At 41.8% G+C, this 72,089-nt stretch overlaps 1 protein-coding gene and 1 long non-coding RNA gene across 5 annotated transcripts; both read right to left on the bottom strand.

Moving 5' to 3' along the window:
* Nucleotides 1–19,476: 19,476 nt before the first annotated feature.
* On the bottom strand, nt 19,477–32,627 carry LOC141571889 (uncharacterized). Its single transcript, XR_012496944.1, has 4 exons — nt 32,482–32,627; nt 26,029–26,240; nt 22,305–22,388; nt 19,477–19,647 (listed from the first exon to the last, which is right to left on the bottom strand). It is a non-coding gene; the product is annotated as an uncharacterized LOC141571889 (long non-coding RNA).
* Nucleotides 32,628–34,943: 2,316 nt separating this feature from the next.
* Nucleotides 34,944–57,663, bottom strand: PRDM1 (PR/SET domain 1). Of its 4 annotated transcripts, none has more exons than XM_019735080.2 (7): nt 57,360–57,663; nt 55,523–55,771; nt 48,572–48,691; nt 44,973–45,225; nt 38,925–40,033; nt 38,333–38,461; nt 34,944–37,944 (listed from the first exon to the last, which is right to left on the bottom strand). In XM_019735080.2, the coding sequence occupies exons 1-7, from the start codon at nt 57,399–57,401 to the stop codon at nt 37,372–37,374; spliced, it is 2,475 nt and encodes an 824-aa protein (XP_019590639.1). In that variant the 5' UTR covers nt 57,402–57,663; the 3' UTR covers nt 34,944–37,371. The 4 variants fall into 4 exon arrangements, with proteins under 4 accessions (XP_019590639.1, XP_019590640.1, XP_074189452.1 ...); XM_019735081.2 differs by lacking the exon at nt 57,360–57,663 and adding an exon at nt 56,050–56,302; XM_074333351.1 differs by lacking the exons at nt 48,572–48,691; nt 55,523–55,771; nt 57,360–57,663 and adding an exon at nt 46,318–48,523.
* Nucleotides 57,664–72,089: the final 14,426 nt, after the last annotated feature.

Genomic DNA, 72,089 nt, shown 5'->3' with positions numbered 1-72,089 from the left:
ATGTCAGCCTGAACTCAAGTGGCTACTTCGCCCCCACACAGGACCCCTGACTGAGGATAAGACCAGGCAGAGAGAGAGAGGGAGACACGGCAGGGTCGATGACACAGTTTGCTCACGAGTCCATCTCTATCTGAAGCTGTTCCTGAAATTCTCCCTTGAAGCCAGTGTGACTATGGAATGCCTTTCACTGACAAGTAAGAGGCCAGAATAAGGTTCTCCTTTTAGCAACTGCCCTAAAAGTTAGCTGCCTAGAAAAAATTATCGGCTTGGTAGTCAATTTTCTTTATTCTGTGTTGACTTTATGAATTATTACTTATATGAACGTATGAAGGGGATAATTCTAATGAGTCTGTGAATAATTGATAGTACAAGCGATGTTTGAAATTTTTGAGTTAATGCACATTTTCTGATCCTTATGCTATAATTGGTCAAGGTAAACAGGAGTAAAGGTGATTTCCGTGGGGTGTCTACATCATCAGGAGAATATCTTTAGTTCTTTAGTGCATAACAAGTTAAGACACCTAACTAACCCTATCAACTCTTTAGACTAAACTACAAAAAGGAAGGCAGCAAAGACTGATGACACTTACATGAAACTGCAGTTGGTAGGAATGCTGTGTTTCCTTACATAAAGCGGACATGGCACTGCCAGTTCTCATCTGGGTTAGGGGCTGTCCACTAACAGTAGATGATGGATGGGCTTGCTCTGGACTGACAGGCCAACACCACACTTCTCCTGTCACTTTTCCCTGAACTGGAGAAATGCTTTTTCTGGGGTGTGTGTGCGTGTGTGTGTATGTGTTTGATGTTGTTATTAAGTCTTTGTTGATGGACAGGTGTGACCCACGCCTCAGACCAGGAGACAGGGAAGCCCAAGTTTTAATTTCAGGTGTGATTCTGAATCCTTGTGTGGCCTTATAAAAGCCACTTAACCTCCTTGCCTCAGTTTCCCCGTCTGCAAAATAAGGCTCATAATCCAAATTTAGATACCTCCCTGGGGCGGCCGTGTGCATTAATTATTGTTTATAGTGCAAGTGGAAGTTGAGCTGTGTTAATTATTATTATCATTTCTGGGTCTTCCAGCCAAGTTTAAGCCAAGCCCTTGCCTGGCTTTCAGTTCCTGAGATCTGACAAGCTCCAGCCCTAGGCGGTGAGGAGGGCCGTAAATCCAGGCTAATCAGCAGATTACGCATACCTCACTGCAAGGGACTGGCCCCGGGAGGCTCTGCTAGCCACAGGCCTTTGCTGCTCGGGTTCTGGGGCAGCCCAGGGACCCCACAGACTTTATTAGCACTTCATTCTAACAGCTGGAGCTATGAAGCTGCTGCCACACTCCTGTCCCCTGCCTCATTGTGTACCTGCCATTTAATTTACTAAGAAGTCTGGAGATCAATAAGAGAAGCTCACCCTGTCATTAGACAAGGCCCCAAATTGCAAGTTACAGGTGGAGAAGCTTCAGAAGTATTGTGATCACTCATGAAGAAAGATGACTAATCGCTTTCTTCTGGTCACTCATTTGGCTTATGACTTTGGTTTCTACTCTCTAAGTACAACAGTTATCAGATTTCCATGTAAGTTCGTATGTCAGCTTCATTGAAAACAGTTGTGGGTTCTGCCACTTCACCTAGTCCAAAGTGCTTAGTTGTATTTCCGCCACCATCACGCACAGTTCTGGAGAGGGGCGAGGGAGAGAAAGCTCCCCGCGCCCCTCGCCATCGCCATCAGCATCTCCATCAGCATCGCTGTTGCGTGTGCTGTGGACACCGTGTGTTTAACCCTTTGCAGGGAGGTTAATCTCCACGTAGCCAGTGCATGTTGAATAAACAGATCCAGCAGGTTTCAGGTTGGCCGTGCACAGAACCCTGGAGTTTAGGAAACAATGCCCAGATACGGGAACATTCTTAAGAGCAGGAAAATACATGTTTGGCAGAAAGTTTGAAGTGGACTGTCCAAGGCATAGAGGCAACTTATTTCCTGTATTAGCTCACCTGGCAGAGGCCAGAGCAATCTGATTTGGGGGAAATTCTAAGTGTCCTGTGAGACACCATCCTTACCCACCTAGGACTGGGGCCGGTTGTTCAAGGGCAGGTCACGTTCCCACCTGTAAGCCTCACACACTTGTCAAGGAATATACCCACATCTATTTGCACCTATTCATAACTGTCTCCTTCCAAATGTAGTCCTAGACGTTAATAACCCCCTCTCCCCCCAACACTCTCTCTCTCTGCCCCACATGTCCCTGCCCTCACTTTCCCCAGCTCTGTAATCCCCTGGCAAACAGGCAGGTCCTGCCTGGCTCTTTTGTCTGCTCAGCACAGCAGGCAGACGGCGGGGTGTTGGTGAGTGCTAGTTAACTAATTAATGATTGTAAAGCACTTTGAAAACATAAAGAACCAGATAAATGCCAAGTATTATTGTTATTAATGATGAGGAGGCTGTTTAGTCATCCTTTACCGTGAACTCGGCTCACTGCCCCCACTGTGGCCGCAGGCTGATCTGTGAACTAGGATGAGAACTTTCCTCCTCCCGGCAGGCGCTGTTTCACACTGAGTCAGTGACCAAGGTGAAGGCCAGGGGCCAGGAAACCTCTCCTCCTCTCCCACCTGCTCTCGAAGTACTGCCTGCTTTGTGGCTGTCATGCTAACATTTACCGAAAGCCAGGCTCTGAAACTGCCTCTCTGTTTCCCATTCACCTGGTTAGCTAAGTTCGATGATGTTTGAGTTCTTGATTAGGGTGTTTAGACGTCCTTATCTGAGCACAGGATGGAGCCCGCTGAAGCCCCACTTTCCATTTAGCGATGGACTTACACGAGATAGTTATCTCTTTTACTTGTGTTTAAGGCTTTTTTTCCTTCTAAATGCTTCTATTCACATTTGCTCATTTGATAGAGTAATTCGGTTGGCTAGGGAAGGCAGATGTATTTCCCCCATTTTATAGATGGGAATCCTGAGGCTTAGGGACATGAGAGGCCTTACTTAAGGCCCCCAGGAAATGTAGAAACTGGTGACAGGCCCACAGTTCACCCCAGCTCGCCTGAGCCCCAGGCTGAATGGTGCCCTCCAACACATGAATTGACCCCAGATACCTGGCAGGACGTGCGAGAAAATGTTAGGGGCTCTGTGATATATTCAAGCAAAGTAAATGCTCTCAAGAGCACCTGGTCTCCACACGGTCGTCTGGCCTGAAGCCCCAGCCACTGGCTAGCGCAGAGAAGTTCTCCATGTCCTGCCTGAGGCCTGCTGTCCTAGAATCTGATGTCCTATCAGAGCCAGAAGGAGCTCAGAATCCGTTCATGTGATGCCCGCCCTTCACAGATGATGAAACTTCGGTCCAGAGATGTCAAATTACTTGCCCAGACCACTGAGCCAGCTCAGGAATGAGGCTGGAGGCATGCTTTTCCCACCCTGCTGTACCGTTTCTTCCTCAGTCGCCACCCGTCCGTAACTCTGCACCAGGGTCTCTAATTGGGTGGTGAAGCTTCCGGTGGTTTCATGTTCTTTGAACTTTTCTATGTTTTCTGAAATTTCTTCTGAAACAATGATAGAAGTAATCAGAAGACAAATGATTGTTATATATGCATAGAATGTGCCACTGTGGAGTACTGCAGTTCTCTTTCCAAAGGACATAACTTCCTTGTATTGATATTCTTTCACTGGAGGCTTACTTGAGAGTTCACCATTGCTGGTTGTCTTAGTTGTTCAAGCTGCTATTACAAAATACCACAGACTGGGTGGCTTATAAACAATAAAAATGTATCGCTCACAGTCCGGGAGGCTGGAAGTCCCAGATCAGGGTGCTGGCCTGGTTGGGTGAGGGCTCTCTTCCATTTGGCAGACTTCTCAGTATCCTCACGTAGCCGAAGGGGCTAAGGACTTCTGTGGGGTCTCTTTTATAAGACCACTTGTCCCATTCATGGGGACTCCATCCTCATGACCTAATCACGCCCCAGTACCCTCCTAACACCATCACATTGGGTATTAGCATTGCAACATGAATTTTAGGGGTGGGGAGGCACAGACATTCACTGGTTATCTTCTCCCATTTTAGTTCCTGAAAAGGAGGCACTTCAACAAACCTACCACTTGTTTCTAGGTCTAAGCCACCAAAGGTGGGGTTGTGGGGCTGTGGGGCCTGGGGGTGGGAGGAAGGATTGGTTAGAACCTGCAGCCTGGGCGAGCAGCCTCTCCTGGTGGGGCCACTGCTGCTGCGATGACAACATTCACAGCCTCGGAAACCATTTCAAGGGAACTTGAGTGACCATGAGTTCAGCTAACATCACATGCTGTGCACTCTTCTGACCAAGCTCTGGGGCCTAGCTCTGTGGCTAAGGTGCTGTGGGATTTCTTTTTTTTTAAGTAGTGGGTTTATTACGTAGCTACATTTCTAAAAGTTTCAGTTCAAAATACATCCAAGTTCAAGCATGCTTTAAGAATGCAGCCTGGAGTGGCGCTAGAAGGCAGAGCAGCAGTGGGTGCAGCTGTGGGTTCTGCCCTCTCTTGCCCCCTTCTCAGCTCGGAGCAGCCCCTTGAGCTGCCACCACTGTTGCTACTCCCAGGGGACAGTAGAATGGTCACAGCTAGCAGCTTTGATCCTCTTCACGTACTTTTGAGCAGATACTTTATCCTGAAGCATTCTGGAATGTCTGGAGAGAGCAGAGGAGAAACTGTATTCAGGGGAGGAATCCCACCGATGACGTTGATCCAGTAACAGGTACCGGACCAACTGGTCAGGTGGAAAGTAAGGCATCATGTCTCAGAAAATTCAACACCCCCACCCCCCTCTGGGGTTTTCTGGCATGAGTACAGCATGATCCATGCGGCCAAGTGATAAAAAAGAAAATTAGTTTCTCTTAGTGAGAATCACCACCCATCACAGCCATCCTTCTCTTCCTTTCTCGGCATAGCTAACAAGGATTGAGCACTTATAGTTTGTCAGGCAGTATACATACAGTCTCTCATTTAAGCCTCATAGCCTAGGAGCTCAATTTTACAGATGAGAAAATTAAGGCACAGAGAGGGTAAGAGGCTTGCCCAAAGACACACGGCTAGTAGGTGGTACCGTGTTTCCCCGAAAATAGGACAGGGTCTTATAGTAAGTGGTGCTCCAAAAGAAGCATTGATGCTTATGTTCAGGGGCTGTCATCCTGAAAAATCATGCTAGGGCTTTTTGTCCGGTGAGGTCTTATTTTCGGAGAAACACGGTAGAAATGAGATTTGAATTATGTTGTCCTGTCTCCAAAGAACATGTTTTTCATCTTTTTGGTATTTAGACACCATGTAGTCTATCAAAATCTCTCTAATATAGCAGCCCTCACAGTCTGAGAGCCAAATGATGGTGGAAAATAGTCTGGGATCTCTTGTAATCCTGAAAAAATTGCCCAAGTGGTTAAAAAGGTAGAGGAGCTGGTTGAGTCACCTGATGGGGGATTTCTTACCAGGGATGTAGCTCTTGGTGAAAGAAGGAAGCCCACAGAGGAGTTTTGCTGCTAGAAGAGCAGGATCTCGCAGGGTGTCTGTGTGTAACTCCCATGTCCAGGAGAGAGAAAGCCAGGCTTTCTCAGAAGGTGGAGAAACTAGTATATAGTGGCTTTAGCTGCCCATGATTTGAACACAGCATGATTTCCATTTCCATCAAAACCCACTTATGGACACTGAGTTAATCAGTCCAACTTCATAAGCATAAAGGCACAGCTACTGGGGGAAAAAGGATTTCTGAAACACTGCCCACATGTTTGAAAGCTTTTGTGTAGGCTATTGTGTTAACAACAGAAAACTGCAGCTCTATGTAACCTAATTCTAGCAACAGAAATTGCAGCTCTTCTGTAACCTATGTGAAGAATTTTGGACTCTGCCCTGAATATTGATTCTATTTCACATGTACTTTATCAGGGTGACCATGTTCCTCTCCCCTGATGAGTGACTTTGGTGGAGTGTGTCTAGTAGGGAAGCTGAGAGCCCCAGAGCAGAATCATGCTCATGCCAGCACTTCCCTTTAGAAAGCCTTTTATCTGATGATCTCAAGGCACCTGTGGACAGTAATTAATCCTCACCCCACCTGTGCTTGTTGTTGAGTGTGATGAGCTCTTTTTTTTATAGATTGGGTCATGGAGGCACTGGTGCTATTCAATGACTTTCTTTAGGCAGCGCCTCCCCTGAAGAGTTGGGAGTGAATGATGGCTTGCAATCCTACCTCTGCAGTGGTGAAACAGCAGAGAGAGTGACTCTAGGCTCAGTGAACAGAAGTCAGGCCCTTGTCACCTGGCCACCTGCTGCTCCTCATTACACACTCTCCCCAGTATGCACTAAATGTGGCTGCTAGCAGGGAGGGGTATTAAGAAGATTCTCAAAGACTCAAGAAACCAAAGTGGTGGGGGAGGGTGGGGGGTGAAGAGTAGAAGAGAACGAGAATGAAAAGCAATAAATAGCGCAGAAGGAGGTTAGAGGTTCTCTCAGACTTCCTGTAAGTACAATCTTACCCGCCACATGTGAGGGAAACCAAATGTCATGCAAAGTAGTGAAATTGTCACCTTTAGGAGGTGGGCCTTGTAGGCAAAAGGTCAGAATAATCCCTTCTCAAGCAAAGCAGAAGTCCCAATGTTATTTTTAGAAACTCCTAGAATTTGCCACCTCAACACCGTCTGAGAAGAACCAGAGAATTACAGTTCATCACCCTGGAGTGCAGTGTCACGCTTCTCTCTACGTTGGCTCATGGGCTTCTGAGAAGTGTACAGGACAAATGTTGGTAAACTGAATCACACCTCGAATACACTGGGGTTCCTAATGCGTAAGGACTTGGGTGGAGAATCAAAGCAACAGTCATCACCCCACCTGTGCAGCTTAAGTGTCGCCTAGTGGTTAGAAGTGCTTTGAAATCCTACAGAGCCAAGCTCCAGTCCCAGCCCCACCTCCCGCCATAGCCAGGTTTCCTGGACAAGCCTCGGTTTCCTCATCTGTTAATTAGGGCTAGTCATTCCCTCCCTCCCGTGATGGTTTTAAGAGTTACATGAGAGAATACTAGTTCCTAATAAGCATTCAGTGAACAGCAGCTGTTATTATGTTCTTATTTACATATTGGTTTTTCTTTACTAAAACATATGTCTTCCAGTTGATGGGAGGGAGGATGGGAACACGCGGTTTCCTTAGGGTTCTAAAACATGCCATTCTTCCAAGCTGATGTAGAATGTCCTCTGCATCTAAGTCTGTGAAACACGGCTGATTTTGCTTGGCCTAGAAAGTCCTTGTTTTTCTTTTCCCTCGTGAGGAACGCAGCCACTGCTGTCTCAGGGTTGATCCACTGAGCCACTACCATGATTTTTCAAGAGGACTAACATTATTTTTCTTGTAATAGAAGGTCTGAAGCAATGATTGAACCTTTTCCAATGCCCCCTTGAGAAGTTGATAAAAGTCATGGTCCTCTTCCTCTCAAAAAATGTACATGCATGCAAACTTTATACAGGCAATTCTCACTATTTACAGTGGCTGTGTTCTATAAGTCTCGGGGAACACTGAATTCACAAATACTGAACCATTGCCCCCAGGGAAAATACGGAGTTAGGTTCCTGGGTGCCTCTGGTCATAACATTTGCATCCACTGAACGATACATAACTTTGTGTTCTGTGCCTTTCCATTTCAAGACACCTTATTTAATATATATATAGTTGATTCATTAACATTGAACGCACTGCCAACAGCACTGTAATTTACGCCTGAACAAATCTTATCTAAAGCATGCATTTTTCTCTGTGAGGCAACACAGCCTTCTTGCACTTAGGAACACTAGACAGCACTTCAGCAATACGCTTGGGGCCATTTTAAACAGTGGAATCACTAACAAAAAGTACAAAGAAGCGAATAACATGAAATTAAATAGACTGCGACAAGTCACTTGTTTACAGTATGAGAGCTGTAGAGCGTTGCCTCATTCAACCTCAGCTGGGAATGTGCATATGGGTGACTCAAATTTTTCACTGCTCTGCACATGTGCCTTTCCACAAATGACTACATCAGTGCCATGAGTATTGATTTGGGAATCACAAATACATTTTAGCATGTAGATGAATTTGCAAAGACGGAATCTACAAATAATGAGGATTGACTGTGCACAGTTTCTGGGCATTCAAAGCCCATGGAAGCCACTCCTGTGGGAATTAGGCAGAGTGAAGTGTTTTATCTTTTGCAACCCTTTGGATCTCATCTAAAACAGGAACAAGTGAAATGTTTTCTGTAAAGGTATGGGTATCCTTTACCAGGAATTTCCATTCTTTGATATTTTATACCTCTGGATTTTGCTCAAGGCCCAGAAATTTAAAACCTAGGCATTTGGAAAAAATGAGCATATTATTATAAAAACTCAGAATATTTGGTGCTTTCTTACGTTTATTATTATTGGCCTTAGTGGTAAAATGTTTATCTTTCTCAAATAAGTCTGATTATAAAACTATTTGAGAGACTATGCATATGCGGGAAAATTGGAAGGAAACATGAAAAAAATGTTGGGGTAGCAGAATATGAAAATGTTATTCCTTTATAATGTGTTCTTCAATGTTGATGTTATGTGATCTCAGATATAAATAAACTGAAGAAAAAAATTCAATTAAAACAATATGTCTGGAAGTAGAAAAATGACCAATGAAAATACATTTAAACACAGGGGACTTAATAATCTTTCATCATTTCTCCTTTGGAAGTTTGCCTACATTGGCAAAAAAGATTGAGTGCTCCATCTTACCCATCATTTATGTTCTGCAGGATTCTCTGAGGGCCATATTATTTCTCTGTGGGTTGGATTTTAACATCCTAAGCCCTTTATATGCTTTCATTTCTGCAGACACGTGATGCTAAGACAGAAAATAGAAAACCATAATAGTCAAGGTATAAATGGCACAGGTAACTAGCACGTCATCAGGTGTCTCTGGGAACCAAGGAACTCAGCAACGTGTGATTTTGTGCAAACTACTGAGGAGAAGGTCCAGAGAGAAATCGCCAGCAGGAGTGCAGACAAAGTGGCCTATTATAAAATAGATTGGACACAGGTGGGACCTACAGCTTTGAACACCAAATCAGATGCAATTCATGGGCCCTAATGACTTAGTAAGGTTCCACCTCAAGGTCATAGAAATCAGCCAATTCAGGTTTTATTGAGCACATTTTGATGCCAGGCTTGACTACATGTGGCAGGTGTCAAGAAAACTCAGACCCAATCCTTGGCCTCAAGTCATGGGCTGCTTGGGAAGATAGGATTCAGTCATCAGAGAAGTCTATGCTCTTGACGGGCACACAACACTGAGCTTCTGCTGATGCCCTGCCAGATCTAGGCTCTCGGGACTCACAGGAGGATAAGAGAAAGTCCCTGTCTTCAGGGGCTCATATGCTTGTGGGGGAGACAAGCAATACATTTGGAAGCAAATAAATAAACGGGGCATGTCAGGCAGAGATGAAGTGTCATGAAGAAAACAAATGGCAATGGAATAAGGAGTGATTTACCTCCTCAGGGTGACAGCATTTGAGCACCAGGTGAGGAAGTAAACCAGCTGTGGCAATATCTGGGGGGAGATTTCCATTGGCAGAGGAACCATGATGTGTGTGGCAGATCAGGAAACCCTTCCAGAGAGAGAGAAAGACACCTGTAAGGAGGGAATCCTATAGGGGGATAGCGGAGGTGAAGTAATGCTGGACTTGATTTATGTAGGTCAGGAATACTGCTCCCACCTCTGCTCCCATAGCAGACATTACTAATCTAACCCAGCACTCTCTCGCGCCAGGCCCAGGGGCAACCTCTCAAGCAGATACTACCAATCAACTGGAATTGATGTGTGAGTTAACGACTGTTTGTCTCTTGTACTATAAACAACAGGGAGCATTTTAAAGCTTTTTAGCAAGACACTATCAAAATAAAAGGAGTGTTTTTAAAAAGAAGAACCTAAACACAGTTTTAATACATGGAATAACTTTACAGCTGTATTCATTTCTCAACATCAAAAGGTAAGTGTTATCTCCTTTGAGCAGATAAAGAAACTGAGGCTCAAAGAAGGTAAGTCATTCAGTTCCAAAGCCCTTGCTCATTTCACTAATGGAACACTGATATTTTAAGTGTGAGGCAATAGGAATTTGGATAGAAAGACTGGACAGATGTGAAAAAAAAAAAAAGGAAAAATTAGTGGGAGTTGATGACTAATTGGATATTAGAAGAAAGGCAAGGTTAGGGTCAAAGATAATAACCACAACAAAAGAAAATATGTCTTGGTTGAGGAAAAGTCTAGAATGATACATACCAAACTGTTAGAAGTGTTACTTCTGAGGAGCGGGATGGAGAGTGGGGAGGGGAAGCACACATTTTCACTTCTTATTTTATAGGCTTCTGCATTTTATTTCGCAATAAGCATTTAATTTTATAATGAAAAAATAAATTATTTAAAAATAATTCTAAGTTTTTTTCCTCCTGGGTGACTGAGAGATGCCACTGACAGAATTCAGCAGATGCTAAGTTTTGGCTTAGGGATAAAGATAATATGTATTGATGGACGTTGTTGAGCGAGGCACTGATGGGAGAGCCACGTGGCAGTGGCTCACAGCATTTTTAGTTCCAATTCAGGACTCAGGCACATTGGTACTTCCAAGCTCTGACTCTTCATTTTGGGATGCAACCAGTCCGGACGATCATGTCTGCCACTAGACTGTTCATACTAGGTAGGCCACTCAAACCAAGAGCTCCAGGAACCCATGGCAAAACTCCAGTACCAGCATGGTCTAGTGCATTGGGACCAGGGCTGGATGCAGAAAGAGGTGGAGCTCACACTACTCTGGGTATATTGTCCTTCATTTGTTCACAGTTCTCAAGACTGGTCCTGGCAAGGTGGTCGGGGAGGGAGAGGGGAGCAACATTTCTGGCATCCCTGGCCCCTGGCAAAATGCTAGCACCCTTGTCTAGGAGATGAGCCTTTGCCAGAAGACACCTTTCAGGGGTGCCTGACCTCTCTGTGCTCTGAATGGCATCACCCCACTATTTACCTCAGAGCAATGGGTTTGTGAGCAATGGCTAATAAAAAGAGCTACTTGACAACTAGCAGTTTATGTAATCACAGCCATAACAAGAACAAAAATAATAACATGTCCAGGAAAAACAATAGTTCACTAAAAATTTGAGAGTAGATTCCTGAGGTGGGAGTGAGATGCCTCCATAATCATCACATTCAAGATGCTTTTTAATAGAAGGTAATAACCAGAAATGAAACCATCTCCATAATGCATGTCTCATCATAAGAAATAATTATCAGCTCAGCCAGGCTCTCCGGAGCAAGACTTCCTCTGGCCTGCTTCTTCGCTGCCTGCTGCAGACTTCATTTTTCTTAGGAGTGACCTGTCCTCCAGGTGCCATCTTTCAGAATTAGAGTAGAGGGAGCCCACTAAGCCGATACATATTGTCCCAGCATCAGAGCAGTCGGGAAGCTTTGAACTCTGGGAGTCGGCTGCTTCCTCTGTGGGAGAGAAATGAGTGGGGCAGACCCAGGATGAACACATTTCGCTCCTGTTTGTTTACTATATGTGTGCCTTCCAAGCAATCTGGCCTGGAATGGGTATGTGGCTAAGAAGGCTGGGGTGGGCCCCCCAGTACTACAAGACTGCACAGTGAGTCTCCCTTGAGCTCTCAAGCAGTTGGTCACATGGTCATTTCCCAACCCCAAAGCCTAGAAATGTGTAATTTCTATAGAAAATGGCCTGAAAGCAAACACCTACCTAAATGTACCAGCTGTCCGAAAGTACTCATGGTCCTACTGGCACTGAGGGAACCAAATGAGTCATTCCCTGCCAGGCCTGTAACATGTGTCCTCTTGACACTTCATGGACTGATATTTGACCCAAAGTCTGTCCCCAGTGGTCAATGCCTTGTGACCCTGGAACTCTACTTTCATTTTACTTTTCATTCTAAAGTCTCACTTCATGCTTGTGGCCTTTGGCAGGGAAATTCCTCCCAAGCAGCAGAAGGCAAATCTTGTGGTTGTGGTGTGTGATGCAGCACTTTTACCTGCCTCAAGATCCCTGGCTGAACCTGTGAAATTTGGGAAAGATCCCAGTTCTCTTTAGGAAGTGGCAGCTCAAGTGCGGAGGCCCTGCCCTGCATTACTCAGAGTCTCGAAGCTGATTCATGTCAGTGATACAGAGACTGGGGGAATCCGGCAGCCACTCTCTGTTACACACCTCTGTTGCTTTTAATCACTTAGAATCATCTGACATCATTTGGATTATTTTATGATGTGCTGTTTCAAATTTATGAAAGTTAGAGAGGAGACTAGACCCGCCCCCCAGCCCCCGCCACCAATAAGGCCTTGCTGCTAGAAGAGGGCACTGGGCGATTTGGCCACTGGTTGCCTGGCTTCACTGGCACCTTTATGTTTAAGGAAGCCCCTGAGTCTTCTCTTCCCCTTGAGTTGTTGAGTGGCATTCCTTTCATCCCTCCAGTGAGTCTCTCCCTGGTGCGGTTGGTGGCTCCTTCCTTCCTTGGCAAGCTCCGTGAGCCCAAGGTAGACAGGATCACGTCTCAGGAGGGCTGAAGTCGATAATCCCCGCCCGCCAGATTCAGGTGTAGCAAATCCCCTCGCGCCTGCCTCATTTCCTCTTCCTCTCCTGGTTCTGCCTGGGCCTGTCATCCTCTTCTCTGACTGCCCAGACTCCTGACAGCATGGCTTCAATTCGCAAAATCTCTGAACCCATAAAGGGTTTTCACCTCTCTTCTTTCCTCTCTCTGCCGCAATGCTTTTATTCATTATTGACCCTTCTCTACTGGAAGAGCATTTATTCTGCTCAGCTGGCACCAGGAGGGGAAAGTGTGGGACATTTTTCCTTACTTTGCTTCCCAGTACTAAATTTTTGTGGTTAGGGCCAGAAAGGGGCATCCTGCAATGTTCCCAGCTGAGTGACACACCGGCCTCCTTCAAGAGGGGCTCAACCTGTGCTGTCCACTAATGGCAGCCAGTAGCCACACTTGCAGTGTGGCTGGTTCGAAGAGAAATGTGCAATACATGTAAAGTATATACCAGATTTCTAAGACATAGAACAGCACCAAAAGAATCTCACATATTTCATTAATCCTTTTCATAGTGATTATATGGTGAAAAAAATATATATATACATATTTTTTAATAAATTTTATTGGGGAACAGTATGCTTCTGCAGGGCCCATCAGCTCCAAGTTGTTGTCCTTCAATCTAGTTGTGGAGGGCGCAGCTCAGCTCCAAGTCCAGTCGCTGTTTTCAATCTTAGTTGCAGGGGGCACAGCCCACCATCCCATGTGGGAACTGAACCAGCAACCTTATTGTTAAGAGCTCGCGCTCTAACCAACTGAGCCATCCGGCCATTCCTGAAATGATATTTTGGATATATTAGGTTAAAGCATTAAAATTTCTTCACCTTTTCACTTTTTAAAAAATGTGGCTACTAGAAAATTTTAAATTACACATGTGGTTTGCATTATATTCCTATTGAACAGCACTGCTCTACAGTGAGACACTAGTCATTACTTCCCAGGGCCCCTGGGTCTACAATGCCACCCCTTCGCCTCTTTGAAATGGCTCGAAACAGGGCCTTAAGGCTGAGCCTTCAAGTGGTGATTTCTACCCACACAGTGAAGATGGCGTGAAAGGGGAAAAGTGAAAACAAAGAAACAAACAAAATTCTTTCTCATTACCTGGTTAGCTTATGTTATAAGTCCCTGGGGTTTTTTAATTGCTATCAGTGTGGTGGCCCCCAGGAAACATGTTTATTACTGTGGCTATTAGACCCAATATTAATAGAAGCCATAAGAATCATCTATTGAGCCAGAGTGAGTAAAATATGGCACGAGACTGAGAATGTGCACCAGGTAACTCAGGGCACTGGAGTGTGTGTTTGGAAAATTAGCTCCTCTACTAGGAACTACATGGTATCTTGAAGTCCTGAAAGAGTTAAAGGAGACAGAATGTACTGCCGGGCAATGGTGTCCTTGAACTCCAGGTGGATGTGCAGAGACACACATATATGGATCTTAAAATTGCTGTACATGTATCTACGCAACTTCCTCTGGAGTATCAAAAGCAGCTCTAGGAGTGTTATCCCTTCTAACGCGGAAGTGGCTGCAAACCCACCTGTATGGCTCCCAGCCCTGTGACAGTTCCTGGGGAGGCTCAGGCAGGAGTTCCAGGATGAGGCTTTCCTCCTGGAGCAGCCTCCCACTGGCTATTCTCTCTGCAGACCCTCCCTTCTTCCATCCCTCAGCCTCAGTGCACGTTAATCTTCCTGAAACGGGGAAGGTTCCATGTGACTCACTTGCTCAGAAACTTTCAATGAGTTTATGGTCTGAAGGCTAAATATCAAACTCCACAGGACTCAAGGCCATCAGCACTCTGGCCCCCGATTCTTTCTCTCACTTTCTTTCCCACCATTCCTACTCCTTGGAGTCTACTGTCTAATGAGGAAATAATAACACAAATAATTACTTTCTTGGAAACCTCTATGAAGGACAAGAGCAGGGGGCTGGAGAAGCATAACCTAGCTCTCCACCTGGAGTGGAAATGATGGCTCTTCCCTTTTGTGTGGCTCACACACCTCCTGGAAAGTGTCCTGATGGTGAGCGTATCACCAGGGGAGTGTGGTGGGGGATGCCCATCAAAGTCATGATGGTCTGCCCTCGGCTTGTCAGCTGAGGAGCACGTACAACAGGAATCAGTATGACACCGTCACCCATCGAGACACAGCATTACATCACCCATATCCACGAGGAGTTTCTGTGGAACCAGAATGAGTGAGTTTCTTGCTAGCTGCTGTGAGATGTTTTGCGAATTGAAGTGAACATGATCTTATGAAATCATAACTGGCGTTTTCTTCTTAATGTGGATGCATTGGGCCACGCAGCAATTTTAGACACAGGCCCTCAGGCTACCTTCAGGCCAGAATCATCTGAGGATTTCTGTGCCTCACCTGAAATCTTCCAAACGAGGACTGGGGTGAGCCCCAGAAATGTGCACTCTACCTAAGCACCCCAAGAGACACTATGCAAACTCAGCCACATTTGAGAACTGCTGTTGAGTGGGACCAGCGCCGACTGGCCCTCAATCCCCACCTCTCATGGCCCTATCTGTCAGTCTTGCCTCCTGACCTGTCCCAGAGATGGCATTTTACGTTCCCTCCTCCCCAAAGCTTATTGTGTGCCACCAAAGCTGCCCACCCTACTGTCATCCCAAAATTTCTAGAGTTGTTAGAGTTGCTTATTGGTAACGAGTGCCCACTCCACTCAATGAGGGTTCACCTCTGGTGTGGACCTGGAGAGAGAGGGGAGAAGATACAGGTGCCCTAAGGGGAGGAGTGGATTCCACTATAGCAGGATACTTGGGTTGGAAAAACAAAGCTCCTCTTGTCCTTATGTATATATCCTAAATAGGAAACAATGGATTTTTATTGTAGAAAAGATGGACTTAAGACCCGAAAAAGAATAAGGAATGAAACAAAAATCTACCACAATTACAATAATTAACATGAATAAACTTCCCTGGAATCTTTTTCCTTTTCATATATCTGTGACCATTATGTTGTGCTTTATCATTTTGAGCTATAAAATGATCACAATTCTTTTAGCATTAAGATTAATAAGATTTGAGTCCCCATCCTGCCTATAAATCTGTGTCTTCCTGTGGTAATTTTAAGAACCAAGATGTTTCCTTGGTGCAAACACTATCCTTCTGATCTTCTTGCTCAAGGCAGGCTGTGTTGCTGCTGCCTGTCGTCCCCTTGATTTCCACACACACACACACCCATACACACCCCCACCCCCCCACACACACCCATACACACACACACACACACACACACACACACACACACACACACACACACCCTGCCACGGCCCCTGGAATTCTGATAACTACAGGTCCTGTCCAGACCCATTTTACCCCAAACAAGACAGACCCAAGTCTGGGTCACCAGTTCAGACTCCTCACTCACGCTGAGTTTTCATGGCCCAGGGTAGGGCAGGCATGGGCCAGAATGCTAGGATCCTTTTTCACTAGCTGACCTCAGTCAGGCCTGCACAGTCTGTCAGAGATGTTCTTATAACACTGAACTTCAAAGAATAACAGCCAAGAACTCAATCTCTTTCTTCTTTGGCAGTTCTGACAATGTGCCCACTCCCTGCTGCAGAGATATCCTAAAATAAAGGGAGAGGGACCACGTTTGTCAAGCAAAAAGCAAAACAAAACAAAAGTCCTACTAACCCCTTCTCACAGAATATAAGTGAAAAAGACTACTGAAATGATTCTTCCTAAGGTGACTGACTAGTTGTCACAGCTGCTTAAAATAGGGGTGGCTGAAAACTTCTGAATATCATCTTATCTTAACCAAATTTAAAATGGTGTAAATTTAAACTATTTTTTTTTAATGATAAAACACTTTCTGCCTTATCCTTTGTACTATTCCCAAATATTGACACTGGTAATAAAAATGTTTCAACTACAAATTGTTTCCCCAAGGCAGCCTCTTGAAGAAAATACTACTAAGGCTAATCCCATCCAGTACTGTGCGTCTGGCTTTCTTACCTCACGTTCTTCTATTCCCTTTCTCGGTTTCAGGGCACTGTCCATCCCCAGGCTGCTGGGATGTTAGACCCTCTCTCCCAAGTCTTCTGTTGTAGAAGAAAATCTTTTGATAAAAGCTAACTTACTCTGATAAAACGAACTATTAATAAGATTTTAGGAACTTCCCAGCAGAAGGGCATTTTAAAAGAGAACTTTAGAGAGAGAGTAGTGGTTAGCATGGAGAATGAATCACTAATGATGGTTTTCATCATGTGTGGGGCAAACAGCCTTTGTTATCCTTCAATGCACACCTCGTGGTTGGATACCTGACTGCTCTGGTCTGCTGGGGGCCAGCCCCAAATATTTCCCACCTGCTGGAAGGTTGAAATAGGAGTTTCATGTGGGCACACTAAAGCGTTCTGTTTAAGACTGACAAAATATTCATAGTAGTTGAAGCTGGATAATGGGTACATTGCCATTCGTGATATTATTGTCTCTACTTTCATGGATGTTTGAGAACTTCCATCATAGAAATTTTTAAAATTCTCTTTAACCAAAACCTGGGAGTGGTGATTATGTTGGGCTTTTGACTGTGTATAGATTGTAAGAGTGAATACAAAGATTCTGTTGATTTTGAAATATTTCATTTGGTCAGCTCGTAACTGACAGGTTCATTTTGAACACGTGGAATTAGGTTAAATCATTGCACAAAATATGCCACAAATCCAGTTTCTTTCTCTTTAGTAAAAATATTTTTATAATCCAGGAAGTAAAGAACCATTATACAAAAAGGGAGGGATCTTAGTACACAGTCCAGCCCCGCCAAAGAGACTTTTCTGTACGCAAAATAACCACAGCCCTAGGCTGACTCCTGCCAGAATCATTCATGAAACCTGTACTAGCAGAAATTCAAGGTTTCCTGAAATAGTCATACGTGTTCTAGAGATTTATGAAGTTAAAGCTAATTAATGTGTCATAATCTGAAAACATGTGACTGGATGACATAAAATGTTGGTTATCAGAAACTAGTTTAATAGTGACAGTGTGACTTATCTCTGGGATAACTTTCATGTAAATACACAAACTAAAACTTGGCCATCTAAAATCTTGGGGAATGAGTCATTTTTGCTATCTTGATGTTCCTGATATCCTTCAGACAATAAAACTTTAACCATTATGTATAGGAATTCCTTGAAAAAGTTGTGAATCTCTTCATCTTGTTACAGTTGATCATAGTCTGTCTTTGTCTCGGTGACTTAGGGACACGATGATGAGCAAGTTACTGTATTTCTTGATGTCCGGGAAGCTGTGGGAGGGCTATCATCTCCTATTCTAAATGGTCTTACATTTGCACCTTTGTAAAGCTCTTCCTTCTGTTCAGGTATCAGTTACCTTTGCTACCCACTCTGGGATGCAGGTTTCCAAGCTCTGCCTTTTTCTCTTTTTTAAATATTTTCTTTTCTTAGAATAGTTTCTTTTTTTGTTTGTTTGTTGTTGGGGTTTTTTTTGTTTTTTGTTTTTTTACTTTTATTTATTTTAAGTGTGTTTTTACAGAACCCATCAGCTCCAATCAAGTAGTTGTTTTAATCTAGTTGTGGAGGGCACAGCTCACAGTGGTCTATGTGGGTATTGAACCAGCAACCTTGGTGTTATGAGCATCAGAGCTAACTGGCCACCCCTGGCTCTGCCTTTTAACTTGTCTTTAGTCTTCTATGGACTGGGAAGAAGACCCCTGGTCCTTTAAGACTTGTGTAGAAAGTAAGAGTAAATAGAATATAAATGACTCTGAATGAGGGCTCAACTAATAAGCCAACTACTGGATTTTAGCACTGAACTTTTATGAACCACTTTCTGGTGGATCGGAGACTCATTCCGAATGGAGAAGGTCTTACCATCAAAATAACTTATATGGTTTTGGTAAGTGTAACATTTCTGTGTTATATTTTGATCTTTATGTCAATTTATCAAAGGAAGTTAATATTCACTGATTCAAATTACATCAGATGAATTTTAAAAAAAATTTAAGTGTGTGTGTGTGTGTGTGTGTGTGTGTGTGTGTGTGTGGTTTAATTGGCCGAGAAGTGCTTAGGCAGCACACACGTGATGAGAGGCGGGATACCACAGTATTAAGAGCCAGACCACCTCCATGGTAAACTGGGGACAAGCACACCTTGTTGGGTGTTATATGAATTGGTATTTATAAAGCGTTTGGTAAACACTGACTCTCATTGTTAGGCAGGGAGAAGAATGAGTCAGGACTGAAGACTGGTTGTGGATCAGAACAAGAGTAACCCCTCCTCCCCCTGCCACCTTCTTTCTGCTTCAGGGGAAGGAAAGAGAGAGAGAGAAAGAGAGAGAGAGAAAGAGAAGGGGATAAGAAACATGGAGAAGGAAAGAAGCCATGGAGGTATTTGGTGACTATTTGTGTCTATTCATAAAAGGAACATTACCTAAAACAGAACTGTAATGGAAATACTGATGGCAACTCAAGGATCTGCTAATATCTGGCAAATAAAAATGTAGAAAAGACAAAGGTAGAGTGAGAGGATAGTGAAAATAGTCATGGGGATAAAACCAAAGGTGACAGATGCAACAGTGAGAATGCGCTGCCCCTTATGGGGGTGTGTGTATATGGGGAAGTCCTAGAGAGAAGGAGTCAGAGATGGGGGTCATCAGGGTCAGGCCAGGGGCAAGCACTGGTGAGCAGTGAGCTTGGCAGACTTTTTCTTTAATTTTATGATCTCCTGAAACACAAACTCATGTGCAAGGAAGTGCCGTTTTGTGTTGTTTATTAAACACCGATTCAGTAAATGAAAGGACAAAGCCTGAAGATGTAGTCTAATTAATTTAGTGGTGCAGTTCCCCACCCCAACCCCCCATCTGTTAGTTGAGTCATTTCCAAAGATAGAGAGCAAAACCCTCGAGCTGTGGCTGGAAATGAAGAATGAAGATTAGCTTAGGTGCTAACACTGTCTTATTCATCAAGACCTGGGACACTGGACATACAGTAGAACTTTCAAAGCTTTCAATGAAAGCCAAACAATAGTCAAGAAAAGTTTCTTCTCAACAGGAATGGAGGGGCCCTCTCCCTGCTGCTCAGCTTCTGGGCTGTCAAAACATAAAAAAAACAAGATGGTTGGTGGTTTTTGTTGTAAACATTCAGCTCCAAACAAATACCTTAATTTGTCAAGCAGTCGTGGAAGAGGAGGATAATCCATTTTGACTCCTGCCGCCTAGATGGCAGAAGTCCCACTGCAAACAGCAGGAGGAATTGGATGAGACTAAATGAACTTAGGTGTCTGTGGAAATGGGTGGGAAGAGACAGTGATTCATGGCCAGGACAAAGAGAAGCTGGTTCTTGTTCTTATAAACTCCAAGTCCAGAGTCCGTTTTCTGAAGTCATTATAAAAGAGGAAATGCACTTTAGTAAATAGAAAGTAAAAGGCATCAGAGCTACAGAGTTGAGATTGTCAGCAAGGTTAGAGGTCAGTGTGCAGAAGTGATGACCTCATTTGCCAACCCGACCCAGTGGGCTCTGATGCCCAGACTCTTAACTTGATCCCCTAGACAAAGGGACTCATATACGTTGCAGAAAGAGAAATGGTATTGAACTGAGGAGGACATTTGACCCTTATTACATTTTTAAGGCTTGTCCAATTACTGAGGTTTTATTTATTTATTTTTTTCCTACAGGAAAAAAGAGACAAAAGTTGTCTGTCTTCCTTACTGCTTTAGTCCTGAAGTACAGTTTCCAGATCTGAGACTGTAGGAGGTTGCACATAACCCATCACTGATAAGGATTGATATACGGTACATCTTGGGGTGGTGATTTTTGATGCTGTAACTTCCAGTTTGGACTTGATCTATGGTGGGGGATGGGATTGGGTATTCTGAAAAGTACTGGTCCTGGCTGTTTGCTGAGAGGTCTGTGAGATCCCTCACCTTCTCTCCAGCAGTTGGAGAAAACCACCTGGTTCTCCTGCTCCCACCTCCAAACCTGTCTCAGCAGCCAGGACTTCGGGAAACCTTGAGCCCAACTTGTCAAGTTTGCCCTCACAGTGTTCAATCATTTCTAGAGGAATTGCTGTCATGGCATTAGTATCGCCCTTATAGAAAATCCAAGGGGACTGTGACTGTACACAGTGTGATAAAAAAAGCACTGGACTCCGACTTAGAAGACCAAGGGTGTAGTCCCATCTCTGCATCTGATGCCTGATGTGTCTGTCCATGGGCGGGTCACTCTTCCCTATGACCTGACTGTAATATGAGGTTACTGAGGATAATTTCCAGTCCCTCCTACCTCTGAGATTCTTCTAGTCCATGAAGTGCTATCATCGATGGTAACAAAGGTCTGGTAAGCTGCCATACACTCCGGGAATGTACCAGGAAGAAATTAGAACCAAGAAAACATGACCTACCTTATGACAGCAGCCTGTGCTGCCAGCTCCCTTGTTGGCCACATGTATCCAGGTGACAGAAGAGACCCATGAGTGTGACAGAATCAGCAGAGGCTCTCAGGGAAGGAAGAACCTTCCGCTCACAGTACTTCTGACTTTCTCCCCTGTGTTCCCCAAATCCACTCCCTCAGCTCATCCTTTTGAATAATCATGTTGAAATGGTGACCTAAATCTCCAAGCCCAATGTAGGTTATAGAAACCCCTTCTTCTGTCCTGCTCCGTGTGTCAGAAAAATCATACTGGAATTGACATGAAAGGGACAGAACAGTAGAACTTCTAGTAGAACTAGTTCAAACACTTGCAGAGAATTCACTCCATGTTTCAGACCTCTATGAAAAAAGTTCTCTGTTCCTCATTTAATGTTTACCAGCCCTCACTGTGGAGAGCTGGTCTGAGGATTAGGGCACCTTTTAAAAATGATTTTTATTTAAAAAATTTGATAATATATATACTCATTCAAAATTCAAGAGGATGTTAAAGGTAAAGTAAGATTTCCTCCTGCCCCATTTTTCAGCCTCCCATGTCTTCAATATAGGCATTCATTTTTCCCATATTCTTGTGTATCTGTTCAAAGATTCAATGAATATGTAAGACTTGGTGTACATATTCTTACTTCCTTTTCATAAATGGTAGAACCGTACATACTATTACTCACTTGTTTTTTTTCTCTTAAAGCTACATTTTGGTGTACTTCCATTTTAGTACATGTAGAGCTACTCTATTCTTTTTAAAAGGCTGCATAGTATTCCATTGTATAGATGATCATGATTTGTTTAACTAGTTTCTATTAATGGATATTTAGACGTTCCAAAATATTATAACAAACAGTGCTGCAATGAATATCCATGTATATACAACCTTGTCTTTTTGACATTATCATATATTGCCTTGTGCTGTGTTTATGTTCATGTGTAAATATCTATATTTACAATTAGATTGTAACTGTCTAGAGAACAGGAGCTGCCATTGTGCTATCCTGTGATTCCAACAACACAAAATGCAGCATCACGCACATAATTTGGGTTTCATAAATATTGGATGAATGCATTAAAGATCTTCAGTTGTGCCCATGATACTTTAGAAATAAGTAAATGGTAATTCAAAGGTTAAGTGACTTACCTAAAGTCACAGAGAAACAGTCAGTCATGGGAAACACCAATAAAATAAAATAGATGAAAATAAAAGCAGATATTTAGAATACGTTTCAAAAGTAGAATACTTTTCCAAATTTACATGCACACTTAGAAGAGATAACTCCATTTTAGCTCTGCAAGGCGAGTAAACAATGCCTCTGAAAATATTGGTCACCTTGGGAGGAAGCGAATGTCTCCAGCTTTTGGAATTCCTCTTGGTTAGTGTTGACTCCAGTTCACCAAACGGTGTCCCAGTGACCTAGAAAAGTTAAGCATCACTCAAAGTGCCTGACTGGTCAATAAGGAGACATTGCCTCATGTGAGGAAATCTAGTTCACCTCAGAGGAAGACAAAAAAGGAGGAGGAAGAGAAGAAGGAGAAAAAATCAGGAGGAGATAAAAATATTCTCCGCCCATATGACAGCTCTGGAATAAATCAGGAAAAAGAGGGAATGCGTAGATGACTTCATTGTGCCACATGGGCTGTCATCAGTGATACATGAAGAGAATGCCCCTTTGTTAGCAAACGAGGGCGTTGTTAGCATGATACTTAATGAACACTCATTATAACCTGGTAGTACGAAACGTGTGGTCTGATTGGTTGATCTCAAAACAATTATGTCGACATCTCATAACTTAAAGATTATACAGCTTTGTAGTTTCATAACTTATTACCCCCTAAAACAAAAACAGTTTTCCATACAAATAGTGTTGTATTAATCTTTACAAAACTTTTCCAGGATTTCCAAGACCCCTACCTACTTACAGTGACTCTAGTATTGACACCAATGTTTTTGAGGTAGTCAATTTCCCTTGCCCTCAAATTGGGAAGTGTGCTGAATTGCTGGTTTTATTCACTCTTCCTTTTTAGAGAACTGAAAGAACAGACCCACTGGGCCTAGGAAGAACATCCTGATTCACTCTTATCCCCACCCCCAACCAATAAAAGCTTTGTCATCAGGTTTATGGGTTGGAAGACAATAAACAAACTACACAACACCAGGGAATAGGATCTGTGGATGCCATACAGCACTGAAATGCAAGAATAATTTGAGGAGCATAATTATCTAAGGTGGCAGTTTGATGAAGGGATGGAAGTTGACACTCCTAAGCTTGAGTAAAGTGTCCTGGAATTTGAGTGGTTTTAAATGGTCCACATTTCAAGTTCCTGCCTCACCCCAAAGTGCTGGCAGCTCCCTCATAACAAGGCCCACCTGGGCACCTGCAGCCCTGGTCCTCAGGGCAGAGAGCCACGTGCTGAGTCATCAATACCTTCCTTAAGCTCTGAGCCAACAGCTACAGGGCAACGCCACCCTGTTTTCCTTTGCCGCCCTGACCAAAACATCGAGCTGGGCAGAAAGGCTGGAAGGGAGCGCCATCAGCTGAGGTTTCAACCAGACCTTTTAGCATTAATACAGTTTAATTATAAGAGCAACAAGCTTTTACATTCATTGATTTGTAGAAGTGGACTTAAGGGTCATCTGGTTTAACTGCTGCATTTTACAGATGTGGAAACAGACCAACAGAGGTTACACCTCTTGCTAAAGTCACCCAGCTGGCTGAACCAGGAATAAACCCAGGACTCTTGATGACCTGTTCCCTCCAACCACCCCCCAGTAGAGTGCTTTTTCCATTTCATGACACCAACACCCCCCCACCACCATTATTGCTATTGTTCTCGAGTGCATTCTTTTGAAATAAAATAATGACCTGACATGATTTTATGAATCCTATGAGATACTTGAGATAGTTGAAGGTAAAACCTAGGACATCTCAGCACAGAGTATCTTATATAATGCTATAAAACACACACACACACACACACACACACACACACACACACACACACACAAATAACTTAGAGTACTTTTTGTTTGTGATCTTATCCAGAAATTCACATTTCTGAAGATGTAGATAGAAATGATACTGTAGTCCCATTTCAAGGAACTGACCACCTATTCCTAAATTATCACTGATTTATAACAAAAATTTAAAAATTTTCCTCACAGGAATAGACAGACTTAATGTGCTTTGTTGGTACTCTTCTCTAGCTGGATAGGACAAGTGCAACAAGTGAGCATGGAATTCTATATCGGACATCCAGGTCCAAATATAGTCAGAATGTACACTGTTCTTAATTAAATAATCTTTTTGAGCCAAAGTAAGATTATATGCAGAAGAAATCCAAAGAACTGTAAGGTTAAGTGCTATAAAATGAAAGCTAGATATTAGTGTTTCTAATTCAACTTGATCCCTCTCAGCAGATAGTAATAGAACCAATTTATTCAAAAGAGGCCAATAACATAAATCAAACTGTACATGGCTCTCTTTCTCTTCAGAAGCAAGTAACTCTTTGAGATCAGGGTCTTTGTCTTATTCATACCTGAGTCTCACCCTTAGCCTGACCCAATGTTTGAAGTATAATAGGCAGAAAATACATGTCCATGAAATGAACAATTGAATAAATGCCTAAGTAAAAATGCTGGTTTTCTCCTTCATTATTAGGATGAAAACTCCCAAATTGGAGACAATCTCCACACTCCCCAAACTCAGTTAGATCGACCTAGCTGGTGATAGGATTTACAAATACGAGCAACAGTAGGCAGGGCTTTCTAAGCATTTTTTTGTTTCCTGGGGGGAAATGGGTCAAAAGAATACAAGGCTTGCGAATTACATTTAGTGACTCTTCAACAAACTCTCTAATTCTATAGCTAATACATAATAGCATACAGTTTCCAAAATATGTCTTAAACTGTATCTCTTGTATTTTGTGGACTAAGGGTGCTGTGCTGAGGTAGAGAGAGAGGTTCTCAGACGTGGTTTAGGAAGGTTGTAATCAGAGTTACTAGTTTGGTGACATGAAGCCAGTTACTTAAGAATAGTTACTGTTTTGGAGTACTTTCTATGTCTCTAAGTTAAAGTTATTTTCCTGCATTATCTAAGTTGTTTGAGCTCTTTGGGCCTCTGATTCCTGGTATGTACGAAGAGGATATAACAGAACCTACCTCAAAGGGTATTTGTGAGGATAAAATCAGAAAATGGCTGTACAGACCATACTAGTAACTTATACAGTATAAATCAAATGGGAGGCATTATTTTTATAATTATGATTGTATTACAGAAGCACCAAAATAAGTATTTAAGGTAGCTTTTTACTTTCTGTTTCTTCTACTGGAACAATGCCATTTAAAATGAATACTGTAGAGCAAAAATAGACATGACTCATGAATCATATGTTCTTTGGAACCTTTATCTGTCAGTCTCTTCATTAATCTCATGAAGGAAATGAACCAAAGAAGGAAAAAGTCAAGGCAAGAGTGAGAGAAGATGGAAAGTTACTCTAAGAAGTACCCAGCTAATTTCTAGAAAGCTTCTTATCTGCAAGTAGTCTGGTCAAATAGTTCACTGTGTTTTAAAGCGTCTGCATGACTATTGGCGTGTGCTTTGTAATCTATGCGTATTCCTGTATTTTCCCCCCCTGATTTCTGTCCTCTTAGGAATCTCAGAGTGAGAAGTGCATCATAAACGCCTGGAAGCTTTGTTCTGGGTGGGAGAAAATGGTCTATTGAAAAACAAGCCAACTCCTCCTGGTCCTTGCAGCTTGACAGTGTCATTTATGGAGTGACACAGTCACGCTGTAAATGACCAGAGACATTCCAGAGTTCATGACTGTTGTGTAACAACAACACTTGAAGGGTGGCTGCAGGCACGAGGCACGGCCCGCCCTCTGAGTGTGGTGACAGTGGATGAACCACGCCCCCTGGAATGTAGCTTTGCTCAAAGGCCTGCCTTCCTCCAGTCCCCACCACCAAGCGCTGGGGGCGGAAACTGGACAGACTAGAGGGACGACTCTATTTTCAGGGAATGACAAATTGCCGCTGATTGGGTGAGAGTACTTACCTGCCTCCAGCTCAAGCTCCGAGGACAACCTGCAGGGAGGATTTGTTTAGGAGTAACTTGTATGAGGAAGTGTCTCAGGGCAACAGAATCCAAACAACCTGCTACCAAACATGATTGCCACTCAGGCTCCCTCAGAGAACTGGAAGCGAGGGGCCTTCTCCCGGGGGTCCGATAGCTAGCCACCAAGTTGCTGGAGAGGACATTCCATTCCACTGAGAGAAAGAGAAGGAGACAAGATGGCAGCTTTAAATTACATGTGCAATAGGCCAGGAGGCTTGTAAACATTTAAGGAGTTGATTGTTATTTTCATTCCTGACTGGTTTGGTGGTACAAATAACAACTCCATAAACTGCTGAAGCCCAGCCTGGGTGCTGAGGACATGCGTCTGTGAATGGGGTCGCGGTGAGCGATGAATATTCATGGAGAGTGAATCTGAACTGCTCCCCAAACAGGGCGGCTGCTAGGAGAACTCAAAACAGGCCTTGGTACGGAAATCAAATTGATACATTTAACCAAAGAAAAGCATTTCAATTAGTAGCATGATCAAGAAATGGCACTACACAGTAGCCGACAAGGACTGAGCAAAGGGGAGTTGCTGTTCAATGAGTATTATTCCAGCTTTGCAGGATGAAAACAGCCTAGAGCTCTGTGGCACAACACGGTGCATATAGTTAATGCTACTGAACTAACTGCACACTTAAAAATAGCTAAGATATGGTAAATTTTATTCGATGGGTTTGTGTGTTTGTTTACCAAAATTAAGAAAGAAAATAAAAGAAATGTCACTCTAGGGACTGCCCTAAAACAGCTCAAACCCGATACATAGGTGTGCCCCAACCTCTTTCCTTATCCTTTCAACCTTGGGGACAGGTACTAAAGAGTGAGTTACCAGCGGGTCTCTGTTACACAGAGCTAACTGTGGCCACTCTTGGGGCTTCCCGGAACCACGGAGCTCTTCACCTGAATGTTCTTTCCTTTGAGATCTCATGATCTCTTCCTTCATCACCCCAAAATGATCAAGGGCATACAAAGATGAGCTTTACTGCCCTGAGGATTGGAGAGTCTGGCAGGGGTGGGTGCACTCTAGGCCAGAGAGGAAACCTTAATGATCTCTCCTCTCCCCTCTCCCCACCAACCCTCCTTCCTGGCCCCCAACACCTTCTACCCCCACATGCACCACCGAAAGGGACTTTCCCTCTTTAACCACCAGGGTCTCCAGTGGTGAGCAAAGATGATGACAAAAGACGTGATGTGGTTTCTGCTCAGTTAGAAGCACAGGAAAAACTTTCAAACACCCCTTAGAAGGGAGAAAAACCCAAGTACGGAAGGAAGCCTGCGCACCCTCAGCCTTTTTTTATTTTTTTATGGTCTTTCAGTAACATATGCCTCTTTCTTGGAGAAGCCCACCAAGTGCCATCAAACCTCAGCAGATCTCACAGGGAGCTGGGGTCGAGAGTCCTTACTAGGAAATGCTTGTCTCCATCCTACCACTTTCAGACTTTCGTTTCTCTGAGGTGAACAAGATTTGGTGCTGAATTTAAGAGATGTTTCTCTCATTTCCAAATTATACAGCTAGTTTTAAAAGATTTCTTCCTTGCTTTTTTTTTTCCGAATCCTCTTAAAAGCATATAATTCTTCAGGCTATATATAGATGAATAATAATATATTATGTTATTACACTAAGGTTGGAGGGAAGATTGAAACAGCTGTAACCTATATAAGATGGGCTGAATGGCTTGCTTCAGATAATGTAAGTTTCAGTCTGGAATCCACGTGTAAGTCAAAACTAGGGAAGACAAAAACTACCAATTTGAAGCAATCCAACTATAAATCTTGCAGGTTTTTGTTGGTTTCAAAAGCTGTGTAACAGGTGAGCATACTGAAAGCCTTCAGAGAATCCTTCGAGGAATCGTGACTTTTGGGATTACATTGCCTGAGAACAAAAAGGTAGAACAGACTGCTCTTTCTCAACTTTCATCTCTGCCTCCAGGTACACTGGTTAACTATATATGGGCAATGTTTAAAACAGAGAACATACCTCCTTAAACTTAGAAGTCACAAAATTTTTTTATGTGTACTTGAAGCAGAAAATGTGTCCATTTATATGTTTCCTCTCCTTTGTAGAAAACACAGACCCTCCATGCTTTAAAGTGGAATGAACTTCAAACCACTTTATCTAAAATAGCATCTGAATGTTTGCAATTGCCCAATGCCTTCTATCTGAGGATCAGTGTGCCCTTCAGCCGCAGTTGCCAGGTCTCTGGAGCATGCTGTGACAGGCTGGGGCTAGCTATGTGCCTCAGTTTCCTTTCTGGGACACTACTGACCTGAGGCCAGCACAGAACTACTGAAGCCTGACACCCACCTACTCTTTTGCTAACACACACAGAGATGCTCACTCAATCTGACACATTGTAGGAGCATTAGCCACCCCCAGAATGAAGAAAACCTTTCAAGAAGGGGTCCTCTGGGAGCAGCTTGGCTTCAGAGACATGACTGGCTACGTGGAGTTCTAAGTGAGATGGATTCAGAATAATAGTGGGCCATAGTGGGCCACAGTTCTCCAAGACTCTCTGTCTCCTTTTTTCTTTCCCCAAATGTCTGCAGAACTAGTTAAGAGTCAAGCTCCTGACAAGGCAAAGACAGTAATTTAATGCTATGAAACTCTGCTGTTTTGGCAAGCTTGCCTGAAGTACAAACACCATCAGTGACTCCTGTGGGCCCTGCCCAGTGTGGCAACAGCAGCAGCATCTAATCAGCTGATCTAGGAAGCGAGTCAGGAAGCTGGGGTTCGGTTTCCAGGTCCAGCTGGAACTCGTCAGGTGGCTCGGGCATCTCTCCTGACCTTCCATGCTTTGATATTCCCATTTCTAGGATGGAGAAACTCAAAGCCTAAGTCTTCCTACTTCATGATAAAACTCAAGGAGGAAAGCACATTGCCTTAAGCCTTTCAACAGCGCAAGGCCAGGTACCTCTTGCAGCAACAGCAAGAGCAGATACCAGAGTGTGTGTGGGGCTCTGAGGAAAAACTCAGCTCATTGGCCAGATGTACAGAACTACAGTCTTACTCTGGTTATTAAAGATGGAACAGAGTCATTGAAATTGGACATCATTCTTTGATTGTATAGATAGCTGTGTGTATGGGCTAGCTACTCCATGGGTCACTTGGATCAAATGTTCCCCTGGAAGACCACCTGCCTTCTTGGAGCCTGCCAGAGGCAAGGGTGTGCTCAGGGAGGGCGAGTGCTGACCAGTAAAGGACTCCCACACAAGTTATCTTGGAATTTGTGACCACCTATTGCCGACCTCCTTTCTGTTGAAGCAGATGATCAAAGTTACCTGTGTGCCAGCAGTTCTGATATCGACGTGTGTTCTGTACTTGGAATGAGAAAGGGAGCAACCCCATAGCTTTGGAAATAGCTTGCACCATTTGTATCAGCCATTCTTCATGATGTTTGAGCTGTCTTCGGGTGGTTGCCTGGGTACTTCCGTTTCTCACTCTTCTTCCTAGAGGCTTGGCAGGAAGGGTCACACTGGTAGAACTGGGTCACTGCCCAGTGGTCCCATTGCTTCCTCAAGTATACATGGGGCGAAGGCGTGTTGCTATGATTGGCATTTTGTTTGCTAGCTCAGGCCCAGATGTGTTCCTGACAAGGTTGTTCTGTCGACTCTTGGCACAGAAGACACTCTGTCCCTGTGGGAGCATGCCACCAAGAATGACAAGGAACACTGAGCATGAAATAACATTCTCAATTTCAGAGAAAAGGCAGAGACAGGCTGAGGCTTCAGGCCTCAAAAACTTCCCGGCTTCTCTTTCCCTCAGAAGGTTTGCTCAACTTCCCTTGGCCCTCACCCCTTGGTTTGTCTGTGTCCTACTTATCCTCTGGAGGATGTCACCTGCCTTGTAGGGTCAGAGGGCTGGAGACATGACCAAGTCATGTTTTCTGTGTTCAAGGCTGCAAAATGGCCCACATGTGTCTGTGATGGAAGGTAATCACAACGAAACTGACACTCAAGTAGAAAACGGTGTCCGCCCACGGGAACGGCCGAGCACCAACTGCTGCATGTAGGTTAAGCGTGGAGTCGCTGCTCAGGTCAGCCTCTGGCTTCCACAAGCTTGTGATTCAGTAATAACTGGAAGCACAATTGCTTTTTCACTCACTATTTTTTAACGGTTTATTCATAAAGCAATTTTTCACTTTTCACTTATTTTCAGCCCCTTTCACATCTATCTACTCACAGTTTCTGTCTTGGTTTAACCTTTCCCTGTCTCCTCCTCCCTCTTTCTGCTTCATTTTTCTTTATTCCCTTTTTTAAACCTTGAACCGTTAAAACAGTATCGAGGCCTTGATTGCTTGGCTAACCAAAATGTTTCCTTTCAACGTCTTCTTGGGTTCTCTACTGAATTCTCATTCTCTTCCTTAGCTACCAGTAATTTTTGTCCCCCTTTTCTTTTTGTGGTAACAAACTTAAATCTTTCCCAGTTTTACCAGAATGCCTTTGCTTTAAAAAAAAAATCATGAAGAAAAAAATCCCAAAACCCACTAAACTAAACATCTTAGAATTTATGCAGAACTCGAGTAGAGTTTGACTTAAGCACAACCAATTATTCCTATTAAAATAATCTTGATTCCTTTCAGATGAACATATTAATTCCTAGGGAAAGTTCATGGTTCTCACAAATTTGCAGGACCTTTGCGAGCCCAGTCTCTTTTGCCAAAAGAAGCCACAATAGTTCTTTCCATACAAGCCTGCCCCTCATTTCCATTTTCTCTGACATTTGCTCTCTAAATTATAAATATCTGCCCATACCAACAATCAGAGTTCCAAGGAAAACAAACCCAAAGGAAATAAGAGAAAATGAAGGCATCTTAGCCTATGAAAAGAGAAGGAAGACAACTTCTGGAAGAGCAGGAAGACAACCCAAGATTGACTCTTTCATTTTATGGATCAGGAAACGGAGGCCCAGGGAAGTTCCAGGACATTTTGAGAGCACACAGTTAACTAGGGGCTGACCCAGGACTAGAACTAAGCATGTAAACCCCGTTTCACTGCTCTTGCCACCACAGTAGGAGCTCGTAATCTTAGTTCCCACCTGGGGTTGTGTGTATTTTTAGACTCTGGGTCAAGGAATTATGGAAGGAGTTAAATCACCCCATTAATTATCCTTAGTTGGTTGGTCTCACCACAACTCACTATCTGTTACTTATACTAAAACTGGGAAGGCAAAGAAGGGCTACATGGATGGGGAAGAGGATTTCCCTTTGCCTCTGTGGATGGGAAATAGTATTAAGGAGAAGCTGTGATGATGGGACTATAGAGTCTTTTGTCCATAACATGTCCATCATGCACCTGGGGACAAGATAGATAGATACAAGATAGATACAAGGACTCTATAGTCTCCTAAAAGAAACAGATGTGCCTTCTGAATTGGTTCAATGATCACATTCTATATAACTGCTCTGCTATTCATTAACGTTTTATACTGAAAGTGGGAAGGCAAAGAAGGGCTACATGGATGAGGAAGAGGATTTCCCTTTGCCTGTGTGGATGGGAAATAGTATTAAAGAGAAGCTGTGATGATGGGAGAAGGGAAGGTACAAATGGTCCCTTCTCTTCCCATGGAATAACTGCACTGAAAGGCTGCTAGCCTGGAGGTTGCTTTGCAGAGTGCCAGACGCTAGTTGAGAGTGGTACCATGTCTCATTTTCTACCCTTTCAGAATCCCTGGGAAGAACTCAAATGTGGAATACATTTTCAAATATTTTACAAAATATGCAGCATAGCCCGTTTCATGGTATCATGGACTCTTCCTCAGGATTAGACAATCTCTCCAAATCTGTAATATATATATATATATATATATACATATATATATATATATATATATACACACACACATATATAAATATATATATACATACATATATAAATATATACACATATATAAATATATATATATACATACATATATATATATACATATATATATATATAACACACACACACATATACACAATTGTTTTTATATATATAAACAGAAACATTAAGGAAACTTAAGTTCTCTACCAAAGCCTTGTATCTATCTTGTATAAGGTTAATAGAAATCTTTGACTTACAGACCTAGGAAGGGCTTACCAGGGCATCTGTACATCTTGTGCTTTCAAACAACCGGACTCCTCTCTAAGACCTCCCAGGAAGGAGACTCCCTTTCTTCCACAGAAAGGAATCCATTGTGTTACAAGCCCTACAGGTGTTAGTCTTTGTGATTTAAACCAAAGTCCCCCTGCTATGGTTTAATTTCATTTCTTTTTTGCTCCGCCTCTGGCCCAGTGCAGGCCAGCTGCTGGCCGGCATCAGGGGGTGGATCCTTCAAATACCTACAGATGGGAAGTTTTGCCAAAGTTCCACGGGAACAACCCCGTTATGTTAACACAATGAAGAATTTGTTACCAAAGTTACCCGCTGGCACTTATCTGTCACTTCCTCTTTCTTCCTTGATGGGGTAGGATACAACTCTAAGGTCACTACATTCACTTTTATGCTAAATAAAAGCTTGCATCTTAAATTCAGAGAGAATGAGACGTGCACGTGGCCAGTTTTGGCTTATTACTTGTGAAACCTGGAAGAAATAGTGAATCAGGAGAGGGTTTGTTAGTTTATAGTATTCTGTGAAACTGAGCATGGAGAGTATTTGCATAAATGAGGTTAAAAATAACTTTTTGAAATCTTGCTTTTTTGTTGTTGTTTCTTCCTTAAATTACATGATTAAAGCTGTATTGAGATTAAAATCATTTCTTACTTATTTAAGGAGCAGCTGTAAGCAGCACTTTGAGCAAATGGAACTGGGGGTTCTGAGGACTCGAAGCTTGAAAAAGAATGTGATAGAAGACTTATCCATGGGTCCTCAAACTTTTCTTGCTGCTGCTATGTACCCAGAAGTGGACTCCAAAGAGGTAGCCAGTGTTCAGAATGATCTGATTTCTTCTGGCCAGAAGTTGATAATGGACATGTGATGGACAAAGGACTCTATAGTCTCCTAAAGGAAATAGAAGTGCCTTCTGAATTGGCTCAATGATCACAAGCTATATAACTGCTCTGCTGCTCATTAACGTTTTTAGCTGCCGTCCTCTGTGGTACAGCCTTCCTTTCTAGTCCAGATTATCCTAGGCCTGGTTTTTCTGTTACCTTCATTTCTTCGCTCTGGCCTTTTCCCATTAGCTCCTTTAGGAGAAGCCCCTTTCACCCTCATCCCCTCCATAGGGGAATCAGCTCACTTATATTAATATAAACATATGGGTCCTAAATTGGTTTCCTGACTCCCAAAGGGGGGTGGGGAAATCTAGAAATGTGCCCATAAACTCTCATGGAACCGTTTGTTCTGCATATGCCCTTATGCTGGTGAATTGAATGGATCATTTCTGGACAGAGCTTTTATTTCAAGGAAAGATTCAGAAAATTATGATATCTTTAGTCTTGCCTTGCCCTACAAACAGCTGCACGAAGCCTCGATCCCACCGTGTGGACGCCGGCTGGGTGGACTTCTGCTCCTAGTGAATATTATCTTTTCATGTAATGTTTCATTAAACAGCCAAGTCCACAAGTGTTCCTAAGATATATAACTCTCAAGGAAAAAAGACATGCTTTGCCAAGGAAAGAACTATGATTTATGATAGTAACTGTTAAACTCTGGATCTTATTGGGCTTTGTTTTGAAAAATGATTACCACAATGGTTCTGTAGAATTTAGTAGTGCAACCAACACCATTTGGCACGTTTATGACAATAGGGTTCTGGTTTTCTTAACTCCACAGTTACATGTTGGCAGCATTTCAAATTCTTGGCACAGATGTTTAAGTGAATATAAAGAGAAAACATTTTTTAAAAATCGGGCAGTTTTGAGTGTCCATGTGTAAGAAGGAGCCTTATTTTCTTAACATGCAGTTAGCATGGACATGGAACCATGAACTTAGGGATGGATGACATGGCAAGCATGAAAATCATTTGCAAAGGGCTTTTAGGTGTTTTGGTTTTCATTGAGGACACTAACACTTTTCTAGACACATCTCCTATTTACATCTACTAAATGAGACTCAAATTTATTTGCAACTAGGAAGAGGTTAGTTCTGGAGCATCAATGGACAAGCAAGTAGACCCCTCCCTACCATATGACCTTTGGGGATGCGTGGCCAACCTGCCATGATTCCTGGATTTCACACCAACAAACCCAGCTTCTGGTAGAATAGTTTTTTGGTTTTTTTTTAATTTAAATGCACAAGTGGCAAATCTACTTCCTGAGTTAAGATGTGAAGGAAGGAAAATATAGGATGTAAGACAGGAAGACTATGCAGAAGCACAGAAGACCTTATTCCCGGTGGCGTGCTCAGTGTTAGCTACTGAAGCCAAAGTGATGTCATGAATGGGCAAAGTGTTCCTTGACTCAGCTTCCTAGGGCTTCCCCAGGGCCTATCACACATGAGTGGGCTGGGTCTACACACACACACACACACACACACACACAGAGGCACAAGGCTAGGCAGGCATTTCTGGAATTGATCCAAGTCTTCCTTACCTCCCCACTACCCCATGCCCATCAACAACGTAAAACAAAGTCCAACAAAGCAAACCACTCTTCCACCACTTATCGACTAATGCTTGAAATGCTTTCCTTAGAGAACCTTATAGCTCATAATTAAAGAAAACTCTTATACTGTTGAGTTCTGAGACAACAGATCAATTCTTCAGATCACTCACAAGTGTGGGAGGTGGGGAGATTAGGGAACCATCTCTGCGGGAGGGGGCCGGGGGGCAGGAAACAAATTGTGTCATGTTTAAAATCTCTTCTGGGGCCACCCTTGTAGTATGGTTAAGATGTCGCTCACTGGCCCCTCACTCAAGACGCTAGACAAGTATTGGTAAAGTATGAACATTTATATTTAATTTACATTTTGACAATTTGCACATAAATAACAATGTAAACCAGTACGTAAACATAAGATAGGTTGTCATTCTAGCAAAGTAAAAAGCCCATAACTTGGTCAATTTTAACTTTGAGGAAAAAACCACTGCTGATTGTGGGCTCAACACTCACATGTAAGAGCCTGGGAGGGAAAGTCAGATGGTGCGAAGGAGCATCTCAAGCCACTGTGCAGGTCTTGGTAAAAATTCCCACAGACGAGAAAGCACAAAAGCAGGAAAAGGGAATGAGTCGTGGGGCACAGAAAGTATTTGGTGTCAGAGTGTGATGCTTTAGTGTACCTCCAATTAAGGACTGTTTGTCAAACACTGGTACATTAAAAGAAAAAAAAAAAGGTCAGTTTTGCCCCTTATAGAAACAGATCAGTAAGGCTGTTAGGTTTCCCCAATTGTCCTAAATTTGTTGTTCTCTTCTGCACATTGACAATAGCTGCCATGAGCAGAATGCTGAATATATAAACCAGATTGACTAATGATACATCAGCTATTTAGCAAAGAGGGAGAGGAAGAGAGAAAAAAAGTCAGTGGTAAAGGGAGTAATAAAGGAATTTTCATTTCTGTGATTTGGGTGTGACCACATAAGGTGGCAAAACAAAAATAAAGTCATCTTAGGTTGCCCTTACTAGTAAAAAGCAATGTCTCTCTTTCTCCCGGGTTGTTATGTGGTCCCCACCTTTGCACCGAGGTTTTAGGGTCTCTTACAATAGTGAGGGGTGTCCAAGCTCACCAATATGACTGTGAGGCCATTGAGTGTTAAGCAAAGTCTCAGAAAGGGTTTCTTTCTTTCTTTCTTTCTTTGTTTTTTTTTTTGTCCTTAGGAAAAGCAGGTTCTTTTACATGGTTTGGCTCACAACTTAAGTGGTTATAAATATATTATATATACATGGTATAGTGGTATAAATAGATTTATAAATATACATCATTCTTTGCTACACCTTGAATGCCGGCACGTAATCTTTGGGCTTAGCAGAGTACAAGATAGAATGGCACCCTTTCTATCTTTCTGGAGCACACTTCGTTTCTCATCTAGAGTAGCAAATCATTAAGAAAGACATCATTTCCTGCACTACTGGACACACTCAATGAGGTAATTGTTGTTGAACAACTTTGCAATGCCCTTTCATCTTCAATTAAATTAACCACAAAATGTAAAAACACAAATACTGAGGAAAATCTGAGTTTTACAGAAAGAAGACAATAGATGTGTTGGAGACAGGAATGTTTGTCACCCGCTTTTACCCCAAGACAACGAGAATACCCGTTGGGGGTTTCTTTCGGTATTAAAATGTGGCCTGAGCCTATCTACTTCAAATCCTTCCTGGTAGAGCACCATGTTTGTGCAATTTTGACATAACAACAACAACAAAAAACCCAACAACAAAAACAACACCCAGACTCAAGCCTCCAAACCTCACTCATACAAAAACCACCTGTGCTTTGGGAATGTTTCGCAGTGGTTTTAAACATGGCATTTTGTCTTCTTCACATTTTCAGATAATAAGATGGGATGCAAAAGTCACGTGGCCACTCTGAATGGTCACATGACTGTGGGGGTGGGGTGACCCTGCTTTTTTGGAGAAGGAGACAGGTTGGCAAAGCCTTGTCACCTTTCTAGCAAATCTGTGTCTAGGGAAAAAAAAAAATAAACTGAACTATCTACAGAAACACACAAGATTCCCTTTCTTGTTTCTTCTACTGAAGTTATTATTGGGTAATTCTGCACACATGTTACACAATGCTGTTCAAATGATTCGATCCTATGAATTAACACATCAACGGCCTAACTTTGGCCACGCCAAAACCTCATTTCAAACCATTATTATAGAGGGAGGTTGACTAAAATAATGTATTTGTTTACTAAATCTTAGGTTACTTAAACAGATGTGCAGATATTATGTACAAAGAATGGCCACAAGACAAAAATATAACATTTATACTCAAATTAACAAGAATTTTTCCAGTTACTGTAAACTTTTTTAATTATTGCTTTTTGAATGATAAATTGTATAATAAATTACGAAGGATGATCGTTGAAAAAATAATTATGGCTAGGTAATAGTCTTAGCAATTGGAAGGCTATGCAAACATATTCACACAAATATTCAAAATAAACAGGTTCAAATATATAGATGGGGGTGTAAATAAGTATATATAATATGTATATATATTGTCTTTGCCTTGTTTATGCCCTGAGATTTCAGTAACTTTGGAATTCCTTCTTTAATTCCAGAGAGGTGAGGGGAAACCACGTGCTGTCAGGAGAGCTTTGCGAAACTGGAATTCTGTACAAGCAATTTGCTAAGGCACCCTGACTCGCCAAGTCATAAGTTAAGAAACAAAACAAAACACTGTTCGTTTTCTGAAAATCTTAAGGATCCATTGCTTCAACTGTTTCTTGTTTGACCTTGACAGGTCCCAGAGGTAGTGGGTTGCTGTGAGGCAACTTCATGAGGGGCGGGTCTGATGACTCATAAAGGTTACACCCTGAGAGGAGTCCATTCCCCGAGCTTCTTTGCAAAGACACTTTCAGGCCAGTTTCTTCTTTCTCTTTTCTGACCATGGCCAGAATTTCTTTTTCCACCACAGAGGTCACGTCGATGTTATCCTCCATGTCCTCAAGCCTGTCAGCATTATCACTGATGTCAAACTTCTCAATTTCTTCGTTGATTCGGGTCAGGTCCTCCAAAGGCAGCCCCGTGGCTGGGGCCATAGGACAGTTCCCCTTTAGGTGGACCTTGAGGCTGCAGAGATGGATGTAGCTCTTGTGGCAATGGGCACACTTGTGGGGCCGCTCCCGCGTGTGTAGGCGCTTATGGAGTTTCAGGTGCACAAACTGGGTGAACTTGGCAGGGCACACCTTGCACTGGTAAGGTTTCTCTCCAGAGTGGAGTCGCAGGTGGGTCTTGAGATTGCTGGTGCTGCTAAATCGCTTATGGCAAACCTATAGCGCAGGGAAGAGGGTGGAGAAGGGAGAGGGGAAGACCAGAAAATTAAGAGTTGCCCATGGGAGGGGTAAGCTTATAAACCGACGCCCAGCAACCTGAGAGGCGAGAAGCCTCCCTGTGGCCTCTATGTGTGGTGTGGCATTAAGCAAACAGGGTGATGTGGCCACACTGCACATGAGGTGGTGTTTATTTCCCCTACCATTTTCCACCCACTGGAAGCTGGCTGTGTCATCATCGTAGCTCACAGCAGGTACAGGGCTATCAGCCCATGGCAAGGCAGAATTCTTGTGTTGGCTTAATCTACGCGCTATACGACCTGGGGAGGGAAACTCCTCAGACATCTTCCACAAAGGTCAAAAGTTCTACCCAGAAAATACTGCCCACCTGGCATTCATGTGGCTTCTCTCCCGTGTGTACCAGGTAGTGTTTCTGCAGGTGGGCGAGCTGAGTAAAGCCTTTGTTGCAAGTCTGACATTTGAAAGGCCGTTCTCCACTGTGCACTCTGAGGTGGACCTGGGAAGAAGCCACATGTGTTAGCTGTGCTGTTATTTGGCTGGAAGACTTAACATTTCTGCTCAAGGACTCAGGCATTTATGATGCAAACATCTTAAGAAAAGCATCAAGATAAAAAGTCTTACACAGAACAAATAAAAGCCCCAATGTTTTCAGAACACTTTGTTTTGTTTGAGCTAAAGGAACAAAAGTCACAGGCTAGCAGGGACTTTAAACTGACCTTCTAGCCCACACTCCATGTTTTCATTATTCAAAAGAAACTCAGGGGAGGTGAAGTAACTTGTCCAAAGCCACACAGCCAGAAGTGGCAAAGGCAAAGCCAAACCCACATCAATTATTCCTAGTCTCACACCATTGAAAATGAAATTTATAACTTAATGGAAAGCGAACTACATCCAAACGTGTATGCACGCATAGGCATAGATACTAGCAGCCAATCAGACTGCACTATTTTGAGACCTACCTTTAGATTTGACAGCTGGCCAAAAGTCTTGGAGCAAACGTTGCACTCATATTTAATCTTGCCATTCTGCTTCTTCAGCGGGTAGGGAAGTGTCTTGTAGCCAGTCATGTTTCTTTTGTTTTTCATGAGATTCATAGCTTCGTCACTGCTGGGGGCTGCCATCGTTGCTGAGGTAGCTTTGGGCTGCACCACATGTTCTGCCGTGGCAGCTGTGCCCGCAGTCGGAGATCCACTGGTGGGGCTACATGCCTTGTCCTTCATGCTGGCGGCAGCCCCAGTGAGGGAGAAGGCACTATGGGGGGCTGGGACCAGCACCTCTCTGGGATGTTCGGGCTGAAGCAACCTCCGAGCTCCTTCTGAAGGCAGGGAGCTCGGGAGAGTGGCGGGGTTGAGCATGGGGTGAGGCAGGTTGCCCCCACTAAGGAGGTTACTGTAGACAGGGTACAACCTGGGGAAGAGGCCGAAGTTATTGATGCTATTGATGCCTCCCACAGTGCTCAGGCTGTTACAATTCATGCCATAGGGGGGTAAAAGGAACTTGGGGTAGTGAGCATTGTAGGAGGGGATGAAGGCTGGGGGGAGGTGGTGTGGAGGCGCATATCCAGGGTAAGAACCCAGACCTTCGGTGCCATAGGGCGCGTTCAAGTAGCCGTAAGAGTCCCGATGTTCTTGAGAGTTAGGAGCCAGAGGCGATACGGTGTTCCCTGGGCTGCTGTGAGGGCTGGAGCTTTTGAGGCTTTGGTCAGGGCTGCTTCTCGCTGAGGGACTGGGCGTTGTGGAGGATGGAATGGGGGAGTGAGTGATGTATGTTGGCCTCTCCATCCCATAAGCCAGGGAAGCTTTCAAAAAGTCTTCTGGTAGAGGGGCCCGGATCGGGTACACAACCCGAGGGTAGAAGGGCATTTCAGGGCTCCCATTTTTTCTGAAGTCGTCTGTGTCCTTTTCTGAAGTGAGGGGTGAAATGTTCGAACGGTAGAAGTCCTTTCCTTTGGAGGGGTAAGAGTCTAATTTTAGGATTTCTTTCACGCTGTACTCTCTCTTTGGGACATTCTTTGGGCAAAGGTCATTTTTCTCAGTGTTCTGCTGCTTTAGATGGCTCTGTGTTTGTGCTGAAATAAAAAAGAAAGGGTGATTACTCAGAGGGGTAGAGAGAACTGAAGTGAAATTACCAAAGTTGTTCTCTCCTTGAGCAAACCTGAGCAGCAGCTGGCCACAAGCGAGAGACACCTGGTTTCTCAACGTCCTCTCAAGCTAGAAGGTTCAGGGTCCTCACTCACAACTGCATTTCCTTCTCAGTAAAACGGGGGCACTGACAGCATCGATTGATTGAACGAATAGCACCGTTTGGAGTATTTTGTTTCCACTAGCAAAAAAAACCTTATGATGGAAAAGTGCTGTTCAAGCTAGAACAGGAGAGCGTCCATTAAAATGGGGTGGAAAAAATACTGGGGTGCGGGTTGTCATAGGTTAATAAATGTCATTCTGAGGAAATCAGCACACCCTGTGAACTAGATGTGAAAGATTACGACTCATTTCAAGTCATAAGCAGTCATCAATTTTCCCCTCAATTCTTGTTTAATACGAATTTGATACAACTCTATTCAAACTGCCTATGCCAAATAGACAGATTAGAAACATAGATGCTACTCTCTCCCCTCGGTTTGCTGACCACACAAGAATGTCACCAAGGCTTTGTCTGGGCTAAGCAGGCTCCCAGCAATGGTGTCCCATGGAATCACAAGGCGTGACATAAGCATCTTTGCCAAACCACAACAGGCACTTCCCGAGCCAGTTCAATTACTTAGAGCACCAAAGAAAACAGGCAGCTAAGATGAAAGCATTTATTCCAAAAGACGGCATATTATTACTTGGTAAATATACTATTTAGGAACAGCAGCCGTGCGGAGGGCATTTCTAGACTCTCCAGGCCATCGCCAGCCCGGCCCCTCCAAACACGCGGAACACAGAACAAACGATGCCTTCAGGAAAACACCAGTCAGTGCAGGGAAAACCAAAAATACCCTGCTCAGCCTTCTTTGGAAATCAAAAGTAAAACATCGGCTGCTTAGTGGGAGCTCAGGTTATTGGAGAGCAATCACTCCAATGTGAACACCTGCCCAAGGAGTAGGAGGAGGTTGAAGGCCTCAGCCGTCGGTGTGTGTAGCCTTCACAAAAGGCAGGAGAAGAGGACAGGTTCTGGGGACCAGACTGAAGCCTCTGTAAAAGTATCATTCATTGTCTTAAAAAAAAAAAAAGTTCCTGTTTGATTTAGCTGAAAAACAACTCCAGGCTTGATATCTGATAGGTCTAGAAATGAACTCTGTGGAACTCCAGATTCTGAACTCTTCAAATCCATTCTCTAGGCTGACAGGCTTCAGGGATTCGATTCCAGTTTGAGAGCCCCTCAGAGAATGTTATCTGCTGCTAGCTGTTATCAGTTACTCCCGGGTGAGCCAGCAGCCCCAGAATAAACACAGCCAAGACTCCATCAGGGAAGATGCTGATGGGGGGAGGGGGGAAGGGCAGTGATGGAAAGCTTGTTGAGGGAGAAGGATTTCTGAAGCCACTAAACCAAAATAAATCTCCCCTTATCAGGCCAATATCAGCCTTTCAGTGAGGCCCAGCAGGCAGGAAGTTCAAATTGTCACTTTTGTTTTTTAAAGCTGAAATGGTAAAGGAAGAGAGACAACTAAGTTGGAAAACTGATAGGCAAGGCATCTATCTCCCAGCACAGGAAGGAATTTTATGGAGGTGCAAAAGAATGATTCGGAGGCATCCACATAGGCCCACATTGAAAAAAAAAAAAGAGGTCACCCCAGTGAAATGAAAATACAGACACTTCACCATCACAACTTTCTGCCATTTTTAATATGGAAAATTACATCTAAGTTTCTTAATTTTTCCAGTCGCTTCGCTATTCCCTTAATTCTAATATTCAACAAATTAAAGCCACAAGCAAAATGTTTAAGTTCATCTATAGCACTGTCCCTCCCACTTAGTCAGGTGTTCTTACTAAGCACCTCAAAAATTCAGCTGAAACAAAGCTAATGATTGGGCCAACAAACAAGAAAGTTGGAATTCATCATTTTCTATTCAAAATACTTAGCACAGTGCCTGGCATGTAATAAATCCACAATAAATGTTTGCTATCTCTTATACCTTCGTAAAACCAAGTTTATATCTTATTCCAAAACCATATCCAGAGAGAAGCATTAGTCCCTTCTAAGATGTTCTACAGTGGAAATCATGCAGCTCATCTGAAGGGACATTTTTAAAAATCATCCTTTAGCAGCTGAGTAATCAGTGGAGCTAGCTAGTGTCATTTCTGACTCTCCTACTCAGCAGCAGCTTGAGTTAATATGAAAAAGAAAATCAAGATCTGTTTTTGTTCTTAAATCTTTAATGGCTGTAGGCGGACAGAGTCATTTCAAGAGTGAACTGCTTCTGAAGGCTCTAAATGGCTTAATTATGCCGACTCACATTTTCGATCTATAATAAGAACCCCCAAGACTACAAGAAAGAACCTAGAAGTTCTGCAGTAGGCAAAACAAAGTCTGTTTTCAACTGAAACTGAGAAAGCAGATTAACATTTACAAGTCTCTAATTTGGTCAACTGTTTTCTAGATGGGTTAGTTAGATAGAAAAAAAAAATACCAAAAAAAAAAAAGAAAAAATGGGAGTGGTAGGAATTAAACTTAATAGTTCCGACTTCTTTTCTTTGTTTTTTTTTTTTTAAAAAAAGCCAATTTGTGATTTCTGGCTACTTATTTTTCTTTACCTCTGTTTGCTTTGAATTTCTTCTCCTCAAAACTCTACCAGTTGAACCATCTTTGCCACTTAAAACCCTCTCGGAGATTCTGGCACAGAACTTTATTATGCTTGAAGCATGGAAACCCAACACAACTCACCTGCAGACACCATCCACCTATTAGGCCTGATGAAATAGTGGAAATTTTCCTGATCAGAGTCTCAATCATCAGTTACCACACCTAAGACAACTGGTTTCACAATAGGCAGTAGGAGTCTTGGCTTAACGTGACTGGTTATTGTTGACTCTCATTCTTTACTATGAATACTGGACAATAAAAGGGTACTTGAAAATGTTAAACCACCATTTAGAAAAAAATTCTGTATAAACAAAAAGGGGTATTTGAGGGAAGAAAGGTGTTGTTTCACAGTATACATGAAAGTTGCGTCTGAACACAAAGGATAAGCCCTTGAATCTTAAAATACTGTGCAAGGCCTTTCGCTGGGGAATAAAAAAAAAAAGCAAAGCCTTTAAAACCTTTCTTTCATTGGCAGAGGGTGAGGGATGTGTGCAAAAACCTTTTCTGTAGTTGGTGCAAAGTCACTGGGGTGGGTCACCTCAAATGGAGTTACTGTTTTTAAAAAAAAAATCAAAGTCTTTCTCTGAGTCCATGAATGATTAAGATCAAGGAATGTAAGGAGACCCTCCAGACGGGTGGTGACTCACTATGCTGAGAAAGTTAGGAGGAAGCAGCAGCACATCTCCCCATGAGATGCCCTGCTATAAGTTGTCTTTTTCCACCAGGCCCTGAGCACTGGTCTGGGCACATACAGATGCTGAAATAGCTGAATGGCTCCTGGGAGGCTTGGCACTAGAGAGACGACAGAGGCTCTTGAGAGAGCTGAAGAGAGATGAGGGAAAAGAACAGCCACCTTTTGTCAGGACCTGACTATGCCTATCACGCTCATGTGGAAAGCCAGTTTATTTCCAAACATGCCAAAACTTCTTCCTGAAGCTCAAGTTCAAGGGTGCATTGTGTGTGTGTTATGTGTGTACCATGAACACAAATCTAAAAGGTGATCCTATTGGGGGGGGGGGTCCTTAATCTTTTATAGCCCCTACTTTTCAGAAAACTAATGTAGTCTTGAGATTTACTTGATAGGGAGATCAAGTAAACTAGACACTGTGAGATGAACACCAAATAGCCATAGAGTTGGATTATACCTGAGTAGGATAAGTAATTGGTTTGTTTATTGGTCCTAAAGTTGAAGTCAAAATTCAAATTTATGTTAATATTAACATTCATTTCAAATGTCTCAAAGGTGAAAGCGAGAACTAAAACAATGTAGACTTCAGAAAAAACAAATGGGACAGCATTATCAACAATTGATGAATCTGGATAAAGAGTATATAGGAATTCTTTGTACTATTATTGCAACTTCTTAAATTTGAAATGATATGAAAACAAAAAGTTACAAACATTTCAGCATTTAGATGCCGAAACTTTTAAACCAAAAGGTGTAACATTTAAATTTAAAATTTTAAATTTAATTTAAAAAATGCTTTAACACTTAGTGTAACTGAGAACCCACAACCATAGTTACAACAGGTTGGAATTTTAAGGTAATTCTTAAGTCATTCATAGACATCACTTCTGAACAACTAAAATGAAGTAGCCCTTTGCAGAGACATCACGATAGCAACTTTAACCAAATAAAAAAGTAAAAGCTTATAAACCTGAGGAACTGAGAATTTAAGATAAAGCGATAGGTGGCTACTGTAATACTGATCAAGTGATCAGACAATTAGGTTTTTACCATAAGAAAGGAAGCTAAGATATAAAATCTTGTTATTTAGAATATCAGTCTTATACTATGTTCCACATCACACCATAACTTGATAACCAAATGTGCATCTCTACAATATTTCAATGCACATTTTAAGCACTGGCAAACTACCACAAACAAAGGGCTATACTTTGCATACTCGGCGTGTGTGGACCAATCTGTTATACTCCTACCTGCCCCCTTTTGAATAGATTAGAATTAGACATGTATGTCTTCCTGTAACTTTCTGAATTAAACACTCAATGTAGCTCTTAATATTTTTTAAATGATCAAGTTTTACAATAGGAAATAGGGATTAAAAAAAATTTTTCCCCTCTGTTCTTAGTCCCTAGTTTAAGCCACCTCCTTGGCCCAACAGATGAAGCCATATAATTAAACAACATGTTATTAGCTCATAGGGGCAGGACTGACATGACTGGCATTTAAAATTTTTTTGTTCTGTAATCCACTTACTGAGATTCATCATTGTCAGTTCTCCAGGATAAGGGTAGTGAAGCCTTTCTGCAAAGTCCCGGCAGTACCACACAAGAAGCTCCTGGTTGGCAGGGATGGGCTTAATGGTGTAGAAGTAGATGTTCATCCCGTTCTGACACGCAGCCAGGTTTTGCTCCCGGGCAGAGTGCGCTGGATTCACATAGCGCATCCAGTTGCTTTTCTCCTCATTAAAGCCATCAATGAAGTGGTGAAGCTCTCCTCTGGAATAGATCTGTCCAAAACAGAAGACAGATGGTGTTCAAGAAAGTCAGCCCCAAAGCAGTGGGAAGCTTCTCCGGCACCTCTAAGAACAAACACAGCCTGGACCCTGTATGATTTCTGATCCCCTACTTAGAAAAAGTTAGAAAAAGGATCAAATCAGTTTATCTGGGTTCTCTTGAATCAGCAGAAATAAGGGCGGAAATAGGTGAGGCACACTTCGTCAGTTACCTTTTCCATTTCAGTTTTATGGTCTTTTCATGTGTGGAGGGAAAAATAACAGAAGAATGAAACACAAAATTTCATTTAAGGAGCTGCCACAGACAGATCAAACCACCACTGAGTCCTGCTTTTGCTACAGCGGTGAATGGCAGATGGGCGATACTACTAACTTGAGTTCCGATTATGCTGACTTTTAATGCTTTGAGTCACTGGGTAGAAGACTAAGCTGACTGAATACGTCAAACTGAGTCTCTCAACTTTTTCTATGGCCTCTGTACTTGCCATTTCCTACACCCCCGCCCAAGGCTTAAACTATGCAAACATCCTCCACCCCCAAGCCTCTGAGTCCAGAAGTAACACTTGTTCATATGAATACTTGGAACCTTGCCTTTTTGTGGAAACACTGGGTGGGGCAAAGGTGAACTTCACCTGCCATAACAAAGTGAACACCGGGACAGAAGCCAGAATTTGACAGTCTACCGAGGAGTCACTTTTCCTCTTGATAAACATGTACAGCCTTGTCAAAGGAGGGGAGAGGGAACCCTCTTATCTGCGAGGAGGTTGGCTAAAACACCACTCAGAGCCATACGCATGTGTTTTTGGAAAAAGAACAGGAAGACACTATGTCGTTCTTTAAAGGCAACGCACAATGAAGAATTCAAAGATTGCCCTGCAGTAATACTGCTTCTGGTTAACAGATGCACTCGGGCCACTCGGTAAAAAGGCAGAGGTAAGAAAAGGACAAATCAAAACATACATTCTTACTGAAATTATTTCATAAACAAACTCCTTACCCTGCCACAGAAAGTTTCTCTCTCTCCCTCCTTTTAAGTTGTACCACATTTTCTTCAGACTTAAGAATTTCCTTATACATATACAATACCTGGTCATCTGCAACTTGTAGTCTCCGAGGAGCGGGGCACAGTTCGTAGCAGAAATTTTGCTCTAATCGGACAGCAGGTTTTGCTGCTTTGTTCTTAGTCACATACTGACTATGTTAGTCCATAAATCGGTTTTGTACCTCGCTCAAACGTTATCAGAGACAAAAAGGAACTCTGTCCCTTTAACACGGGCAGTAAACACCAGAATCACTTTCTTTTAAGAGTAACTTCCTGTAAATTGTGAAGGGGGAAATACATGTGGCTTCATCAAAGCAGCTTGTGAGAGCTTTTGCGGTGTGTTTTGCTAAGAGAAAATGGAACAAGGCTGGGTGAATTCTGCTATCAAGAGGGGTTTTCAAGTTTGTTTACTCTGATGTGCAAACTTCCAGGAACGTGGGGTTCCATCGCTCTTGCACTCTTTGCTGGGCGGAAACTGCTTTCTAAAGCTATGGGTATGTTGATTCCAGTCAGCCTTCCACAGACTACAATTTACTGTATCCTCATTTAAAAACAGAAATATTGATGCCATGAAGTCTCACACACACACACATACCCACAAGAAAATAAAATAATGCATACGTCAAATGAATACTGCTCCCTATCACCTCACTACATTTCCATATATTATCAAGAAGATTAAAAACTTGCTGACTCATAGTACAGTTACAAGAAATGTCACTGGTTTCTCAACCTGAACATCCCTTCTCTTCTCTGACTGTGTAATTTGCATGAAACTTTTTCTTTCCTCACAACAGATGTTCATATTCCTGCCAGCAAAATCAGGATGCTTTTAACAACATGTGGAAAGTTATCTCCTACAATATCCTTTGCATGTGAAGGACTGATTCAAATAAATCTTCCCAAGGAAAGCATTTCAGTTACTTAGAGTGAATCTTTAATGAACCAGGGAACTGGGGCAGAGATAGAAGGTTCTTAGGTATTTTCTCGCCTTTTGTCAAAATGACCATGAGTTAATGAGACTTATGCTAGTCTTAATTCAGACCTGCAACTCCAAGAATTACACACCACTGAGCTCACTTCTGATAAGACTTTATTGGCAATAATGGCAAAAAATGCACTAATTTACATTTTTCCCATTATATATCATGTATTTTAAGCATGAGTGGTTATTAAATAAAAATTGTGAGCACACAATTCTTAGTGCTCTCTTTTGTTTGGAAAATAGTATAATAAATTTCTAAAACCATAAAATTTCCAGGTTTAAAAAAAAAAAGCTTGTTTTCTTAGGAACAGCTTCTGAATGATCCTCATGTGTCATTTATCAAGATACTTGTCCAAAAGATATAAGCGTTCTAAGTAAATATTGGCCAAAGTAAGTATAATCCAATTTTTGTTGCCACCATGCAGCTGTTTCTGAAAAGAATTCAAATAATGGTTTCCAAGTAGTCATGTACTTTTTGTACAAGTATGTATAAAAAGTTCCTTTTAAATTTTGTAAGCGTATCTTTATTTTCTAATTGAGGAAACTAAATATCCCAGAGAGATCTATGGGAAGATGGCAAGCAGTCCGATTTTTTCCTGTTCACTCCTAATTCAGGGTCTTTTACTCAAGAGTCCCATTTAATTAGTTCACCTTTGAGGTCCTTTCTACCCTGATATTCCAAAGGAAATTGTATTGGCTAGACTTTTTGACTGGATGTTACAGGAAAAGTTTATCATCTTGCATGATTGTTAAGCGTTTTCCTGAAGCTATGGGTGTAATCTACATACTGTAAAATCCAATAGTTTTATGGTGCAGATGCATTTAAACTAGTCCTGAGATCCATCTGCATCCTCTGAGTGCCACCTTCCACCCATCCTTTCTTAATGGCATTTGTTTTCAAGATAATTCATTTATGATTATTCTTCCATTCAATTAAAGTTAACTCAGCAAGAAATCAAGAAGAGGTGAAATCTAAGGCTTGGTGACTCATTACTACTTCCTTGCAGAGAAATGCTAATGAACCTACCCTTGAGGCAAGTAACAAACTGTTTCCTTTCATCACAAAGCTCAATGAATTGCAAAAATTAAAATTCACATATAGTCCATATCTCCATCCCTAACCACCTACAGGCTGTATTTCCAGGGCTAAACATTTAGCCAGTTTCATCACACTTGCTTACAATTCCCTGTGTCCATGGGGACTCTGAATACTTGTGGCAAGGCCCAGTATAGGGTGAAAAAGGAAGTGACCCAGAAATTCTAGCTTCATTTTTTTAATACTTAATGAGTCTGGAAAACTTTTCCCTACTTACCCGCCAAAAATATTTCCTGTTGGCGTTCTTGGGAACTGTATCATTGGTGTAGATTTCACCGATTAGAGGTCCAAAACGTGTTCCTTTTGGTATGTATTCTTTACTCATCACTCCAATAACCTAAAGGAGGTAAAACACGAAACAATTACATCAACTGTAAAACATTAATTAATCTTTTTATTTCAGTGGATTTGTCAAGTGGCAATGCAACCAATAATGACAAAATTATGATATGGAGAGCAGACATTAATGGTGCCTAGGTAATTAACAATGAGCTTCACCTTAGGGGAAGGCCATCTTTTAAACTCCTCCATCATAAACTAATACTCAATCAAGCATTAAAATAGTCTACAGGATTATTCTCCAGTGACTGAGGGACCCTTAATTTTTTTTTAATTTTTTTTTTAATTGGGGAATGTTTCTCCAGGGTTCATCAGCTCCAAGTCGTCCCTCAGTCTAGTTGTGGAGGGCGCAGCTCAGCCACAAGTCCAGTTGCCATTTTCAATCTTTAGTTGCAGGGGGCACAGCCCACCATCCCATGCGGGAAATGAACCCACAACCTTGTTGTTGAGAGCTCGCGCTCTAACCAAATTGAGCGTATCATATGGCTGTCCCTCTGGAAGCTCAGCTGCAGCTCCTTGTCTTCAACCTAGTTGTGGAGGGCACAGCTCACTGGCTCATGTGGGAATTGAACCGGCAAATCGAACCGGCAAATCGAACCGGCAACCCTGTTGTTCAGAGCTTGAGTTCTAACCAACTGAGCCATCCAGGCACCCTGAGGATACTTTACTTTTATGATTACTTTTTATGCTAGAACATAGAAGGTAACCTTTCTGTTTTAGAATGAGAATCAGATACTGCAGAATTAGAAAGTCAAGGTTAGACCATTTCAGCCTGCTCCTAGTTTCCTATTTCTCCTTCTCCCTCAAACCATAAACACAGAGTGTTTGAGGGGAATAAAATAGTTTTAACCTCAGAAACCAAAATAATGCTCTTTGGTTGCTCCACAAAGGCCTAAGGAACCAGAAACCAAACACATTCTATTTTTTTCATCCCAGATGAGGTTTTGTGTTTTTTCATATCTTGTAAGTTCTCTTTATAAGAAAAAAGATCTTTCAAGTAACTGTTGTTTTTCTTTAGCATCTTCTACTCAACAGTGGTCAAAAGTTCTCCTTTGAAATGGAATTTATATCGAGGAGAGTTGTGGGTTCTGAGAGCTATGGGTTCTAAGATCTGAGGAAATGACCTTCTCAGACTGGATGTATCACACATTCCAACTTTGTAGGGCCTTGCTAAAGAAACATTAACTATGCCAGTTCCTCCTTGAACGTAAATTTCTTTAAAGGTGGGGGCTGTGCAAAAAAATCACCAACCACTAATCAGGAAGCAATTCATCACTATTCAAAAAACTCCTCTGTAAATAGTTCTTTACAACATCTTGCAATTACAGTTTTGTTTTGGTTTTCATTCACTCACTTTGCCATTTTTTCTTTTCATTCAAAAGTGCTTACAAATTACTTACTAAATATCATATTGAAATGAACCAAGAGGGGAGGTAAAAGATAATATTTATTTCTAGTTTTTATTATCCCTGGTGGCTCCTGTGTAATTGTATACCTAAAATGGTAGGCCAAATTTTATGAAATCAATAAATGCTCACAGTGGAATCAAAGATTTTGTTTATGATATACACTGACACCTCATGAAATCACATCAAGAATTGAAACCTCTGTTTAAATGGATATGGAAGAAGCACACCTATAAGGAAGGGACAATATAAAAGCTAATGGAGCATACCCAGACTGGAAAGACAGAAAGAAAAGAAATTTTCCTATACCTAACACAAGTTGAAACAGGCTGGTGAGCTAGAGTGTTATTTTTGGTCCTTTAATGAATTTCTGGCAAAGAGGCGAAAAAAGCAGATGTTCATTTTATTCTCTTCCTCTGCCTTCATTTACATCTATCTGCCCTTTCGATAAGAGTTTGTCATTATTGGTATTTGTTGGCAGTACAACTACTGGGGACAGGACCACCTCAGAGCAGTCTTGAGATAAAAACACATACTTAAAGCTTAACTAGCCTTACTTATTCAGAGGCTCATTGTTTATGAGACATTATTGAACCTAATTAATTTGAAAAATTCATGGAATTGACTTCTACGACACGCAAATCATTTGGCATTCATATCTGAGTGAGTATTCCATAATATGAAAATGACAAACAGGAAAAACAAATAATGTCATTTGTTGGTGAGCCAATAATTAGCAGTTGATATTTTCAACATATCCACTTTAAAGCAGTAATTTTAAGAAAGGTACTCAACTGGTTCCTCAACTTTGTTTTAAATTATAGTCTCTTGCAGACAGTGACTTAGGAGTCAGGGCTTGATTACCAACAAGTAGCATTACATTGAGGTCAGGGTTTTTCTTCCAAATTGCCATCCTTTTAACCAATGGGCCTCTTGGTTTTCGGCTACCAATCTTACATTAGGAAAATACACAACATTCTCTTTTGACCAAAAAGAAGTCAACTAGAGTCTTATTTCTATAAAGGAATTTGCAGAAGACATAAGCCACCCAACACCTATTAGAGCACCACGGCAAGTCACTGGGGGAGCTACGAGGCAGTACTGTTAGTAACTCTTGCCATCTAAAACCTTATAAATACAATTCGGCAGGCAAGACAGGAGAACATCTACAATGAAGAGTGTCTGTGGTAGAAGAGAGGTCTATGAAAATCTTCAAGCCCCAAACAAATAAGAGTCTCACTATTAAATCTTTTTTACAAGCAGGACAGAACCTTAATATTTTGAGTTCCTATTATACACAGAGCTATAGGATACATATATAAACACACATATGGATAAATAGAGACACAAAATCATAGAATTTCGAGGTTGGAAGGAATCTGTGTAGCTTACACATACCACCTATATCCACTCCCAATCCAGCACTCTAATACACAATAAACACCTTCATCTCAAACAATCCATGTCTGAGGCATTATTTGGCGCGGACCCCAGAGCTACTACTCTAAAATTACAGTACTCGGCCAGTAACTATGGAGGGGAGTAGGAACCAGGGCTGTTTTTAATGGGAAGTGCAAAACCATGCCCTCGTTCTCCCCCTGTCCATGGAAAGATCCAGCTGTGAATCTTAGCCAACAACATTCTATCCTTGGAGCAAACACAAAACACAGAAAAACCTGGTATGTACCCTGGATTTCGCAGTGCTAAAAAGACTAATTAAGAATGTGTTCACCTAGCTCAGGAAGGAAACTTCACTGGAACTGACCAGGGTCCTAAAGAATTTCTGCTGGGGACAGGCCGCTGTGTGCCTTCCATAAGCCCATCGGCCCGAGGACGCTGGCCTCAACACTTCCTCGCTCCCCAGAACTTCTTCAACGTCTTGTATTTTGTGCAAAGCCAACCCTTCTGCCACCTGGGCAGATCTGTCTCTGTCAGTGGCCTCAGTTACAGAACACACCGTGATGTCTGTTGCTTCCCGACAAAATGAAGATTTCACACCTTAGAGTGGGTTGAGTGGCTGAGTGAAAGTCTGATAGCAAGGAGAATATATGTTCTTTGTTCGTTTTTTTTAAAGCGAATTCCTCATTTAGGGAGTATACGGACCCACACACACAGCAGTGGGTTTTAAGCAGAAACATCATTTAGGTCTAAATGTGCTATGAGTATCCTCATCCCAGATTACATAAAGATCATTTTAATTACTTGCTATTTTCCCCCCTCTTCAACCCCCCCCCATAAAAATGCCTCATTCAATTAAAATTCTATTTTGAATATAAGGATATCTGCATTGAGATTACTAGAACTCTATTGTGGACCAAAACTTCAGCCGGTAATGCACACCAATTTTTTTTAAAGGGGTGGAGTGAATGGAGATGTTTTTAGAAGATTTCCTCCTTAGTTATCTTTATATTAAAGGATATGTGGTAATGCCTCAGTACATATAAGGCAGTATGAAGAAAAGGGAATTGCATGTTATGTTGAGATACTTTTTACAGGTGGCTTGAGTTAATAATGGACTTCAATCAAAATGGACACTGAGCGAGTCGCCATCACCCGCCTGATGTTTATCACCACGCGGCTTTGGGAGGTCAGACTGACAGAGCCAAAGCTGCTTCTAGAACTCAATTAACCCCAGTATAGGCTATTGCTTCTAAAATACAAATGTTTAAATTGATCTTTCTGTATTCAAGTGTTCACAGAAAAGTATTTCAGGAGGCCAAGGGGAAAATCCCCCTAAAAGAATAACCCACCAGTTTAAAAAAAAAGTTTTAAAAGTTTTGAATAGTATGTCTATATTTGGTTTGAGTTCTGGAAATAGGAAGTAAGAACAGCCTCATTAAAGGTGCAGAATGATTCTAAACCAAATCTAAAAATGAGGGTCAAGATCAGAAATATGGTTTGTATGTTTTGTTTTTAAACCAAAAGAAAAAAAAAAAGGTGCTGACACATAGCACAAATTCATAATGAAAAATGGTCTTGTTAAAAAAAAAATCCCCAAGTATGTCAGCACAACAGTACATAATGTAACGTCTTCTGCTACTTAAATGAAAACATTTAAAGAAGGGCAAGTTAAATCAGTCAAATCACTCAGATAAAAACTACACGTAAAAGAGCTTTTTTCCTATTTCCACGGCTTGTGGAACTGAAAGGACTAACTGAATAATGATAATGTAAACATTTCATCAATCCTTAAAGGTCTTTGCTAGAACTGGTTTGCAGCAATCATACCCTCAATGACCCAATTCCACAGTCTTCTTTCACCACCTTAAAGGAGCTGTCCTTTCCCAAAGTTCAAAAAGGAAGGGAGAAACAGAAAAACAGGTACAAAATCCAGAGTGAGCTTGAGACAGTACTATGTTTAAGTTGGTTTCCTGGTACCTTTTATGATTACGGACTGCAGATGTACTATTCTAGTCAAGTGTTTCAGTTAAATAAAATATGGGAAATAGAATAAGAGAAGCCTGATCTCTTATTAGGTGAGTTTTGAAGAACCCTCTTTAAGAATACAGGCACTGCATGTTTTTTTTTCTTTGTTTTTTTTTTGCGTGCTGAACATACTGAAATAGGGAGTTATATGTTCAGAGAAAAAAACCAAAAACAAACCTAAACAAGTTTATTAAAGGATCGGGCTGAAGTATGTTCAGACGATAAATAAAACCACAGTGACACCAAGAGGGGCCAGTGTAGCATAATCAAGAAACACTGGCTGGGGAAGTCAGAAGAACTTTGCTCCAAGTCTCTGCTTGGGCTCTAACTATACACCTTGGGTAAGGGACTATCTTTCTGAACCTTGGACTACACGATGAAAGAGCATTACTTGATTTAGCTATGATTTTAAATAGAATGATGGAAATTGAAAAACTTAAGCAAAGAGCTGAACTGAGGATAAGAACATTGTAGAATTAAAAGACAAAGATGACCCACAGAATGGAGATATATTTCAGTCCCAATGGGCTGGACAGGGCAACACAGCACAAATGAACCCTGGGAACAGACTATCATTTGGTCAAATCTGATATAGGAAAAAACACACTACACCTCTTAAAGCCATAGCCAAACCTTGAAAACTGCAACAAATTGATTCCAGGGGCAACATATTAAGGGACTTTCTATTGAGAAGAGTGTTACTTTAGAAAGAGGTATAATTAAGGCCAATCTCTGGGGTTAAATTTTTAGCAACGGTTCATGTATAACTACAATTTAAATTTTGCTTTTTATAAAATCTGCCTCCACTCTCCCAGCAGGGGAAAAAAAAAAAAAAAAGGTTGCTCTTTAGTGAAACTCAAAGCAGAGTTGCTCTATTTAATTTTAGACAGCTGTGTCTCCCCCTCACCAAAAACACTGAAGTCAGACACAAACAGGAAAGAGACAAAGTATTTCCCAAACAGGCTCCCCGGCTCCTTCAAATGCTGCTCCTTGGGAAAGGAGGAAAGTGATTTGCCATGGCTGTAATGGCATAGTCCCAGTATCGAATTATGGATTCCTACAGCAAATGATTCCTTCTCACTACTTTCTGAAGGCAGTCATAGAAATGACAGTGACCTGTGGTCATGGTGATGGTGGGAAGTCTGTTATGGGGTCAATTCCTTCAACTTCGCCCAGCAGTAGACTAGTGAGAGCAACTGCAGTAGCCAAGTGCTCAAAACAAGAGGTGGTTCTGCAAGTTATATCACAGCTAAACATCACGCCTAGCTATATAATCGTTATATAAAAGGGTAAACAGAAATCGTTTGCTCATTCCAAGTTGAGGTTTTCGGCCCCTTTGAAACAACAAAGAGTGTACCCACTTCAGAGGCCAGTAAGGAATAGGTCTGGCAGTCCAGCCAGAGCAAAGGAGCTGCCGCAGCTAAACAGTGGTGAGCTCTGAAGTCATCGCGACACAGGACACTTCCATGAACCTTGTCTCGGTTTAGGCCATCCCTCCAGTTCATAAACACCTCAGGCTTTTGAGAATAATTTTAGAAACCCAGCCAATAAAGCTGGCTCATTAAAAAGAATAAAGCCATCTAATGACCAAAAGGAGACAAAAGAAACATGACAAACAGTTTTTATTTCTACGAAAAAGTTTTCTCCCTCAAAAGCTATTGTACACCTGAGGGGCTAGGGCCAGTGAGTCCAGGGTGACCACTGGCTTTTTCCAAGCTCACGGACAATTTCACCCACCCTATGCTGCAATTCGGCTTTCCCAAGCCATGTCATCTTGCCAGAAGATTTAACTGTTTACTAATTAGTATTGAACCATGGAGGGCTGGAGGAAGTGGGACGGGACTGATTTAGGGAAAGAGAAAGCAATGAAAGAAGTGAAGTAAGTAATCAATTATTTACTGGTACTTAGATTCTCACAGATATAGGAGGCCTCAAGGGCAAGTAGGGAGATTTGGCATCAGATGCCAATCTTCTTCAGCGATAAACCAGAGGCTTACCTCTTTGCTGTTTGTGGCATATTTGAAAAGCAGATTCCTGGGTAAGGATGCCTCTGCCTGAACCGAAGTCCCTCCATCGGCTGCAGAATCCCAGGGGTGGTCGTTCACAATGTATGTACACTTCTCTTCAAACTCAGCCTCTGTCCACAGAGTCAGATCCGCGTCCTCCATGTCCATTTTCATGGTCCCCTTGGTCCCCTCTGCCAACCCTTGAAACCTCACAACGCTGGAGCTACACTTGGGGGTAGCCTGGAAGAGAAGGGAAAGGCCTTTAATCCCCATTGTCCTTGTGGCTCCCTCTGAGAGCCTATGACTAATAGGGTAGTCTGAAGACTTTAAAAGCAGATGAGGAGTGCTTGGTACAGTTGAGTAAGAGCCAAAAAGCCGTATAAAGAAGACTGCCTTGAAAAAGCAGGCTTTAGAATGCTACTCTTAAAAAAAAAAAAAAAAAAAAGTGTGGCAACCTCATTGGGGGAGAAAGGAAAAAAAATAAAAAAGAACCACCTCCGAAGAATCCCTGGCTTTACCTCTCACGGCAGAAAAATGTTGTGGGTGCTCAGTGCTGTGTCCCAGAACGCCTGGGGTCATGGCTGCCAGACCCTCAGCGCTGTGGAAAAGCTGCCTCAGAAAAGTGTCACAAACAAGGAGAGGAAGAGGAAGGACCTCTGTCTGCCTGTGAATGAAGCTAAAAATGGAAAGCGCGTGTGGTGCAGGAGTGGAACCCAGCCTGCCTTTTCCAAATGGGGAAGACTGAAGTTTCCCACCAGCTCCCAGTGCAAAACAACTTTCAAAACAACTCGCCCCCCCCCCCACCCCTCGGCTGCGTGCTCTTTCATCCTCTCAAGACTGGAAAGGATCGCATCCTGTCCGCATCACCAAGGTGCAGCTTTTCAGAAATTGTTTGGACCACAGGAAAAGAGGAGGAAAAATGGGTGAAGGGGGAAAACGCCCCACGGTGTCTTTTGACTTGTGGGCATCTCACGCCAAATTGAAAAAGCAAAAACAAAGCATAAAACTGTTCACTAGAATTCCCGGGAGAGAAGTCCTTCAGGAGCCCTCAGCTACAAATAGCACTTTCCATTTAAATCTGAAAGTGTACGAATTCCCAGAAGTCACTGATGTGCTACAGTTTACTGTAACTTATAACAAATAGAGAAGACTCAGAGGACACGCTCTGCTTCCACTTGTAAATGGATGAGGATATGTCCGCGAGTCTCCCCTCACCCGCAGGAAAAGTGCTTTCCAAAGAGAAAAAAAAAAAGGTAAACAACTTCTGCAATGTTTTCCTGTATACACATGTTTGATAGAGAGTAGGGACATGGGTATCATTTCCATGTAAGAGCATGACCTCCTTAGAATGTAAACATAGCACTGTGGAGTCCTTTAAGGTGGCGTCTACATTCTATCGCTTCCCAAAATATGATGCTCTTGTCTAAAAAAAGTTAAACGCCAAGTAGTCTTTTCCTCAGTCACGATTTAAACAGTCTTACTTATTTTTAGTTAGTTGCAATACGTACAAGTCATGATGCCACATAAGTGTGAAAATAAAACAGAACTGTAAAATTAAGCCAACCCGGGATAGTTACTTTGACGGGGGTGGGCAGGAGCCACTACTGAAATTTCAATGAATTGACAATTATGCCTAGAACTGAAAGGGTTAATGATTCATAAGGAAAAGTCGTATAAATGTTTGACAGTTCTAAGTGCCTTAAAGCAGAAGTATTTCTGGTTTCTACTGCGACTACGATAGCAAAAAAAAAAAAAAAAAGTAAAAAAGAAAAAAAAAAGAAAGTTTTCAGATCAATTTCAGATTTAAAAACAAGCTCAAGTTCCTTACCAAGGTCGTACCCACACGTTTTTCCAAGCAAATATCCAACATTGGAGATAAGTGTCGCTCATCTCTACACAGTCCACATTTCCTCCGCGTCCCCTCGCGGGCTGGGGACTGAAGCACACCTCGGCGGTTCCCTCCTTATCTACCGCCGCCCGGGCGCCCGCGTCCCGGCTCTCCGCGGCGGACAGGTGCTGTGCGCTGCTCTGCCTCTCCGCAGCACTGGAGGACCGAGTGTCACCGCAGCACTTTCAGTCTGTGTTAACCAGCGCCGCGGCTCCTCTCCCCTCCCTGCTGCAGATTTCCCATTCGTCTGATTCACAACACCAGCTGCCTGAAGGGGGGGGGGGGGGGGGGGCGTGGTCACACCTGGACTCCGCGGAGCCGCGCGGAGCCCAGCCCAGTGCTTTTCCCAGATCGCCAGCCTCCGACAGCTTCCTCCCTCCGCATTTGAATTTCAACATTTACTTGGAATCTTCCTACTTCTTTTTGCAGGCACTGAACCTCAACGTTTACTCGGAGTGTATTGTATTCTAAATACTCCAGACCCTCCTTCCTGCTGTGGCTCTATAAGGGGTGGGGGTGGGGGGAGCGCACATTCCTTATATTAAGGGAAACTTAAAAATTACCTAAAAATTTCGTAGTTCCTCCGCTGAGATTTACAGTTACAGATGATATAAAACTTACTTGAAAAGAGCAAGCGAAATTATTTTTGCGTCTAATGTAATAAAATGTAGCTGTCTAGTCCTCAAGCTATTGTCTATGAAATACACGTTCTCTCCGTGTCTCTGTCACACACACACACACACACACACACACACACACACACACACACACACACACCCCTGTAAGCGTCCCTTTCTCTTGCTAATTAAAATGCATTCAAGTTGGGCAGAACTAACTTCCCTATTTCAACTATTTAGGAAATAGTAAAATTGGAAAAAGTTATCATCCTACAGATTTAAGGTTTCTTTGCCTTTTCTCTCCTCCCAAAACCCACAGCCAGACTTCCGAGGAGTGTGTAAGCTGTGTAGTGTGTAAGCGATGTGTGGAGCATTAATCGTTTCACAGTTAAAGGGAATGTTGAAATGGTCACTGCAAGTGGAGGGCAGACGGAGGCAGTAATTAGTGGGGCTCGTTCTGAGCCGTGTCCGGCTTTTCCTCCAGCCCCAGTCAGCCCTCTGTTGAAGGAAGGACATCCTGTGATGATGGCATACAATGTCCTGTTTGTTTATTATTAAGAGCGTGGACCTTGCATTCCTGCTTCTCATTACAAAACAAACCAGATGCTTTACTTCCTTCAATGGTCTTGTGCCTTCAGCAAGGAATCCTCTAATTCAGAGAAACAATGCTGCAGAGGGGTCCATTTATAGCAGGCACCCCTTTACAATTACTGTTTAGGTCACTGACACACAAGTCTCCCACTTTTCCTGCTTGCCTCATATAGGTGGTTGTTTTTAAAATCATCTCTCCTTCCACCTTAGCTGCAATGTCTTTTCTAACATTTTAAATACACGTGTGCATATACACTCACGTCCCAACATACACACACACCCACGTACACACACCCAGTCCTAACATAATAATACCAACTTAGTCATACAATGAAGTGGACATCTGAGTATTTGTTTACAGGAAGAAACAAAACCAAGCAAAACAAAACCCCAATTCAATCATAAAAATATGTCTGTTTATCTTTAAAATTTCTTCTCTCTCTTTTAGGATGCTTTTCAAGAATTTTTTTTGGGAGGGGAGGGTGTGGGTGGGAGGTGAAATATTATTTGCCAGGAAATGTTTTTTGTATCTGAAGTCCTTCCATAATCTCTGTTGTACAGAACAATTAAATTCCCACTAGGGGACATAAGTAACACACACTCTCCACTTAATGCTTTGTGACCTGTTATTGCATGTTATGCCAGAGGGGACGCTAGCACCAAGAGGAAACAGGACTTTCAGTTGGGCAGATGTGCTAGGGGCATAAAACTGAATGAACAATTCCTGAGAGTTCTCAGAAAGCTCCAAGATGATAATTAAACAAGAGAAATGCAGCCTTCTGAGAGGGTTTATTAACTGATGCTGAGTCAGCACCACAATGGACAGAAAAACAATGTAGTCAGACTGAAGGCCGGCCTGCTGTTCAGTCTCGCCTGCAGATGTTTAAAAGTATTTCACTTCCCTTTTAGAATCCAACTCTCTTAGGCCACATATACCATGCAAGTGCGGGTGAGTCAACCACGATGGAGTAAGGGAATAGGCAAAAAGTTGGATATTTGAGGTGGGAAGAGGCTATTTTAAGCCAAATGTTTACTTTAATGACTGGAAGATGCCAGTGAATCAACTCACTGTTAATTAGTATCAGCCTGCACTCACCTTCAGAGGTGGTGAAATGGGCTTGAGTCTAGGGAGGACGCAAACTTCAAATACCAGTGTGGGGCTTAGCCAGGCAACCCTAAAATTAGTTCCAGGTGTTCCAGCTGAGCTGGAGAAGGCCACAAGTGGAACTTTAAGGAAAGTAAATTTTGAGACACAGAGTATTAGATTATAAGATCCCTCGAATGTTTGCTTCTTGTCTAAAGTAATACAAAAAAACCCCCCACCAAATCATCTTTTGTTGTAATCATAGCAGTCAAAGATAGGTAATAATATAATTTAAAATGAAAGATGCAAAAAAGGAAGATGGAATAAAGGAAAGGAAGCATGCCCCATCATAAGAAAAAGCATGTTCATATGGTCATATTTAGGTATTGTCCAGCACAAAAATGTTAAAGGGGAAGGAAAGGGGGTGCCCTTCTGAACTTTATTAACCCCTTCTAGAAGGCCCGAGCCTCACATTTAGAATGCTGACTAAAGCAGGGAGATGTTGGCATTGGCAAAGCTGTGCAGAGAGTATCTAAGGCTGCCACTGTCTGGAATCTAACGACTCAAAGTATTTGTTTCTAAGTAGTAACTTGGTGCATTTTTAGTCACTGTATTATTTCCCTCCCTGTTAGAACCCTGAAAGAAAGAAAGAAAAAAAAAAACCTCAGTTACCTTTATTAATCAGCATTTCTCAGGCAGAGTTCTCTCATTAAGAGTGTTCATAATGGCAGCAAATCATGAATGATCCAAACAGCTGGGCTCTCAGAAATCCCCATCTGTTCCCTTTGATGGTATCATCACAACGGCTCAATAAGCCCATGTTAGTCTCAGCTACTGGACCCAGCCCAGTCCTTGGGTGGTTTGGGAATTGCAATATAGGAGGCCAGATGACTGTAGGAGAAGATTATTGTAGAATGAAGGGAGACTGAGTACCAAATCTGGAGACCTGACTTCAGTTGGGGGAAAAAATTTTTTTTCCGAAGGAAAGTAAAAAATGGGATGAAATGTGCCTAAGATGAAACGTGTTTTCATTTTCTAATTCAACTCCTGCTATACCCAAACAAGGTCAATGACAGACTAACCACATCAAGAGAACACCAGCCCTCCCACCCTCTTCTCCCCACTCCCTACCCACCCACCCACCCTCACCCCCCACACCCATTTCCCACTTCCTGTAAGTTAGGCATCTTCATGAGGGTAAACATTTGGGGACCAACTGCAAGCCTGAACTCTAAGAGGGGCACTGCGGCTTTGAAGCCCTCCCACATGTCTCAAAGCCAGGCTGAGAACGAGAGGGACACTTGGCTTTTAAACTTTAACAGGCTTTTCAACTCAAATCACTGGGCTTGGCTTCCTGGCTGCCTTCCTTTTCTAAAGCTGGACAAGAAGAGCAAGTATGTGTGAGTGAGAGAGAATGTATGTATGACACATGCTATGTTACAATGCAGCGTGTGTGTCATTGGTATGATATGTGTATGATATGTTTCAATGATGTGTTGCATCAATTTAAAAATAGCACAAGGCTTCCTTCTGGTGACACAGCTCACCACCCCAACACTTTTGACAAACATATTCAGGGCCTAAACCTTGGGATGGTGATCCTAGGGGACTGGGGGTGTTTTGAAATGAGGTCAGTGTTTTGACTTTGTAAATAAGGGAAACAAAAACTAAGTAAATTAAAGAACCAAAGCCGAGCTCCCTCCCCTCCCTAGGAATAAAGATGTTCTAAGTGCCATCCAGAACACTTTATAAAACCCTGACACTGTCTGAAGTCTCAATATTTACCAAACCACCTGTTATCATCACACTTAAGTGTCTTTTTATAGCTCTCCCTTCAGACAGGCACATGTGTTTTTATCGAATCATTTATATATTTTTAAATTATTCATTGAGTTTGACATCCACCAACTTAATAAATAACAACAATTGTAATAATTTCCATAGGAAGTGTGGAGAAACCAAGATAGATTCCAGTATTTGTTGTTCTTCCTGTGGGGCAAATGTTTGTTTCTCTCACCTTTCAGTGGGAGGAGCAGCTACACCGAAACAGGGGAGGACCCAAGGTGGAAATAAAAAGGGAGGTTGTAGATAGGAGTGCTTTACTAGAGTTAAGATGAAAGAGGGGTATGTAGGCTTAAAAACAAAGGTGAATCCACGAGCAGCTGGAAGAGTAGCTGTGAGGCTGTGAGAGCCAGCGTGGGCAGGAGCAGTCCCCATGGAACAGGAAAGAGCTCCACGGTGGAGCCTGCCACACTGTGCTTCCCTGAAACCACAGAATGCTAAAGGATCGAGGAAGAATGGTTTCTTATTAAAAGTTGAACTGACAATTTGTTTTCATCCTTTTTAATGTAAGATTCAAGATTGTAGCAGCTTGATGTTTATGTGCCAGGATGAGTTAGGAGAGAAGAGACAGAATAAAGGTTAATAATAGTTTAAATCATTTGAACTCCCCATCAAAGAAGAGAGACCAAAAAAAATAATAAGGTAGGACCTTAGTACTTCGTTTAAAGACAGAAAGATGCCCCCCAGTTCTGCTCCATCCGGCATTTAGTATTCAGCCTGAGTTGAAGACCATAGATCCATCCTGACATCTCATTTCCCCGCTGAGAAACAGAGGGCCAACGGGAAGCAGAAAGGTCATCTCTCCTGGCCCTCCTTCTGATATTTGGATCTTCCATACAACTGTGAACCTGGCAGATGCCAGGCCTCACACATGCCACTGCTCAGACAGAGGGCAAAACCAGATTTTGGCTCTCTGGTTATTGAATCCTTAATCCTCAATACGTATTGCTGAGCCTAAGGTACAGGTAGGCTAAGAAAGGGGGAAGGAGTGGTGCCTATTGTAGAACCTTTTAACTACTACTAAACTGGTGGTGACGGAGATTAACATTAAACCAACGTAATTCAGTGCCAGACAGTGACTATTCTTTCCACCTGAGGAGTTGAGGGGTGACAAGGAAAGAGAAGGTAGTGGTAATACAATGACAAACCTCAATTAAGAGACACCTTATCTTCTGAAAAACTCTCAACGTTGGCTAAGAATAAGCCAGGAAGCCTTTTAACAAGAAGATAGTGTGAGATTCTGAAGCCATCAGCCCTGGCTTATCTGGTCTCCATCTACAGCCCATTGTTTCCTACAAGTACTCACCAGGGAAGCTGGGGCCGAGGGGTTAAGGTTCAATAGGTATCTTCCCCCTGAAGGTACACCCCTGGGGACAGAAGGGCAACACTGCATTACCCTAGAATGGGACCAGACACAGAGAAAACCATAGCTCCCTTTTTTTTTTTTTCAGGCTGGCTTCCCAACAGCTCCTTTTCAAAGAACAGGCAACTGTCTTTAGGAGAGAGAATCCCACAATGGCCGTCCATTAGAAATATTAGGAGGCAGACTGCCACCGTGATCTTTGGAAGGCGAGCTCTGTCCTGACAAGAGACAATTAAAGCTGATAAATCCAAGCTACTTGTTGTTGTTCTAATTCCTCCTAATTGTATGCCACTTGTCCACTGGATGAAGCACGCTACTCTAATCTCCCAAATACCTGACCTACTTCCTACAGAATCTTTTCAGCATTCTTTTCTTCCCATCTGGACCCCCTTTGCTCTTCTACTTTTCCCCTGTTCCTCGGAGCTTGAGGGAAGGAGAAGGAGGAATGTTGGCAGGGAGGGGGTGGTGGAACAGAAGGCTATGTCCAAATCAATAACTCTGGGGCCTTAGACTGCCGAAGAATCGGAACAGCTAATCATGCTCACGGGCACAGCAGTGACAAACTACACTTCGCAAGAGGCTCAACAAGTGGCACAGGGCACACTTAGGAGCCAATTGTTAGATCCCTGCTGGCTGCCAAATCTGTATGTGTGTCTGTATGCGGAGTATATGCCTCAGTGATGCTATTTGTAGCTGATGGCTTACTAATTATGCTGCCACCACCAGCTCTACTCAGAGCAAAGTGTTCGTTCTCACCCAGCACCCCAAACCATATAATTCTATCTAAACAACAGAGCTTTAAATGCCAGTTTGATGCCTGCCTGCATGTGTAGGCTCTCCTTCCAGAATCTACCAAAGGAGCAAAATTATCTTTGCAACTCAATTTTAGCCCTGAGAATACATATTTTTTATGCCGAAAAAAATCTTTACAGAGAAATCTCTTCCAACCCTTCTCCACTTGGTAGCCTAAAGAGTATATAATAATCTGTCCTTAAAAAAACCCACAGCTTTAGAATTAACAGTAATTCCAACCATCAAAAAGAATGTGTTGTTGGTTGTTTTGAAAAGAAATCCTTGTATTTCAGATACACATACTGAAATACTTACAGATAAAATTATATGCTTTCTGGGATTTGCTTCAAAAAGCATCAGAGGTTGGGTTGGGGTATAGATAAAACCACCCAGGTCTTGAGTTGATAATTGTTGAACTGGGTAATAGAGTGCATTATACCATATTCTTTAGTAATTTAAAAAATATTTTATAATAAAAAGCTAAAAAAATAAAACTTTAAATTCCACTTGACCCACTCAAGTTTCTTACATTGTCTTAACTCAAGTTTATCACCTTTTGTTAGTATGAATGAACAATTAAATAGAGAAGAATTGGTATAAAATGAAGAAGATACCTCTCTAGTGTCTTGCACCATCAAAAGAAACAGTCTCTGGGATTGCAATCATTTTTGGACATGTTTTTTCAGTGCATGGCAAATGTACGGCATTTTCAGTGCCCTTCAGTATCAGAGGTATGACAACAGCTACCAAATAAGGTTTAATTTTGCCTTTCTCATAAAACTGAAAATCGTGTCTCATTTGATTCCATTTTATAGTGACCAACCTTACCAGGAAATGATTAGGAGCCCATCTGAAAACTTATGTGCTACAGGAGGTAAAACTTCTCACAGCCATCTGAATCTGTACCTGAGAGATGCCCCCTCCTCTAGATAGGACTAGGAACAAAATATTGCGGATAACTCACTTTTTCTCTGCAGTAGTCTGAGCGAGTGCTGGCAGCACCCCGCAGGGGCTCAACTGATAAACTGTGTCAAACTCAAACCATTTGTCAGCTCCAAAGAGAGGAGAACAAGCTGAAAGATAGACTCAGGAAGTAGATTTATCTGGTGCAACACATTTACTAGTATAAATAGCAGTGGAAAAAAGTAAACACATTTTCCCAGAGAGAAGGGACTAATCACAGGTACCTCACTGCTTAACTCAATGTTCTCCCAAAGCTTCTCATTCATCAGACAAGTGACACCAATTCATCTTGATGTTCTACCCAGAATATAGTTAAACAAATCAAAGGTGTATTTCCTTATTGACCTCTATTTCATTGACAAGCAGTTTACACTAATATGAAAAGGTCTGCCAGATTGAAGAAAAGTTTTCTCGAGAGATAACATTTCTCCATTCCTTAAGAGGGAAGGTTTTTCCAAAATACCATTATGAACAAAACCACAGTGCGACATTATTCTTCAAATGGTTAATGTATTTAATGTGCATTAAACTTACATGTTTATTCATGTGACTTTGTACATTCTTTGAAACGATTTTAATTTCAGGAGTCCCAACTGGCAAAGATCAGCACCACGGTCAATAAACAATACTGGGCTATTGCTTTGCTAAGAAGTTGCCTGAAAATGGCAGTAGCGCTAAGCACGGCCACGGACAACTGGCTTGTAGTCCAGGCTGTGCCTCTAGGTTCCATGTCTTTGTGTGGACCACTTTTTTGCTCATGCTCTACCAATGAACCCGTTGTGCTAAGGAGGATCTGTCTCTGTGGTCTGCTACCCACTGAGCTGTGAGCAGTCTCAGGCATCGCTGAAAACCCAGCACTCAGTAGAGCGCCTGGTGTGTATTAGATGGTTGATTAATATGTGCTGAATGAATGGATTAAAAATGGTTCTCAGCGGGTGGCCGGGAAGTTGGTTAGAGCGCGGTGCTCTTAACAACAAGGTTACGGGTTCGATCCCCACATGGGCCACTGTGAGCTGTGCCCTCCAGAAGTAGATTGAAACAGCTACTTGATTTGGAGCTGATGGGTCCTCGAAAAACACAAATAAATAATAGATTAAAAAAAAAAAGAGTCATTAAAATAAATAAATGGTTCTCAGGTCCCACCTGTGAGTGAGGCCTTGCAGTAGGTTCTAGAGATACTTTGTCTTCTTCTAGAGAATGTATATTCATAGGCTGCTGCTCAGGCCTCATTCATGGAACTTAAGAAAATGTTGCGGGGGCAAAAGCCCCAGACATAAAAATGTGCATATTTATGGAAGAAAGAGGAACCTACCTTCGACAATAATACTTGAAAATAGAGTCACCACTAAAAGCAAATGCAAGTTTTCCACACAGTAGTGATTTACATAGTTCTTGTGGGCCTGCCTTTGTCCACTCTCACGCATGTGCACATCCCAGCACTGGACCTCTTCCTAAAACTTTCCTGTCAGTCTTTGGGCCCTTCCTCCCTTCACAGCCACTCCACCCAACAGTAATTAGGTTTAACAATGGCAATTAACAAAACAAACTCCTTGATGCTTAGTGGGCTGATAATTCTGATTGCAAAATTGTTTTAGGATGTGCAAAGCAGTTTAAAACAAAGGTAAATAAGTTATGCAACCACTTCATATAATCCATTTGTTTGTGTGTAAAAGTTCCACATCTTAAATGATGCAGTCTAACATTACCATGTGTTTCAGCTACATTTTTACTAGCATTATGGCTTCCTTATATATTAATTCAGATCTAATGAATCTAATTTAGATTATTTTTTCCAATGTTACAGAGTTTTAAATGATTCAGAGACACGTGTCTCATTTTTATCCACTAAGTAAAGTAATAGTTCTTGAGTATTTTTTAAATGGAAGATTGATATAAACATAATCAACACCATCCAATTTCCTGAATGCCTTCTACATAAAATACTACCATTTCAAGTCTAATTTTTTTTTGTACACCAAAAAAATGTAGCACAATTCCAAAGTTCTGGTTATTGTTCAACACTAGTACCACATTAGTTTTCAAGTTTATATTTGGAGTTTTATATATTTTAATTTGATTTTACTGCAGTGATTTTTATGATAGTCTTATACCAACTCCCTTGATTTTTGGAATAACAGCATGGTGATGAAGGGAAAATAAGTTTTCTGCAACTATACCTGAAAAGGAAAAGTCTACATTCAATTAAAAGTACTGTCTCCTTTCCACTTGAAATCCTGATGGGCATCTGACAGTAATAAAATTCTCAGCGTGTTAAAACTGGGTTAATCCTACAGGAAAACAAACAAGTAGCCTCTGAAGGTTGGGGAAAACACTTATCAAAACCAGGGATATTTTGTGGTTAATATTAAGGCCTTTTTTATCTCCTGGATTTCCCAAAAAGACATTGTTGCTAAGTATTATGTCTTGATTCTGAATGACATAGATCACTGGAAATAAAAACCCAATTGTCTGAAAACATATAGAACTGGTGAAGAGCCAGAGCTGAAACAAGGGCCAGAATATTGTTAGCTTCGAGAAAGCTAAGTTAGTATAGGAAATGAGGACTTCTGAAAATTGTTTGCTTTAGAAATGAAGCCACGGAAGGATTCCTTTAAATAGCAAACTGTTCTTGCTTTTAAAATATGGCTCAATTTATAAAAATTTGGTTTTAAAGAAAATTTCTGAAAATGTTGATATGTTAAGGGATATTGATAATACAAACCAAATTCTGTTCTGATGTTCAAAATTAACTTATTTTTTTCCAATTCGGTTAATAGTCAACACGGTTGATGCTCTGTTATTCAGTGCAATTGGGACCAACAGTTTTTTTGTTATCCAAACAGTTAAATTATAAAAAAACGATAAATACTAACCTTAAACGCCGTATTTGGAACCTACAATACATCCTTAAACATTGTATCGGAACCTACAATACATCAATGAATGTCAAGTTTTCTGTCTTTGACGCAGGGCCAAAGCCTGTGTTTGAGAATGAACCTCTTCCTTTAGTTGTCCACCATGTCTTTTCTGCATAAGCCCTCTCATAAAACATTACTTTGCAGTCCAAATAACCTGAGTGCAAAATCCTCCTAGATCAATATTGTCCATCCCCTCACCCCCACCGTATTTCATCATTGTTTTACCAACACCTATTTCCATTACAGGATTTTTCCAACTAGCATTTATCAATGATTTCCAAAAAGTTCTACTTGGTTTTAATGGAAATAACTCTTAATAATTATATTTCATTGGTTTACATACTATTTAATTAAATTATATAACTACAGCTAGCACCATCAAGCTTGGGAACAAATACAAACAATGTTTGGTAGGCATAAAAATTAGAAAATACAAAGCAGAAATGCTCACAAATACTAGAGAGGAGCCGACTAGAGAAGCAGGGGGATAAAAAATCAGTGTGTTACATACAGGGCATGAAGAACATAAAAATGTAGCAAGCTGGTCAAGTAGAGGTTAGTGGAGAGCACTTCTAAGTGATCAGCCAATAACTGAATCCTAAACCACTCCACTTGGATTGTTTTGAAGCAGCAGAGAATATAAAGAACCAAGAAGGAGGTGCTATTTTTAAATATTATTCCATTTTTTCTTATTGTCCACATTTCTTCTGAATTATGAAAAATTACTTTTAATTAGCAAGCTTGAAAGATTTACTCCATAAAGTAAATATTCTAATCTAAACGGTGAAAGGATAGAATACAAAACTATAAAACCTAAGCTTAGTTAAGAGGGTGTCATACTAAAATACGTATATTTTACATATGTAGTTATCTGAGAGTCATGCATTGAATTTAACAACAGTCATTAAAAGAATTCAAATCAGAAGTAAGATTTCTTAAATTTCTACCTAGAATTGAATCAATAGTGACACTGATAAAGGGAATATTCAGTTAGAAGTTTTTAAAAACTTACATTTAAAAATAAATTACTCATTTATTTTAATACATAAGTAATCAGTGCTTGTGGTAAAATTTCTGTAAATAAAGAAAAAATTAATATTTCCTAAAATACCACAGCAGCTTTATTGCAGTGCCTTTAGATATCCATTAGATTATCTGGTGTGCTCTGTTTATAAACCTTCAATGAAAAGCTTTCTACCTGAGATGGTTTTAATAGGTTTATTATTCCTTGCTACCAAGTGAATCCCAAGGAAGCAATTATTGTTAACCATTTGGTGTAGATTCTTGAGTCTATCCAAGTATCATTTTTTTAAAAGGAATCACATTATAGTGTCTTATAATCCATTTTTTTCACTTACTTCTATGAACATTTTCCCAAGTGTACATCATTTTTAGTTTCTATGGAATATTCTAAAGCACATATATCATACCGTGCTTTATTTAGCCAATGATCAAACATATATTACTAATATACTTTTAAATTATTATACAGAATGCTGTGAGCAATTGGCAAGTTGAGTCTGAAGTTCAGGAGTGTTGAGTCCATGGAAAGTTACAATCCTTAAAAATCTTACCTTGCTTCATTTCATAAGGGAAGAAACTGACTCCCAGACAGAGAGTCATTTTCTTTTGGTCACCTAGTTACTATTATTGGCCCACAATATCGTACCTGCAAACCCCAAATCCAAAATGCTCTAAAAATTGGAAGTTGTTTCACTTTTTACTGCCAATACCATAGATTAACTCTCGTCACTAAGCTACTACAGTAGTCTAATTGCTTTCTCCATTTTCCATTTCACTCCTTTGCAATTTCATCAACACCACTGCTACCAAAATTATCACGCTGATTCATAGCATTCCCATAGTACGGCCCCCAAAACCTTGCACAGCTCCCATTACTGCTGACCAGAGACTATCATTTTTGCCTCAATTAGTGTAAATCTTTATTCCGTTTTTTGCTGCAGAGACACTAATTTTTGTATAAGAAAGAACACCTCTCTGAGTGTGTATGCTTCAATACTACCTTATTAAAATCTGAAAAATTCTGAATTTCAAGTCACATTTGGACCTGAGGGATGCAACAAGGAAATGGGACCTGCAGAGGGTCAATTCTAGAGCCAGGTCTCCCTCCTCAGATGGTCACTGGGCCTGTGATCCCACACAGTGGTTGATTGTGGCCCCACAAACATATTTGTTGAAATCAGTTATCAAGTTTTAGTATTTTCTCTTCTCACACAAACTTAAAAATCACAAATAATTTTTAAGCAGTAATAAGATACTTAGCCACATATTATCAAGGCAAAACAATAAATGCAAACAATAGTTTCCTAATACTGTTCAGCTGACTAGAAGACAAGGACATTAAAATGGCTAAATCATTTTTCAGATTGAAGAAATAGTATGATATAATGCCTTTAACACAGGCAACCAAAAGGAAATCGAGAGATACTTTGGGTTTAGAATGATATATATATATATACACATAGGCATACAAATTCACTGATCACTGGGATTTCGAATGTCTACCCGTCTCGGTTGCCTCACAGTGAAGAGAACAGTCAGCAGCCAGTTCTCCTTGTTTCCATCACACCCTTGTAACATCGCTACTTCCCCTTCCCCGGCCCACCGAGTCAAACGTATCCACAGCACAGACCACTTCTTCTGGGGAAGCTCAAAAGCCTGTTGGCATGGCATGAGGTTACCTTCAAAGCATCCCCTGGAAGTCTGTGTGGGACGAGGAGTATTGAAACCATCCCCTTTCCGGGGAAGAGCTAAATCTGCCCCACCATGTTTCTGTTCTCATTTACTCAGAGCTCAGGACATAAATGCTTAGGAGGGTGTCCGCAGCCGCAGCTCCCCCACGCAGACAGCACCACAGACGGCAGGAGAAGCCGCACACACATCTGGGCAGAGGCTCCCAAATGGGACATGCTGAAATCTGGTTATCCAGTCTTGAGTTTTATTAGAGCTGGACTACAGAGAAAAGCCTAACTGTGGGACTAATTGTGGGAAAGAAGAGGGAATTGTTTCTCTCTCTGTTTCACCTCTTCTCTCCCTCCCTGAACTGGACCAATACTCAAGCTCTATAACTAAGAATTGGGGCAATATGAAATACCTTACTTGCAGGCAAAGTGCATGCAATCGTGTGCTGCAATTTAGTAGTGTACAGAGGACAAAGAAGGTCACAATTCCAAGAACGGCCTCATTTATAATCTGAAATCCTGCTTAAGACCCACGTACTACTCTTCAAATTTGCCTGCAGAATAATTTTCAGGTTAGTTTGTTGCTACCGTTCAGAATATGAATTTACTTTTTACTTCTCTGCTCTTTTCCTGCTCCCAAGAAATAGCCAAGTATGAAGGAGGGTTTCTCCTTACAGTAGGTAAAGAAGGCTGTGTCTTTGCCTCGGTGTGGACATAAATGCAAAAGCCCAGGCAACGGCATAAGTGAATGAAACATGTTGATGATAGTAGGTCATAAAAATATGCCCCACGAAAGCTGTCAGTGGTCCCCAAACTTTTCTGTATATTAGAATAACCTGGGGAGCATTACAATATCCTGATGCTCAGGTTGTACCTCACAGCAATTAAATCAGAATGCTGGCATCGGAGCTGGCACCCCTAGGTGACTGCAATGTGCTTCCAAGTTTGAAGACCAACTGCTTTACTTGATCAGCTGCTCACCTTTACATTATGTCTAAACTTAAAATATTGTTTTTCCCAATCCTCCCCTGACAAAGAAAACATCGTGTGGTTGTGGAACATTCATGGGAACAGCATCTGAATATACGGCTTAGGTTGATCACTGGGTAATAGACAATCTGTCTCTGAGATTAGCAAAGAACTGGGGTGGCAAGGCCAAGGACATTAGTTTTATACTCACAGGGGTCACCTAGGCTCACTTGGGTCTGTGGCCACAGATTGTGTCCCCAATTCCAGCTGTGAATGAATGTATTGTAGCTGGGAAAGAAAACCACCATCAAGAGTGTGGATGGGTAAATACCAATGCAAAACCTGGGACGAGAAAATCAACTCAGAATTCTATGTTCTACTGAAAGTGGGTCAGTACAGTCAACTTCATGTGTTAATTTTCTGTTGGCCTTTATATTATCACTCTTGTCAAACTAGGTTCTGATTATTCTCTGAATTATAACATGAATGGATGGTCATAGCAAGATGTATTCTTAATGTAGATGGTTCAAACCTATCACTACAAATCGTGATTGTTCAAAGAAATAGTCTGGAAGGTTATCTTAAAATAAAATATTTTGATAGTAGCAAAAATTACTCTTTGGAGTATGGCAGGATGCCTAGCATGTAGCCAGAGCCCAATATGTTTGTCAAACGGACAAATGATAGAAGCATTACGCCATTAGGGCTATTTTTTAAACATTAGTAATGCCACCAATACTTACATAGAGAAAAATATAAAAACATGGAAATTATTGAAATTTTAAGTTAAATCTAAATGTCTAGATATTTACAAACTATACTTTGTTGG

Source organism: Rhinolophus sinicus, linkage group LG05, assembly GCF_036562045.2.
Source record: "Rhinolophus sinicus isolate RSC01 linkage group LG05, ASM3656204v1, whole genome shotgun sequence".
NCBI lineage: Eukaryota > Metazoa > Chordata > Mammalia > Chiroptera > Rhinolophidae > Rhinolophus > Rhinolophus sinicus.
The sequence above is the reverse complement of the archived record's forward strand: the minus strand, read 5'-3'. Positions and strand labels throughout refer to the sequence as shown.

Coding starts and splice junctions, on each gene's coding strand:
- PRDM1 (XM_019735080.2), bottom strand. CDS start 57,401: ATGTTGGATATTTGCTTGGAAAAACGTGTGGGTACGACCTTG. Junction 55,772..57,359: donor AACGTGTGGGTACGACCTTG/GTAAGGAACTTG, acceptor CTTCTCTTCCAG/GCTACCCCCAAGTGTAGCTC. Junction 37,945..38,332: donor AGAAGCCACATGAATGCCAG/GTGGGCAGTATT, acceptor CCTGCGCTATAG/GTTTGCCATAAGCGATTTAG.